General features: G+C 50.6%; 3 protein-coding genes across 3 annotated transcripts in view; all 3 read left to right on the forward strand.

The window, feature by feature from the left end:
- The window catches only part of KRT78 (keratin 78), a 7,687-nt gene extending 1,454 nt beyond the window's left edge, over positions 1–6,233 (forward strand). The window contains exons 3-9 of the mRNA XM_007179408.2: positions 541–601; positions 1,075–1,170; positions 2,000–2,164; positions 2,524–2,649; positions 4,993–5,213; positions 5,859–5,893; positions 5,974–6,233. Of these exons, the coding sequence (XP_007179470.2) occupies positions 541–601; positions 1,075–1,170; positions 2,000–2,164; positions 2,524–2,649; positions 4,993–5,213; positions 5,859–5,893; positions 5,974–6,233 (964 nt within the window). The remainder of the gene's footprint in view (positions 1–540; positions 602–1,074; positions 1,171–1,999; positions 2,165–2,523; positions 2,650–4,992; positions 5,214–5,858; positions 5,894–5,973) is intronic.
- A 19,513-nt stretch (positions 6,234–25,746) lies between these two features.
- On the forward strand, positions 25,747–31,890 carry KRT4 (keratin 4). The gene is made up of 9 exons (XM_028165788.2): positions 25,747–26,244; positions 27,889–28,103; positions 29,072–29,132; positions 29,454–29,549; positions 30,108–30,272; positions 30,539–30,664; positions 31,092–31,312; positions 31,566–31,600; positions 31,709–31,890. The coding sequence occupies exons 1-9, from the start codon at positions 25,747–25,749 to the stop codon at positions 31,888–31,890; spliced, it is 1,599 nt and encodes a 532-aa protein (XP_028021589.2).
- A 12,202-nt stretch (positions 31,891–44,092) lies between these two features.
- Positions 44,093–49,847, forward strand: KRT3 (keratin 3). Its single transcript, XM_057556546.1, is given in 11 exon segments — positions 44,093–44,267; positions 44,270–44,586; positions 44,588–44,614; positions 45,639–45,859; positions 46,753–46,813; positions 47,175–47,270; positions 47,554–47,718; positions 48,142–48,264; positions 48,575–48,794; positions 49,149–49,187; positions 49,660–49,847. Coding segments are annotated over 11 exon segments (1,632 nt in total).
- Positions 49,848–64,521: the final 14,674 nt, after the last annotated feature.

Consider the following 64,521-nt stretch of genomic DNA (forward strand, 5'->3'; position numbering starts at 1 on the left):
ACAAGGAATAGCTGTGTGGCCTTGGGCAAGGCATCTTACATTTCCCAGCCTCAGTTTCCATATCTGTAGACTGGGAAAATGCCATTTGCCTTTCTTACCTTCCAGAACCATTGGGAGGATTGCTCCAGGACCCAGGTGGAAGGTCCTGGAAAGATTGGGGCCAGGAGACCTGTGTTTTAGATCTGCTTGGGCCACCTAATTATCTAGGGCTTGGGCACATCTTGTAATCTCTCTGATAAAATCCAAAATGCCTGCTTCAGATGATGATTGTGAGTGGTAAGTAAGAAGAGTGTTTGAATGTGCCTTATAAACATGAAGCAAAGTCGCCTGATGTCACAAGTGGACCTGGGCTGAAAGAGTGAAGAGGGACATAAGACATGACAAAACTTCCTGATGGAAGAGTAGAGAAGCAGGCTGGTGGTGTGTCCTGCTTTGGAGCATCTAAAGCAGAGTGGCCTTTCCAGGGAGGCTGTACTTGGAGAGGGGCCTGGGCTCTGATGCCAGCACTCCAGGCAGCGTCTTTCTGTGCTTACTTGGCAGGTATGAGCGGGAGGCCCACAAGTGCGCCACACTGGAGAAAGACTTCGTGGTCCTCAAAAAGGTGAGGGTGGGGTCAGCTGCTCTACCCGAACCCCGAGCATCCACTGGGCACAGAGCCCAGTCCTGGGCTGGGAGGGCAGGGGGTGGGAGATCCTCACGCACGACAGGCTGTCACACTGCTTATAGGGACCCTCTGAGGAAATGGGACGTCTGTGTAGACACAGGGGGACCCCAGGACAAGATCTGACTGCGGGACTATGTGATGAGCTCTGGGTGTCACTGTGGGAGAGGGTGGGGAGGGAGTGGAAGAAACAGAACTGGTTGGGATGAATCAGGGAAGGCTTCCTGAAGGTGGTGTGGGTCAGTGTCAGGCAAAAGAGAGAGCAGGGCAGGGCGGGGATGGGGGAGGAAGGAATGGGAGCTGGAGATGGCCATGGGGTGGGTGTTGGGCAGTGTGTGAACAGAACTCCTGGGTCAGAGTGGGACCCCCAAAGAGGGAGTGGGGGTATATGGCTTTTATCTTCCTGTCCCCAGGATGTGGATGGGGTTCTCTCGAGCAAGATGGAGTTGGAAGGCATGGTGGAGGCTCTGAAAGAGTACATCTGCTTCTTGAGGCATCTGTATGAAGAAGTGAGGATCACTAAGGGCAGAAGTGATGGTCTGCCAGGGGCAGGTGGGCGGGAGGGAAGGGGACAGGTGGGTAGGCTCCTGTGGCAATAGTGGGAGTGGCTGGGAGGTGAAGCCTGGTTAGAGTGAATTAGATGCAAGTCATTCAGTCCTTTGATAAACAATTACTGAGAATTTACCATGTGAATTGCTAGGTATTGGGGATACACCAGTGAACAACCAGATAAAAATCACGAAGCTTGCTTTCTATTGGGAGACAGACAATAAACACTAGACCTAGTAAATAAATAAATTACCAAGTATGTTAGAAAGTGACAAATACTATAGGAAAAAGGAAAATTAGAACAGGGAAAGGACTGGGAATGTGGCAGGGGGGTAGGGCAGGTGGCAATTTCAAATAGGGAGGTTGGGATGGCCTTATTTAGAAGACAAAATCTGAGCCAAGATCTGAAGGAAGTGAGGAAGACAGACACACAGTGGGGAATCTGGGATTCCAGGCAGAGGGTGCTGGTGTCTTTGAGGAAATGCAAGGAGGCCGCTGTGACTGGAGCAATGGGAACGAGAGAGGGGATGTGATAGGAGGTCAGGGGAGTGATGGGGACCAGGTGATTTCAGACCCTGCTGGACACGTTCCTTTAATGTCCACGAGTCGTTGGACAGCCCTCAATTCCAGATAAGGACACAGCCCCGCAGAGGGCAGGGTGTGCTCATTGCCACCCGGCGCGAAGGAGGGCTGCCTCCGAAGGAAGAGGGCACTCTGCCCACCTGCCCGGGGCTCCAAGGGGAAAGGGAGCCGGGGGGCCAACGGACACTGAGTCAGTCTTCCCCACAGGGGCTGGGCCAGCTGCAGACCCAGGCCAGAGACATGTCTGTGGTGTTGTCCATGGAAAACAACCGCCGCCTGGACTGCAGAGACCTCATCGCTGAGGTCTGTGCCCGGTACGAGGAGATCGCCCGGACCAGCAAAGCCGAGGCCGAGATGCTGTACCAGACCAAGGTGCCAGGACCGGGGGACAAGCACCATGCTGGAAAAGGCTGGGTCTCCCTGCCTGCCCCCCCAGGGTGGTCGTCCACCTCGGTCCCGTTGGGCAGTTCTGATAACCTCTCTGAAGCACCAGGGCTGGGTGGGCACCATGTTTCCCCTCTCCAGGAGGGATGCAATGCAGGGAAACTGTGGGAGATGAGCCCAGACTCCCGCAACCACAGCCCACCGTGTCCTGGTTTTCCAAGTATTTTAACCCACAGCCCAGATGAGGACGTGAGGAGGCAGAGAACCGGGGCCATGGTGTTCCTCATGGTCTTGGGGTCAAAGGTGAGGGTCCTCTCCACTGACGGCGTCACCCCATCCCCCATCAGTACCGGGAGCTTCAGGTGTCTGCCCAGCTTCATGAGGACCAAATGAAGGGGACCAAAGTCCAGATCACTCAGCTGCAGCAGGTGATTCAGAAGCTGCAGAGTCAGACAGAGAACCTCAAAAAGCAGGTGAGGGTACCGGAGCCCCCAAGCCCTCTGTCTTACCACCTTTGTGCCAGGGTCACTGCTGGGTTTGTGTGAAACTTTGATAACTGGCTGGAGGTTTGGCTAATTTGGGGTGGAGAGAACTTCAACCCCCATTTCAGAGGCATTCAGCTCTCCTCCAGGGAATTCTAGCTGCATGGGCTCTGCACTGCCCACCCTGGCCCCAGCCCTCACGCTGCATTCCGTGTCTACATGCACATCTTGCTTTCAGCTCCTTGGGGAGAGGGTTAATTCATCTCTTTTCTTATCTCTTCTTTTGATGCTTACTCGTGAAGCCCAGTAAGGACTCTAAGGCCACACGCTGAATTTCCTGGTGCCGTGTTAGGGAGGGAGAGAACCAGGATCTCAGGGAGGGGGGACATGGGCAGGATGGTGGGGCGCCGAGGCCCCCTTAGGGTCAGGTAATGCTGTTGGTGTGAGGAGCCGGGAGAGGTGGAGGGAGAGGATGGCAAGGGCCGGGAGGTGGTTTCCTGCTCCTCCTGGAGGCCTTACTTCTATATGTGAGGATTACAGATTCTTAAGTTTTCAAGTGTCTTTGCCCTCACTTTCCCGAAGCCCAAAGCATCGTTTTTTTGGGGATCAACAGAGGGTTGAGAGCTGAGACCACAGAGTCTGGCGGTTTCCTCAAGCACTTCAGCCTGACTCCCAGGCCATGGGTGGCCTGTCCACATGCAAGCAGGGTCTGTGCTTCTTGGAGCACACAGACCATTGAAAGGCCAGACTCAGTCTCCAGCCATCCTGACCTGCTCTCCTTCAGAGTGTGAGGAAGGAGCCGAGATGAGGGTGACCAGGTCCTATTACTCAATTTGCTGCCACGGTGTTTTGCCCATAAATTTGGACTTTTTACTCTGGAAGCTTTGGGGTTCTCTGGGGTGTCTGATAAGATGCAGATTCCTGGGCTTCCCACCAGAGAGAGGGAATCTGAGTCTCTAAAGGTGGAGCCAAGAAACCTGCTTTCTCAACTAAGTTCACCCAGGTGACAATGAAGTGCGTGGAGTCTCAGAGACCAGTGGCCAGCACTTAGGAGAGTCACTATGTCCCCATGTCTGGGAAACACAGTCCCCCCCTGCATAGCAAGGTGCCTTCCCTGGGAGAATCCTTCTTGGGGTCACAGCCCCCTCTCACTCCTCCTTTTCATGCACAAGCCTGATGAACTGAGGCTACAGTAAGAGTGGTAGACTGGACCTCAGCTGTTCTGGGTTAGGGTCTCAGCTCCGCCACTCACCTCCTTTCCGAGCCTCAGTTTCTTCACCTGTAGAATGGAGACCATGTTCCTCATCCATGGGGTGCTTTGTGGTAAGTGAAAGAGAGCCTTTAGGGAATGCCTTCTTTCCTGAACCGAACGTGAGGGAAAATCAACTAGATGGCTGATTGGACCGGGATGCTGTCCTTCCTCTAGGAGTTTTCTGTCGGATTGGAGAGGTGAGCACAGAGAATATTTTTCAGACCCCAAACTGAGGCCCATGAGACTCTGACAACATCGGGAGAAAGTATTTGAAATGGGGCTGTTCCAAAAGCCTCAAGGACACGTGGCCCTCAAGATGAGACTTGTAGATAATGACCCGTACAGGACAGGAAGAGCTTTAAGTACCCTAGGAGAGAGAAAGTACTGCAGGGAAGGTGCTGAGGGTCGACAGGGTGGGAAGAAATAGGGGAAGATCATGGGAGAAAGTGGAGAAGGAGCTGGATTCATTTCCTGTGGCTGCCATACAAAGTATCACAAACTTGGCGGCTTGAGAGAGCAGAAATCTATTCTGTCAGTTCTGGAGGTTAGAAGTCTGAACTCAGGTGCCGGCAGCCGCACTCACTCTGAAGGAGCTGGGGGAATCCTTCCTCACCTCTTCCTGGCCTCTGGTGGCTCTGGAAGTTCCTTGGCATTCCTCGTCTGGTGGTGCATCACTCCCATTTCTGCCTCCATCTTCACACGGCGTCATCTCAGTGTCTGTCTCATCTTTTTCTTGGACACCAGTTACTGGATATAGGGCTCACCCTAAATACAGTGTGATAGCATCTTGAGATCCTTAACTAATTACATCTGCAAAGACCCTATCTCCAAATAAGATTATTTTCTGAAGTTCTTGATGGACCTGACGTTTTTGAGACGCTACTTAACCCACTCTGGGAGTTAAAGAAGCAGAAGAGGCAATACTGTCTTTTAGAATGAGAAGAGCTGGCCATGGCCAGGAATAATTTTGAGCTCATGAGATTATGGTCCATCTCAGCCTTTAACTTATATCCACAGTAGGTGCTTTGGGAGTCTGTGTCGGGCTTACAGCCACTTCCTCCCTTATTTCTACCCCTCTCTAGAATGCCAACCTGCAGGCTGCCATCGCCCATGCCGAGCATCGTGGGGAGCTGGCCCTCAAGGATGCTCAGGCCAAGCTGGCCGAGCTGGAGGCCGCTCTGAGAACCTCCAAGCAGGACATGGCGCGGCAGCTGCGCGAATACCAGGAGCTGATGAGCTCGAAGCTCTCCTTGGATGTGGAGATTGCCACCTACTGCAGGCTGCTGGAGGGCGAGGAGTGCAGGTGGGGCTGGTCAGAGGGCCCTGAGGATGTGTGACGGAGGTGGGGGTGGGCAGATGCAAGGCCAAAACAGGATGCTGAGAGATTTCTTTCTTTCTTTTTTTAAAAAATAAATTTATTTATTTATTTTTGGCTGCGTTGGGTCTTCGTTGCTGTGTGCGGGCTTTCTCTAGTTGTGGCGAGCGGGGGCTACTCTTTGTTGCTGTGCGCGGGCTTCTCATTGCGGTGGCTTCTCTTGTTGCGGAGCACGGGCTCTAGGCGCGTGGGCTTCAGTAGTTGTGGCATGTGGGCTCAGAAGTTGTGGCTCGCGGGCTCTAGAGTGCAGGCTCAGTAGTTGTGGCGCGCGGACTTAGTTGCTCCACGGCATGTGGGATCTTGCCAGACTAGGGCTCGAACCTGTGTCCCCGGCATTGGCAAGCAGATTCTCAACCACTGCACCACCAGGGAAGTCCCTAGGATGCTGAGAGATTTTTTGACACTCTGAGCCACCGAGGGCCACCCATTCTGCTGGGAGGGATTTAAAATTGGGGGCTGGGGATTTTACCTGCTCAGAGCATGGTGAGCTGCTCTAAGAGGCTTAAAAGCACCTGGGGACATATTTTCTGCAGCCCTTCTTAGCATTTCTTCCTCTTGTCCTTTTTCCCCCAGGATGTCTGGGGAGTGTGCCAGTCAGGTCACTATCTGTGAGTATCAGGGGACTTTGGAAAAGGGGCCCCCTGGGGAATCGAGGACTCTGCTGTGACCCTGGTGCCTTTCTTGGCAGCCGTTGGGGAAGGCAGCACCATCGTGTCTGCAGGAGCAGGTGGTGGCCTGGTGGGCACTTGTGGACTCGGAGGCGGGAATGGCAGCTTTGGGTCCGGCTGCTCCAGCATTGTGACCGGTGACTCCAACGTCATCCTGGGCTCTGGGCAGGGCCCCTTTCTGGGCTCTTGCGCTGTGTCCGGCTCTGGCTCCAGCTCCACCTGCCACACCATCCTGAAAAAGACGGTCGAGTCAAGTCTGAAGACGTCCATCACATACTGAGTGACCCGGAGGCCATTTGCTCCTCCCGCCCTCCCGCCTTCCTGAGCCCTCTCAGCTCTTCTCCCACTCTTATCACTCCCATCCCTGCATGGCCAGCTCTGTGTCCACTGCCCACAGCCCGAGCCAGCCCACAGGGGACTCTGCAGAGGTCAGTCGGGTCCTGCCTGCTGTTCTGAATGCTTGCCCAGTCTGGCCTTGTTCCGCGTACTGATTTGCATCTCATTTGTCTGCCACCCACACTAACCAAGGAGCACAGCGCCAAGCCTCCAGCCGGCCAGGCTTGTCCTCTCCTCTCTCCACAGCCTTCGACCGAGCTAGGAAAACTCCTGGTTGGGCTTGGCCAGACTGCATCCGCATCCCAAGGGAGAGGCCTGAGGCCCACTGACCAGAGCCTGAGGGCTGGAACCAAGGGACACCATTCTTGCCCTCTTCACCAGCCTCTGGGCCTCCATTTCTGTATTTCTGTCCATTTATTTCCTGTGAAATAAAGCAGCACCCAGTTCTCCTGGTAGTGGGTCTTCCTTTCTCTCTCCCTCCCCCTTCCCCACTCCCTCCCTCCCCCTCCCCCACTCCCTCCCTCCCATAAATTTTATTCAGTGCCAGGACTAGGGCTACTCTGGCAAACAAGATCAGACCCATTGTGCCCTCCTAATGTGTCTCTCTCACTCCTTCTGTTCCTGGTGTCTCCGGCATAACCTCTCCCATTCATGAGAGCCAGACCTTCCTTCTTGGAGCCCTTGGTTTCCAGGGCCAGAGGATGGCCTTCGACAGCTAATTCAGATACCCTGGGTTGGGAGATGGGGATTTGTGCTGAGGTCCTCTGTGTTCTCTCCCTTCTTCCAGTCCCCTCCCAGTGATGCGCTGGCTCCAGCTCTTGTCACCTCACCCCCATCTCTCACCTCTGAGCTTTAACCTGGCCCTTCTCCTGGGCAGGTTAATAATTCAGCAATGAGGCTAAGCCATAGCCTTAAATATGTGTTGAAAGGGCATTTAGAGGATAGGCTGCAGGACAGAGATGAAGGTTCCTTTTGGCAATGTGCAGCTTCTCCGCCACTCCTTCCAGCAATTCAGCTCTGCCCCAGGATTGCACAGCTCACCCAGCAAAACAAAAGCTATGCAGCTACCCAGCTCACTCTCCTCAGGAGGCAACTTATGGAATATTTATGGTTGTTTGGGTAGGTCCTGTGGACATCTCACTCCTCACCCCAATCAGCTAATCAAGGGATTCTTTCCGACCCTCCACTATGCTCCCTGGGATGCCCTCCATCTCCTCCATCCCCACTGATGTTTTAGTATCTCTTGTATCTTGCTCCCTGCTTAACTGCCTACAATAGGCTCTACTCCTGATCCAGGACAGCCCCATTCATCCCTGTTCCTCCTTCTTCCCAAGTCTGCACCAGTTTTCCTCCCCCCCTGGAAACCTTCCCCAATTCTCCATGTCAGAATGCACGAGACCCTTCTTGTCCCTGGCACAGCCTGGCTGCACCCGTTGCTGTTCTTGGCTCCGTTTCTGTCTGGTTCTGGTCTGGAACGCAGCTTTCCTATTAGCCTGGGACCTCTGGGCAGGCTCTTCTCCTGCACCCTGGATGGGGATCAGCAGCTCAGCTTGTGCCTGGGGGCTTGATGGGTACTTGGGACTGGAACTACACCCCATCCCTCCTGCCCCTTGGCGCTCATTCTATCTCTGGGCCTGTCTGAACATGACCCTGGAAACATCTCCTTCCCTCTTCTGCAGGAAGCTCTGCAGGAAGCTGGGAGTGTGGGCATCAGGGCCAAGTGCTAAGAGGGCGGGAGGGTCACCTTCTCATCCTCCAGCAGCCCATCAGCTCCTGCACTGCTCCTTCCCTCTTCCCTGTCTCCACCTGGTCAACTCCCAGCTCCATGGCCTGAGCTGCAGGAGGTCACGCCATTGCCCTCTGCTTTATGGGGAGGCCAGCCCTTTCCTCAGACCCACAGTTCTCTCCATCAAAAGTATCCAAGAAGGAGCTTTTCAGCCTTTGCCTTCTATGAGGGAGACATGAGTGGGTAAGCACATGGCCCTGGAGCTAGAATTCCTGGGCTTGAATCCTGGCTCTGCTATTTACTGGTGGTGTGACTTTGACCAAGTACTTGACCTCTCTGTGCCGCAGTTTCCTCACCTGTGAAAAGACTTTAGTAATAATAATACTTACCTCACGGGGCTGTGTGGGGATGGGACCATTCAGGGTCCCAGAAGGAAACCAATTTACCCAAGATAGTTCAACTAAATGGACTTTAATGAAAGGATTCCTTACAGAGGTGTGGATGTGGCTAAGGGCACAAACACAGGATGGAGAGGCCAGAGGTGGGCAGTTGTGGGAAGCCATTGCCACCCCCCATCCCCCCACTCCCCCTGAGCAGGGGTGGCCAACTTTTGGTTTGTCCAGGGCCCAGGGGTTTTCCGGGGTGTGGGACTTTCAGTGCTAAAGCAGGACAGTCCCAGGAAAATCAGGACGAGATGGTAGCTCTGAGTAGAGCTGAAGCGACAAGAGGAAGAATGGAAGACTGACTGGGTGATAGAGGTGTGGGGATGGGAAGAAGTTGTAATCATAGAAGAAGGCAGCCACCTCTGGAGCAGGGAGGGGGCCAGGAGGAAATACCAACCTCTCTCTCAGGTCTCCTGCTAGTGTCCCCTCCTTGGCCAACCCCCTCCTCTGGAAGCTAGAGAGGCAGGGAGCAGCCTGCAGGGGTCAAGGAGGTCAGGGAATGGATCTGGGGCAGAAAGGATGCAAACAGAGCATCCCCAGCATGGGGATTGGATGCGTTATTGCACGGAAAGTGTCTGCCCTATAGTAAGTGCTCAATAAATGCCAACTATAATAATTATTCCTACTAGATGAGAAAGCCCTGCCCTGGATGGGGCTCCTCAAGGGCAGTGGCTGGTATTTTCACCTCTGCATCTTTCCTATCGCTCAGCCTGACTCATGTTGGGTGCCTGGTTGATGCCATAGGCTGTCTCCCCTCATCCTTTCCATAGCAGCAGCAGCACTCTGTCCCCTCTGTCCTTGTGTCCTGTGCAGGGAGAGCCCCTGGACAGGGGAAGATCTCAGAGATGGAAGCCCTTGGTCCAAGCAGCAGAGGTGGGGAGGGAACCACGCCTCCTACACTAAGGAGGTCTGAGTTTGGGTGTCCTGTATAAAGATGAGTGGAGAGTTGGACTCGAGGAGGCACAGTGACTCCATGCTGTCTGGGCTGGGACTGGTGAGACTATCTCCAAGCAGTAACGGTTAGAGTGGGCCCCGGGCTGCCTGAGCGGCTGTTACCAGCTCCCGGCACAAAGCCTGGCACAGAGCACCAGGTAAATACCGGAGGGTGTCAGTCTCTGGGGAGAGAGGGTGCGTGTGTTTGCAGCTGACTCTACTGCCACCATCCTGGCTGCGCCTGACTCAGATGGCTGACATCACTCCCTTCCCCAGTCGCCACTGTCTCCCCCTCCCATGCTCCGTGGGGAGAGATAAGGGAGCCGAGAAAGCGATTACAGCCTCGGGGACAGGAGACAAATGTTAGTGGAAGTGATGGCTCAGTTCTGGGATGGTGGGTCAGCAATTTTTTTTTTTTCTGTTCTTCTGCCTCATTTATTCTGCTATTGATTCCTTCTAGTGTATTTTTCACTTCAGTTATTTTATTGTTCAATTCTGTTTGTTCTTTAAACCTTCTAGCTCTTTGTTAAATATTTCTTGTATCTTCTCTGTCTGTGCCTCCATTATTTTTCTGAGATCTTGTATTGTCTTTACTATCATTACTCTGAATTTTTTTCAGGTAGAGTGCCTATCTCCATCACACTTAGTTGTTCTTCTGGGGTTTTATCTTGTTCCTTCGTCTGGGACATATTCCTCTGCCATCTCACTTAGTCTGACTTTCTGTGTTTGTGGTCCCATGGACTGCAGGATTGTAGTCCCCCTTGCTTCTGGTGTCTGCCCCCTGGTGGGTGAGGCTGATCTAAGAGGCTTGTGCAGGCTAACTAGTGGGAGGGACTGATGCCTGCCCACTCGTGGGTGGAGCTGGGTCTTGTCCATCTGGTGGGCAGGGCCATGTCAAAGGGTGTGTTTAGAGGTGGGGGCCAGTGATTTTTGAAAGGACTTCCCTGGCGGGCCTTGCTTATAGGCAGAGGTGAAGGGACCCAGAGAGGTTGAATGTTGCCCGAGGACATGCACCTCAGTGGGGATTCATCTCCCAGCCCAAGTGCCTGGTGTTCTAACTCCAAGCAGGGAGAAAAATACTTCTTGGGCATTAAGGGACTAGTTCTGTGAGTGCCTTCACCCCCATCCTCCGTGGGAGGCTGGGTTCAACTCCTCCAGGCAACTGGGAGCCACTTATAGCCTCCTAGCGGCTCTAGAAACGATCCCACAACCTCCTGGAGCGGCCCGCACTCTGCCTGCCTTCCTCGGGCGGTGGAGGTGGTCCCATGTCCTCTCCTTTGGGATCCTGGGGACACAGTCGCTGAGAGTCCCAGCTCTAGCCCTGGCAGCTGTGTGAGGACCCAGCAAGTGCTGTCTCTGCTCCTTCCTAAGCAAGTCTCTCTCCTCTTGGTGCCACTTCCTTGCTGAAAGCTGAGGTGGGTGAGGAGGAATAATCTGTAACTCAAGTCCTCAACGCTCCCTCGTCCTAACACTTGACTAACACTGATGTCTCCAATTTCTCCCTTGGGGATATATTTGGTCCCAGCAGCCTGAGGTGGGTGGGCATGGAGGAGACTCTGCGATGTGATTTGAGGACCCCCCCCCGGCCCTTTCTGGATTGAGCACTGGGGCTCCGCGGGCTGGGAAGACTGGGGTGTTCATAGGCCTCTTGGGGCTTTTCTTGGACACTTACGTCTGCTTTTTTCTTTTTTTTCTGCCGCACTGCGTGGCATGAGGGATCTTAGTTCCCAGGAGCCTGGCCAGGGACCCTCTTCTGTCTTTGTATCCCCTTTGCCCAGCACAGGATCTCCACCGAGCAGTCTGCCAGCGTATGACAAAAGATCAGGCTGCCTGCCCCCTGCCACCCCAGGCTGTCACCTGTGCCCCTACACCCCGGACCTGCCAGGAGGCACCGAGGCCGTGGGCCGGGAGGGTGGGACTGGAGCAGGCCTGGGCACCCTCTCCACAGCCCCTTGCCCAATGCCTCCGCCCTCATCACCGCACAGCCTGGGCCCTGGGGCCTTGGCTTACCACAGGGGCCTGGGACCAACCCCAGAACAGAGCCCCATTGATGGCGACCACTAAGGCTGGGTGGGAGGAGACCAGCCAGCCACTGGGTGGTGGTGGTGGCCATGGGAGCCCCTATCATCCTGTTCCAAGTCAGGAGCACCCCAGGGGGGGGAGAAGGAGGTGGCATCCTGCCCCAGACGGTCTCGGCTCAGCCCCAGCTCTGGAGCTCAGGCGATAACTGGGGGCAGCCCCTCCCTCCCGCCACGGGAGAGGAGACTCCCCTGACCCACAGGGCCCCTCCCTCTCTTCCAGGGGCGATGGGGCAGGAGTGTCTGTGGAGCCCAGGAACCGGGAAAAGATAAAAAAGCCATCAGTGGCCCAGCAGCTCGCCGTGCTCCTTCCCAGCTCTCCCGGCCTGCGCTCCAGCCCTGCTGCAGCCAGGAGGTCCTCCGTGTCTCAGCAGACGTACTCCACCAAAGGGGCCTTCAGCTCTAACTCTGCCAGCGGAGGGGGCGGCTCCCGGGCCCCCAGCAGCATCAGCTGGGTGACCGTGTCCCGGAGTGGTGGCAGCGGTGGGAGGGCCCACTGTGGCCCCAGCACGGGCGGCTTTCGCAGCCGGAGCCTCTATAACTTGGGGACCAGCAAGAGCATCTCGGTCAGCGTGGCTGGCGGGGCCTCATCTGGACAGGCCCTGGGAGGCTTCGGCCTTGGTGGTGGGGGCCTATATGGGCCTGGGGGCTGGCAGGCAGGCGTTTGGGCCCGCCCGTCCTCCTGGAGGCACCCAGCAGGTCACTGTCAACCAGAGCCTGCTGACCCGCCTCGATGTGGAGATCGACCCGGAGATGCAGCGGGTGTGCACTCAGGGGCTGGAGCAGATCGAGACCCTGAACACCAAGTTTGCCTCCTTCATCGACAAGGTGGGCCGAGGTGGAAGGAGGCAGGGAGGGGCCATGGAGTGCAAGCCAGGCCCCTAAGAGAGGGTGGGCTGGGCGGAGGCTGGTGCAGCCCATGTGCACTGGGGCCGGAGTGGATGGAATGACCTTTGCAGCCCTTCTGGCCTGAGCGTGGGACGCCTGGACTCGAATGGCTGGACCGTCTTTACTGTAGTTGATGGTGAATCTCGAGTCCACTCACGAGGCCTGTTGGCCCAGCCTAGCTTGACCGTGTTGCAGCCTCTCTTATAGTCGTCATTAATGGGGTTACCCAGCAGCCTTGCCGCCCACTTAAACAGCGGATTGTCCTCATTGCTCTTCTTAGTGGGGTGGCCCTTGCTGCCTCTTGTTGTTTTATAGCTGGGAAAACTGCCTCAAGTGTCAAGTCTCCAAGGAACCCCATCGGTTGCCTGTTCTCTTAGTTTTGGAGGAGGTCTAAGGACAAAAATGTGATCAGGACACAATGGTGGGGGGGGGTCCTAGGGGAAGTCTCCTTTTCCCTTCTCCAATTCTTCCTCGCTGTTCCAACCAAGGAGCTCAGTTTGGGGTGGATGATGAGCATGGTGGTCACCAGGTCACCGTGACCCGGGGATATGCAGTTTGATCTGCCCCAGATCGGGAGTGTCCTGACTCCTCCTCTGGCCCTCAGGCCAACTAGGGAAGCTCTTGTAGTCATCTCTGGCATTTCCAGGTCCACTTTGCTGCATTGTCTACCTCTACCCCGAGCCCCCACAGGCAGTGGGACCACGATGAGGAAAATCCTGGTGGCTGACCATACCTTGGTTCAGTGATTGTGGGTTCCCAAAGGATATTCATGTCCCCTTTCTCATATGATACCCACAGTGTCTCATGAGAAATCAGTCTAGGTGATAGCGTGTTCCTTTTTTTTTTTTTTTTTGAAGGATTATTTATTTATTTATTTACTTATTCTTGGCTGCGTCGGGTCTTGGTTGCAGCATGCGGGCTTCTCTCTAGTTGTGGCGTGCGGGTTTTCTTTTCTCTCTCTAGTTGTGGCACGCGGGCTTAGTTGCCCTGCGGCATGTGGGATCCTAGTTCCCTGACCAGGGATTGAACCTGCGTCCCCTGCATTGGAAGGTGAATTCTTTACCACTGGACCGCCAGGGAAGTCCCGTGTGTCCATTTTTAAGAAGAGAAAATTGAGGTCTGGAGAGATTGAGTGATTTGCCCAGGATCATACAGGTACTTGGAGGCAGAGGTAGGCCTGGGACTCAAGTTCGTGGCATAAAGAGGTCTTTTTGTCACTGCTGCGTAGTGCCCTGGGGCCATGTGACTGTGGGCCTGGGGTGCTGTGGAGGTGGGATCTGGAGAGACCTGATGGCAAAGGGTGAGGCAACCTGTTCCGCCCACCTCCTCACCTTCTCCCCTAGTGACTTTTGTTTCTTTTGTGGGACTGTCCCAGAGGTCAAACAAGCAAAACCTTCTCAGACTCTCAGAACCATGGTCTGGGAGCTGGGGCCTGACAGGTTGTCCGTGTCTGGTATCCTGGAACCCTGGCTGGGCAGAGAACCCCCCTGGGGGCCATTAAGTTCACACCATGAGCACCCTTCTGAGTCTGTAGAAATAGGGCTGGGCATCCATATTTTAAGAATTAAAAAAATGTCAAATTTTCAGAAAAGTTGCAATAATGGTACAACATATTCCTATATTTCCTTTCACCCAGATTCACCAATTTTTAGCATTTTGTCACATTTGCTTTCTTTCTCTCTCTCTCTGTATGTATATTTGTATATATCCATATGTACCTATATATACACGTATATTATATATGCATCTGCATTAAAAAATTTGATTTTGATGCAGAATTAGGGTTCAGAAACATTGATCTAGTTTGATTTACCCAGGACAAGTGAGAAAGGGAGACCCAGGAAGAAGTGACTTGACTCCTGAGTCGAATGACTGACTTAGCTGGGCTTTTTTTTTTTTTTAAAATTTATTTATTTATTTTGGCCACGTGGGTCTTTGTTGCTGCGTGTGGACTTTTTCTAGTTGCTGTGAGCGGGGACTTCTCATTGCAGTGGCTTCTCTTGTTGCAGAGCACGGGCTCTAGGTGTGCGGGCGTCAGGAGTTGTGGCATGCGGGCTCAGGAGTTGTGGCTTGTGGGCTCTAGAGCACAGGCTCAGTAGTTGTGGCTCACGGGGTTAGCTGCTCCGCGGCGTGTGGGATCTTCTCAGACCAGGGCTCGAACCCATGTCCCCTGCATTGGCAGGCGGATTCTGAACCACTGCGCCACCAGGGAAGTCCCGGAGCTGGGCTTTTATGTTTATTAACTCTTTAGAGTCCTTGTCATTGGATTGGACTGTCTTTTCCAGCAAAGATGGTTCCCTCAGGAACTCCTCCCCACACAAGACATAGGCCCTGCGCTGCCCTGTGGTGTCCTGGTCAAGACAGATGGTGACGATGGGCCGGGTCCTTGGTCCCTCCTGGGCCTGGGGATGGCGCCAGCCACCCTTCTTGCTCTGCCTCAGGTGCGGTTCCTGGAGCTGCAGAACAAGGTGCTGGAGAGCAAGTGGGCGCTGCTACAGGAGCAGGGCCAGAAATCGGGCATCACCTGGAACAATCTGGAGCCCCTCTTCGAGTACTTCATCAACAACCTATGGGGGAAGCTGGACAACCTCCAGAGCGAGCAGGGGAGGCTGGACTCAGAGCTGAAGAACGTGCAGGATCTCGCTGAGGACTTCAGGAGCAAGTGAGGAGGGCTGGACAGGCTGGGGCCGTGTGGGGATGGGGAGGGGCCGGCGTGGGACATCTCCCCGGCGAGGGCCACGCTGTTCTCGGGTCCAGGGACCCAGCTGGGGGAGTGTCCAGACAGAGCTTCTTCCCTCGGGGCCTCAGGTCCTGGACCCGTTGCCTCCTGGAGGATTGTCACACTGTGTAATGTTGTAATATAAAAAAATATTAGGGCTTCCCTGGTGGCGCAGTGGTTGAGAATCTGCCTGCTAATGCAGGGGACACGGGTTCGAGCCCTGGTCTGGGAAGATCCCACATGCCACGGAGCAGCTGGGCCCGTGAGCCACAACTACTAAGCCTGCGCGTCTGGAGCCTGTGCCCCGCAACGGGAGGGGCCGCGATAGTGAGAGGCCCGCGCACCGCGATGAAGAGCGGTCCCCGCACCGCGATGAAGAGTGGCCCCCACTTGCCGCAACTGGAGAAAGCCCTCGCACGAACCGAAGACCCAACACAGCCAAAAATAAATAAATAAATAAATAAAGTAGCTATAAAAAAAAAAAAATATTAGAAGGTAGGGAGAAAAGTGTAATGAACATTTATGTTCTCATTACCCAGCTTTAATAATTGTCTACTCATAGCCAATTTTATTTTGTCTACACCCCTACTCACTCGCTTTTCCTCTTCCCTTATTGTCTTGAAGTAAATCTCAGCCATCATGTCATTTCATTCAAAACTGTTTTTACTGGATATATTCATATAGTTCATCTGCATAACGTGACTTTTTTTTTTTTTTTAAATTGACCAAAGGCTTTCTTTTTTTTTTTTTTTTTAATAAATTTATTTATTTATTTATTTATTTGGCTGTGTTGGGTCTTCGTTTCTGTGTGAGGGCTTTCTCTAGTTGCGGCGAGCGGGGGCCATTCTTCATCGCAGTGCACAGGCTTCTCACTGTCGCGGCCTCTCTTGTTGAGGAACACAAGCCCCAGACGTGCAGGCTCAGTAATTGTGGCTCACGGGCCCAGTTGCTCTGTGGCATGTGGGATCTTCCCAGGCCAGGGCTCGAACCCGTGTCCCCTGCATTGGCAGGCAGATTCTCAACCGCTGCGCCACCAGGGAAGCCCCATAATGTGACTTAATAACACACAAACACAATGCCCTAAGAGCACCTAAATCTTTTAAAACAATAATCCTCAGTATCACCAACTATCCAATCAACAATTGAATTTCCAGTTGTTCCATAAATGTCATAAATTTTAAAAATACAGTTTGCTTGAATCAAGATGCAAATAAGGTTCACATATTATGATTGGTTGACCTGTATATTTATGAGTTTAAGGTGTAAACTTTCATAACTTTTCCCATTGCTTGACACTGGCAATTTCTAAACCTTAAAGTCTCTGCAAAAGCAGTTGGAGGGAAGTTGGTGTTTTCAATGACATCCTGTTGTAGAAAGTGAATGCAAAGGTTAATCATTGTTGACACATCTTCAACCTGTTTCCATAAAGCCTCCTAAGGGCTCTGATCCAAACAGATGGCTGCTATCAATTGCCATATTATTGCACAAATATTGTGCTCATTTCATCAAAGGAGGTGGGAAGAATGTTTAAAGACTGTATCCCTGTTTCTTCATTGGTTGGCTGTATTACAGAACTGCTCCCCAAAGGTGTTCTTGGCCATTGTGGGACCCATCAGGGCTTCCTTAAAGCCAACTGGGTTCAATGTCTTAAAAGGCAGAACTGGGCGGAGCCTGGGCTGAGTCTTCCCTCAGGTGTAACAGGTATGAGGATGAAAGCAACAAGCGCACTGCCGCAGAGAATGAGTCTGTGGTGCTCAAGAAGGTGAGCAAGGTGGCAGGGATGGGGGGCAGGTGGTCTTCGGCTGCCAGGGTGCTGGGCTGACTCGGAGAGCGGCGAGAGCCCTGGGGGCTGAGCCAACCGCCCTGCTCTCTCTCTTGTCCCCAGGATGTGGATGCTGCATACATGGGCCAAATGGATCTGCACGGCATGATAGACATCCTGATAGAGGAGATGGAGTTCTTGAGGCATCTTTATGAAGAAGTAAGACAGCCAATGGACGGGGATACTTGCATTCACATACAGCTTTGGGGATTCCCCCTGGAAGGCTGATCAGAATTCACTAGTGCAGGGGCTTCCCTGGTGGCGCAGTGGTTAAGAATCCGCCTGCCAATGCAGGGGACACGGGTTCGAGCCCTGGTCCGGGAAGATCCCACATGCCACGGAGCAACTAAGCCCGTGCGCCACAACTACTGAGCCTGCGCTCTAGAGCCTGTAAGCTACAACCTTTGAAGCCCCTGCTCCTAGAGCCCGTGCTCCGCAACAAGAGAAGCCACCGCAGTGAGAAGCCTGCGCACCGCAATGAAGAGTAGCCCCCGCTCGCCGCAACTAGAGAAAGCCTGTGCGACCAACGAAGACCCAATGCAGCCAAAAATAAATAAATAAATAAATAAATTTAAAAAAATAAATAAAAGACCAAACTCATTAAAAAAAAAAAAAGAATTCACTAGTGCAACTTAATTGATAGAATATAGCACCTGGACCTTTAATCAATACTCGCTTCCATTTTTACGTGCTTATGATGGGCCAGGAACTGAGCTAAGCTTTTTACATAATCCTCGCAACAACTCCATAATATAGATTCTATTATTGTCTCCCTTTTACAGTCAGGGACACTGAGGCTCTGAGTAACTTGCCCATGGTCACACAACTAGTTAGAGGCAGTTCTGAAATTAAAACCTGGTCCTTGGACTGTTATACTGTTCCCCTTCTTGCCCAGTTTGTAATGGAGCAAGGGATATAGGAGCAGAGATGGGCAGAGAGTGGGGACTGAAATTCCATGTTAGAGCAGGAGGTGAGGTATGGGTACCAGGTAGATCACAGAATCTAGGAGGGGTCCCAGGAAACAAGGGGGCTTTGAAGACTAAGGTAAGATGGTTGAACTTGACATGAGTTGATGATAGACTCTTAGATTCAGTAGGGAGCCCAAGGCCAAGCTTATGCTCAGAATAAGAGCCCCTTCTCTAATATCCCTGACGGGGGGCATGTAACCTCTACTTGAATACTTCTAGAGGCAGGGAGCTCACTCTTTTTTAGGGCAGGCATTTCCATTGTTGAACAACCATATTGGAAAGCTGACTTGAATCTTCTTCCCATGACTTCTGCTCTTGTTTGGCCCTGATTCTGCCCTCTGGGCTGCACGTATCCAATTGTCTTCCATGTGACACATGTCTGTCATATGACAACAATTTAGTGGTCGGGATGATTAGTGAACTGACATTTGTGGCATGTGAGAAAGTTGGGGAAATAGCATCCTTAGTCCAGAATCCAGAAAACAGAGAGGTGGGGAGGAAGGTTACAGATACAGACTTCTCTTCATGCAGCCTAATATTGTACTAGTTTATGTGTTATTTTTAGAAGCCATTTCACAATGTTTGCCCCTTAAAAGCTCCTTGGGTTTTTTTAAGTGAATGCCTTCAAGTGAGACATGCATCCCCTGTCCTCCAACTTTCTGTATTTGGGCAGCTGAATATTTGAAACTGAACGCAAGAGTTAATGACTCCCCTTTTTCCTGTGAAATGTTATTGTGGTTTCATCCCATCATTTTAGGTCACTGTGGGTGCTTTGAAACTTGATTCTCCTATCCATATATTGGAGGTGTCCAAGTGGATAAGTGGATATATTACTGACGCCCCAGCTTCGGGTTATCTGCAGACCTGATAAACTTTCAGTTTAGTTATTTTACAACATTTCAGTGTAAATCATTGATAAAACACATTAAGGCAGACAGAGCCAAGAAAAGAGTCCTCATCCAAGAACTAGATCTTCATTGGTGCCTTCCCACAAGGCTGATCTCATCACTCCACTAATAAATAATTTGTGTTTCAAGTGGCTCAGTTATTTTAAAATCCAGTTAACCACGTCATCATCTGGCCCAAATTTTTCTGTCTTACTTTTAAGAATGTCAGAAAAAAAGCATTTCCAAAGAGAGGGAAAAAAAGCCATCTTCCAAAAAAAGTCTTGGTCAAACAGCATCCGTGGCATCCTTTAGTAGTTTGGTAACACAGCCATGGAAGAAAATCTATTTGGTTTGACTTTTCCTTAGGGAAGTCTTGCTGGCTCCATGCCTCTCACACACATTTTAGAATTCATTCTGGAGGTTCATAGGAGACTGATATCAAGTTTAACTTGGAGAAGTCTAAATCTCTCCCCTTTGACAATGAGGACATTTTCCTGTTTCAGGTTCTGGAAACTCTTCTACTGTCTATATTTCTCATGGATCTCCAGGGGTGTTTATTTCCTTGGCCATGGCCATGGGGTCCTAGGATTTGCTCCTCTGGCCTGGACCCCTGAGATTCCCAACAAGGCCAAGGCCTTTCATACCCTCAGTGTCTGTCTTGGTTTCCATTTCTTCTCAAGCATCCTGCCCTTTCCAGTTTGATGACTGTTTTCTTGATGGGAAAGAGCAAATGACATAGCAGTTGAGTTGCTGGCTTTGCCTGGGTCTTCTGTAGGGCTAGCCCAATGCTGCCTCCCTGTTCTTCTCACCTAGAGCTTATCTAATGACCCCTGGCCACTGGCCTTAGTGTTTTTCCGAGTTCAGCCTTGGCTGTGTTGTTCCCCTTCAAACATCTCTACATGCCTGTCGGGATGAGCTCGTTGGGGAGTGTTCTGTGCCATGATGCTGATTTCTTAGGTGCCTCCCCAGTTTCTTCTTTAGTAGGATCACAGATGGGCATTCACCATCCGGGGCTTCCTTATTCTCCTCTCTTAGGGTGGTCTCTCTTTTAGGACAGGTCAAGGGTGCCTAGCTCCTCTTCTCTGAATGGGTAGGAACTGGCTTTCCTACTGTCTCAGAAAGCTTTCCTTTCCTTTGCTGTTCCCTGTCCATTTGACACACGTTGCTGAATACCTTCCACACGATCACAGAAGAACAGTCTGCCTCTGTGGGTTACCATGTGATGAGAGCCATGTTGGGACGGGGACAAGGTGCACGGGGCAGGCTGTGGCTGATCCTCCCTGGGAGGTCTGGGGGCATTTCAGAGGAGACAGCATTCGTGTTGGATTTTGAAGGAAGGGCGGGACTTCTGAAGGAGGAGCAGGGAGGGTCTGCCAGCCAGGGCCCCAGCCCGCGCCATGACGCGGAAGAACCAAAGAGCACGGTGTGTTTGGGGAGCAGCAGGTGACCCGGCATCAAGTGTGTGGGAGAAATGGATGAGGAGGTGAACAGGGAAGGCGAGCTGGAACCAAGCCAGGGTCACTTCCGGTCAGAGTTCCTCACGTCTATGGGCACCTCCTTGTAGGGGGAAGAGTGAAGGTCGGAGCAATCATTCCCTTTCTTGCATACCAGGCGTGATGGCTAACACTGCACTTGGTAATCGATTTCACGGTCTGGTTTTGGTCAAGCCAGTTCTCAAGGAAATCCAGAAGGCCAACCACCAACCCCTGGTGTGTTGTACAGGGCAGGAAAGTTACCTCGTGGCTTCCCTCTGGTCCGGGGGCTCCCTCCGGGATCCAGCTCCAGTGCCATCACTTCGCCCCTCTGGCTCCTTTTCCCATGAGAGGGTGGTCCCTACCTGCTCTTCTCCTGTCAACCCCTCTACCTGATTCACTCTTCACAGCAGCCTATGAGAGAAGTACTATTTTCATCCCCATCTTGCAGATGAGGAAATGGAGGTACAGAATGATTAAGCAACTTGGCTAAGGTCACACAGTTAGTAAGTAGCTGAGTTGGGTATGCAATCCAAGAAGCTTGGTTCCAGAGCCCAACAACTGGCTTATGCTGTTTTATAGCAAAAGAAATTGAGAAGCAGGGGTACTGGAGCTGGAGAGATATCTGAGGCAATCTAGTCCAAACGTTTCTTTCTCTCTCTCTCTTTTTTTTTTTGGTCACACCACGCAGCTTGTGGGATCTTAGTTCCCTGGCCAGTGATTGAACCCGGGCCCCGGGCAGTGAAAGCATGGAGTCCTAACCATTGGACTGCCAGGGAATTCCCCACACGTTTCATTCTATAGGTGAGAAAACGAGCTGAGAGAGGGGAAGAACTTGCTAATGACAAAGTAGAACAAAGAAACAAATTATTTCAGGTGGTAATCAGATTTTTTAAAAAAATTGAAGTCTAGTTAATTTACAATGCTGTGTTAGTTTCACGTGTACAGCAAAGAGATTCAGTTATACATATATATATATATCTTAACAGAGAAACAATTTTATTGAAATTATATTTACGGCTTAAAAAATAGAGACAGTTTTATCAAGTAACAATACTCAAAGATTATACTATGGACCAGGAAGATCCGCTAATGATGCGTATGTTACTTAGAAATACTTGTGTAAAGCTGGGAATGGCCTGGACACGGGCTTTCCATGCTGAATTCCTGGAGCCTCAGGACCCCAGGGGCTGCTCTCAGGGGGTCCAGGGAGAGGCCAGCATGGAAGAAGGTTCACGGTCTCCTCCTCTGCACCAATCAGAGCATCTCTCCTTTTACTTGGTTTTCAAATGGGGCTGTGCATATGTTTTTGATGACAAGAATGGTTTTGCTGTCAAAACATGTTGGGTAACCGCTGCTGACACATGCCCGGGGAGCGGGGGGAGACCAAGAATGCTCTCTACCACTGGGAAACGGGGGACCTTGTGTACAGACCGCCCCCCTTCCCGATTCTAAGGGCTCCCCACCCTCTCTCTGCCCTCACTGTCCCCTCGCCGAAATGCTGACTGGTCTTCTTCTGCAGAGTCTCTGATCCCCAAGTTGGCTCTGGCTCCCCACGGAGTGACTCTGGGGCGGCTGAGGCTGGGTGACTGAGCGGGGTGAGGGCACAAACCCGGTCAGGACAGGCGGAGGTGCTTTCCCACACCACGCACCAGGTGTTGGGCTAAAAGACTTGGGATCCCTGTAATCCCAGGACTGAATGAATGCAAGGGCTTGCCTCCCTCACCCAGAAAACCCTAGGCACACACACCCTCCGTTCCGCTCCACACCCCTGTCAGGTGCTCATCCCTCTTTGGCAAGACGGGGAACGGCTGCCAGTTGAGGAAGGGTCACAGAGGTTAAGAGTGGAACTGTGGATGGGGGGTGGGAACCTGCTTTTAGCCGTCACTGCCAGGGGGAGTCACCCAGGAGCTGGCCCACGAGCTGCAGGAGGAAATCTTCCCTTTCTCAGGGATGGAAACTCTTCTTTGCCTCTCTCCCTCGAGGGTCAAGGCTCTCTTGCACACTGAAGGCATGCCTGCCTTCAGTTTCTCAGGCTGCCGTTTGAGGATTTTGTGAACTTCTGGCAATTCTGACTTCACAATAGAGCCACAGAATATGGCTCTAGTCCAGAGTTTTCTTCCTGTTTGGTTTGGGTTTATTATAGGATTTGTCATTTAGTTAATTTGGACTTAGTTAGTTGGAGGACACAGAATTGGCCCCCTCAGGACAGTGTCCTATATTATTGGATACTTGTAAGGACAGGGCCACATGATCCAAACAACCAGTCCTGTGGCAAAAGCGAGGACAGAACATGCAGCGTGCTGGCCGAGACCCCGTGGCTGCTCTGATGGACCATAAGCTACAAGTCTGTCTAAGTTGTTGTATAATTGTTTTTCCTGCAGATTCTGATTTACAGCATTGCGGTGCAGAGGTTAAGTTCACAAGCTTTGAAGTTAGACAGACAGGACTGGCCTCCTACCTCCACCACTTCCTAGCTATGTGATCTCAGGCAAGTTACATAACCTCTCTGAGCCTCAGCGGCTGTAGCTCTAAACTGAGCATAGCAACTCCTCTTTTTTGCAGGGTTGTTGTGAGGAAGGGAACCCTTACACGAAAAGCACCCAGTGTCCAGCACGTGATGGCAGCTCTATATGAGAGTTCCTGCTACATGGAAAGCAAGGCGGGCTTTCCCTCATCTAAGTTTTTGTCTCAGGGATGGCGTCTGCCTCAACTTAGAGTTAGCTTGATGAGAAGTACCTCAATTGGGGATCCTTGGTTTGGGTGCCCCACAGGCACAAAATAAGATTGATTGTATATTATAGATTATTTCCCTTAAAGTCCCTTCCACCCCCGCTGGCTTTCTGTTTTAGGCACTGGACACAACTTAAGGACAAAGCAATTTCTCCTAGTATTGGGGTGTCACAGCTACAGACTACAAGACACAATGGACACATCACGAGATGCCTTGAGGCTGCACCCTGCAGATGCAAACCCTCCTCCTAGCCCATGAAAGTCCTTATCAACCCCCAGGGGCAGCTGGGAGGATAGAGCCGTGAGTGGCAGGTGCAGAGACCCAGCTGAGGCATCCAGGGGTCTGAGCTCTGGGCTCCCACTCAGGCTGTGGTCCTGGCCACCGCCCACCTCCTCTCGGGGCAGGAAAGCAATCAGATCTCAGCTCCTCCAAAGGGTGTCTCCAGGTGTCCCCTGTTGCTACAGCTGCAGCCCCAGCCGTGCACACCAGGGTGGAAATCGGTAGACCCTGGGATGCCAGTGCCCTCAAAGCCTCCTTGACCTGAACAGTTGGTTCAATCAGGTTTGTTCAGGTGCCCAGTTCTGGACTGGCCGCTGCACAAATTAGACAAACTAGCTTCACACCAGGCAGGATGGTACGGGTGAGATGCCAGGGAGGGCAGAGCCTTTGGGAGCAGACTGATGTGGGTTCGGGTCCTGGCTCCATCACATGCTACTGTGTGACCCTGGGGGGCTACTTCACCTCCCCGGGGCTTCCAAGTCATCAATTGTAAGCACGGCTGTGATACTGACTGCAGAGAGCTTTTAGGAAGATTACATGATCACATGTATACAGAGCGTTCAGTACAGTGCCTGGCACGAAGTTGGCACTCAATAAATACTCATTGAAAGGATGAGAGTATATTCAACCTTGTCCCTCGTAAGAGATAGTCCTGGCTCTAGAATGCTCACTTACTACAGGTGGACGGACCATCCCTTGGGCTCTCTCCCATGGACCTTTGATGGGGCTCAGGTGGTCTCCTGTCCTCCCTGCCACAGCACTTCCACCCACTCTCCACTTACCTAGAGGTCACCTAGGCAGGGGCAGGGAGAGCCCAGCAAAGGCTGAAGTAGATGGGGACAGAGGGTGGGGTGCAGCTCAGAGGTAGAGGGAAGAAGAGGGCAGGGAGAGGCAATGAGGGTGGAGGTGGGGAGAGAGGAGCTGGCCAGAGGAGAGAGCTCCCAGCCAGTCCAGCCTCCCCTACAACCCTGTCCCCAAGACCTGCATCCACTGACCACCCTCTTCTCACCCCATGGGCCCGCCCTGGTCTCTCTCTTTGCACAGGATGGGCTGCTCATTTTTGTGGTGGCCAGCTTTCATTCGGTCAGGGTCAGCTCAGGCCTGTGGGAATTATGTAGGCCCTCATCACTGCTGTTCCCCAGATTTGGAATAGCAGTCTCATTAGGGATTGAAAAAAGGGATGAGGATTCATCTAATTTCTCCTCAGAAGTGGCAATGGCAAAGCCCGGGCAGGATAAGAATGAATGCCTACTGACCTACTACGTACCACGCACTGTAGATACATCATCTCATGATCTATGAGGCAGGCGTCCCATATGATAGATGAGAAGATGGGTTGAATGGGTTCAGAGAGGTTAGGTGACCTGTCCAAGACTGCACAGCCAGTTAGTGGCAACAGGCGGGATTTGAACACAGATCTGTTGCACTCAGTGGGGAAGAATTTAAGTTTGAGCTTAAAACTAGGGTTTTGTATTTGAAAACATTGCTCTGGGAAGAGGCTCATAGGTTTCACCATTCTGCCAAAGGGGTCCCCAGCACCTTGGAACAAGAAGTTCCAAGCTCCTGCCCTGAATGCCGGGACCATTATGGGAAAACAGAACATGGCCTGTTCCGGTGGAGCCAAGCAAACAACTGGGCAGTAAACTGAGTAGCATGGTGCACACAATAAGGACCCAGCCTGGAGAACGCTGACCTAGAATCCTGCCAACCCAGACTGGAAGCCCCGAGAAGGAATGTGAGTCTTGAGGGCCCAAGGCAGAGTCACCTTTCTTCTGTCCCCAGCTCCACGCCTGGCACATAGTAGGTTCTCAATAACTGTGTGTCAAGTCGAGGTGAGTCTTGATCTAGGTTTGGAAGGCTAGAAGGCTGGAATATGGATTTCCCCTTTTGTATGACTACATGGGGCCAAGTGCACATGGAAGAAGAGTAATGATAGTGACAAATAGCCGTGCAGCCTCTGACAGTTTACAAAGCACTCATTCTTCTTAATCTCAGGATCTTGACAGAAGGTGAAGGCAAATATTTGTAGCATTTCCAATTTATGGGTGAAGCAACTGAGCCCCAGAGAATGACTTGCAACAGGTTTGCAGAGCGTGCATTTGAAGTCAGGCCCACAGTTTCCACATTCTGTGGAGTGAGCGACAGAGCGATGGGTTGTCTTGTCTGGAGCAGGGAGGCCCCTGGAGGCTGGTGAGATGGGAGTACAGTGGGTGGGGGGCCTGTGACCCAGGAGGCCCTGTGTCACCGGTTCAGCTTCTCCCGGAGGAGAGCGTGCCCTCTGAATGACTTCTGTAGGTGTGTTTGTGACATGCTCAGCAGGTGTCAGAAGGATGGGCCAGTGCCAAAGGCCAAGCCCAGGGATGTTTCAGATTTTTCCCTTTATGCCCCTGCAACCAAGCCCTGCTCTCCAACACATATAAGAGACCCAGGCTACGGCTGTGGCAGTCAGTGGCCTGGCCCTTCTCGCTTCTCCCTGACAACTCTGAGCGTGTTCCTCTCTCTCCAGCCATGCTCATCAGACAGCAGTGTGGCCGAGGCGGGCCCCGGGGCTTTAGCTGTGGCTCAGCCGTCGTAGGTGGAGGCAAGAAGTCTGCTTTCAGCTCGACCTCCATGTCTGGGGGCACAGGCTGCTTCTCCTCCGGGGGCTTCAGCAGCAGAAGCCTCTGCAACCTCGGGGGAAACAAGAGCATCTCCATCGGCACGGCTGGGTGCTGGCGAGGCACTGGGTTTGGGGCTGTTGGAGGTTTTGGGGCTGCTGGAGGTTTTGGGGCTGCTGGAGGTTTTGGAACTGGCGGCTTTGGCCCTGGATTTGGGGGCTCCTCTGGTGGATGGGGTGGTGCTGGCTTCCCCGTCTGCCCTCCTGGAGGGATTCAGGAGGTCACCATCAATCAGAGCCTGCTGACGCCACTCCACATGGAGATTGACCCTGAGATCCAGAAGGTCCGGACCGAGGAGCGGGAGCAGATCAAGACCCTCAACGACAGGTTCGTCTCCTTCATTGACAAGGTGAGCCGGCCCCTTGGTCAGATAAGGTGGTAGAAGCCAGGGTTTCTGAGTCCTGGCATCTCAGACCTGAGCCTGCTGCGGACTTGGGAAAACTGTGAACTTCTCTGGGCCACTGTTTCCCACCTAGTTAAGAAGAGTCATTACTCTTTCTCTTTTGTCCTGTGGCTGGTGGGAAAACAGGCTGCTCGAAGCAGTTCAATACTTGGATTTCCTGACATGCTATGTGTTACTGGGCAAATCATTCAACTTTTCTGGGTCCAGTCACCCCAGCTATAAAGTGGGTTCCTTGTTTCCCTGCTTCTTCTCAGGTTTTGGTTTCATAAATGATATGGTTAATAATTTAATAGTTAATTAATTATAGTTAATATAATAGCTTAATGACTGGCACTTCTGTTGTCAGAGCAGAAGAAAACCAGGCTGGTTTCCCAAATGAGAAAGGGACTGGCTCTAATGGCAGATTAGAGTTCCTCGTAGGACCTTGGAAGGTCATTGTGTTCATCCTCTTGACTCTGGGCAAAATTGCTCATCTCTGGGTCTGTTTGAAGAGGATAGGGGATGGCTCTCTGCTTTTCTTTTTGTAGTCCACTTCCCTTCTCCATGCAAGGTCTGGAAGTTCAAGTCTTTTCTGCTGCATGCTGTGCTTCTGTATGATGGATGATAGCAAAGAGATTAGTTCCAGAGAGTCATTAATCCAAAGATGAATGACTGAATAGATGGTTGCAGCACATTTGGCCCAGGGTGCCCTGGTTCTCTGTGCAGCGAAGTCTTAGTTCTCTTAGATGAATGGGGCAGGAATGAACAATCTTGGAGTAGATCGAGTGGGAATATTTGCTCTTCTTGCTAGTTTGAATTAACCCATAGCAGCTTAAAAGGGCTTTATTGTGACTCTAGGACCTATAGATGGGAAAGTAGGACCAAGGGTTGGGTGCTTCCTTGTCTAATCTCCCTTCATCAGTTTAAGTTCAAACTGTGATCAGTCACCCTTACCTGCTTTTCTTTCAATTCTGAAGCACCTAAAGTGGAAATATCATGCCAAACCTTGGTTTATCTGGCTAGATCTCTTCCTAGAGGGAAAGTTCAGGGAAGTCCCCTTGCAGCAGTTAGTCTATGAGACTCAGAATATGTCTGGGGCTTGATCTTAAATATTTATACTCAGTTGTGCACAGGTTCACAGGGACACACCAGGTGCATTTATAAGAAAGCTTGTTTAAAACATCTTCAGTGAATTTATCATTCCTTTGCCTTGGGTCAGGATCACTTTGAATGCAATAGCCCTTAGGCTGTGGTTGTATCTCCTAAATTTGTTTTATTTTATTATTTCATAGAAGTTCAGTATTCTCAGCAACTCATCCCTTCTCAGTAACTCTGGATCCCTGTGATTGGGAAGTTGTTCTTGCTGCACAGTCAGGCCCCGATGCTTGGGCTCTGCTCTGCTCTTCCCAACACACATGGCCCACTTGCTGCTATGGAGCGGGGCCGCCATGTTGACCCCAGCAGATAGTGCCTGGAGTTGCAACGTGGTGGCCCTACTCGGATGGCTCTTGGGCTCCCTGGTTAGCATCGATTGACTGGGATGGTGTTGGCCAGCCCTCCTGCCAGAGATTCAGGTCCTCATTGGTCGGTTGGTGCTTGTGTTAAATACAGGTGCGGTTCTTAGAGCAGCAGAACAAGGTTCTAGAGACCAAGTGGAACCTCCTTCAGCAGCAGACAACAACCACATCCAGCAAAAACCTTGATCCCTTCTTTGAGGCCTACCTCAGTGCCCTGAGGAAGCAGTTGGATAACTTGACCAACAACAAAGGACGCCTGCAGTGTGAGCTGAAGATCATGCAGGACAGCGTGGAGGACTTCAAGGCCAAGTATGTGGGGAGGGGATGCGACAATCTGCCCAGCCATGCCCCAGGACCCCCGGGCTTCTCTTCATCATTTAGAATCTCAGGCTCTGAAGAGACCCCAAAGGGTCAAGGAGGACCTCCAGTCTGTTCCCATGCTTCTACATGGTCACTTTTTTAATGGGGTGAGGTCTAGTAACCCTAAGTTGCCCCAAACAGAAAATGAGTGACGTATTCAGAGAGCTGGGCTTACCATATACAAATAAGATAAAAAACCAAACAGATGGAAAGTAATACAGCAGGGTTGGAAGAATACAGGCTGTAGAGATAGATGGACCTGCTTGGCATATTGATTCCTTCACTTACTAGCTGTGTGATCTTGGGTGACTTGCTTAACCTCTCTGAACCTTAGTTTTCATCATCTTTAAAATGGCGATAATAGTTCTACTTTATAGGTTGTGAGAATTAAATGAAATTAAATGAGATAGAGAAAGCTGGTAGCATAGTGCTGGCCATAAAATGAACATTGAATGCAGAGTAGCTCTTATTATGCTCATTATGGGATGGAGCTGAGAAAAATACCAGCTCCCTCTCTCAATTCACTCTCACACCAAAGAAAAAGAACTGGAGTATTGGCAACCCTCTTGAGAATTTAATCCACCCAATGGCCAAAGGGCAGTCCTTCTATGGAAATAAAATCGACCAGATCATTGCTGGTTCTCCTCCTCACATCTTCTCTCTTGCAAACAGTCTTTTTAAAATTTAGTTTTCACTTCTCTGAGTAAACTAGAGTCTAGACTGGTACCTCATACACTGTAATTACTCAATAAATGTAGGTGGAATGAATATCTGTATGAACGTGGGAAAATGTAGCCAATTAGATGTATTTTTCCAGATAGTTAGATGTTTGAAAACCAGCAGGAGAGAGTGAGAAACACTAGCTCACTGTGGGGCTTTTGTCTTTTTTTTTTTTTTTTGCATCTTCCCATCCCCAGGTATGAAGATGAGATCAACAAACGCACAGCTGCTGAAAATGACTTTGTGGTCTTAAAGAAGGTAAGGGTTGAAGGAGGGTAGGGATGTGTTCCCACTTCCCTCGGGAGTGGCCTTTGGCTTGAATCATGGGTTCCGTCCATCTCTCTCATCTCCACCCCGTTTGGTACTATCCAGATCTCACTGAACTAGGAATTAAGGCTGTGAAAAAAAGCCCATTTGGATAATTGACTTCCATGTCTGCAGGTGGCTTTAGGGGCAGAATAGGCCAAATGAATAGTCCCCCGCCACCTCACCTGGTGCTACCTTGTGTGTCACATAACACTCCCTGCCCCCTATTGGAATGCCTGTACCTTTTCTCTTATCCTTCCCCCTCCTCTGCAGGATGTGGACGCCACTTACATGAGCAAGACAGAGTTGGAGGCCAAGGTGGATGCCCGTAATGATGAGATCAACTTCCTGAGGGTCCTCTATGCTGCGGTGAGGACTCCATTTCGCCGCCCCCCCACGACCCCATTCAGGGAAGAGACTCCTCCATCTGTGAGGCTGCTGGTCGGAATTGACTGTTCGTTGAAAGGACTCCAGCTCCCTTACTTCAGGGCCCTGGGCTCTCAGCAAGGTCATGGATAGAAAGGGTTGAAGTGAGAGATTCAACTGAGAGGTCTCAAAACCAGAGGTTGTCTTAGAAGATTAGGTCTAAAGATTGCATGGGTTAGAATTTATTGCCGTCCAGCATTTCTCTAGTGAAATAGATCCATTCCCTTCCCTTCCATGCAACATACTCAGGGCCGCCTGACCTGGAGTAGCTTAGGGAGCAGTAAAGACTGCAAGCATTGCTTTTCTGTCTTGAGATATCACCAACCGCTTGATTTCTACATAGAAATTTACCCCTCCTCCTTCTCTGTACACTTTGGGAATGCCAAGTTGGCTTCCATCTGAGCCTGTGGCATGGCCATTTCCACGGTGATGGCAGGTCTCTGGTGTCAGGGATTAGGGAATACTCTCCAGGCGGGCTGATGTGAGACATTTTCCCTGCAGGAACTGGATCAGATGCAGACCCACGTCAGCGACACGTCTGTCATCCTGTCCATGGACAACACCCGCGACCTGAACCTGGACGGCATCATTGCTGAGGTCCGCGCCCAGTACGAGGAGATCGCCCAGAGGAGCAAGGCCGAGGCCGAGGCGCTATACCAGACCAAGGTGGGTGTCGGGGGTCTCTCAGGAGCCGAGAGTGGCTTCTGGGGCTCTGCTTTTGATGTCTGTGAGCAGACGATCATCAGCTCGAGCCCAAGAGAAGTCAGGGGTAAACTGATTCTTCTGGGTGGCACTGATCCTGGTCTGCCTGGAGATAGCATGACATTTTGTATTATCCCTGCCACCTGTGGCTATTCTTGCTGAGTCCACTTGAGAATAGACTCTACCCAAACACCCCTGACCCCTTCTTCCCTGTGTCTCCTGGGTCTTAGGTCCAGCAGCTCCAGGCCTCAGTCGAACAACATGGTGACAGCCTGAGGAACACCAAGAATGAGATTTCAGAGCTTAACAGGATGATCCAGAGGCTGCGGGCTGAGATCGAGAATGTCAAGAAGCAAGTATGTGTCACCTCTACCTGGCCTCGGTACAGGGTCAGGGGCCTGATGTCTCCACAGTAGACAAGCAGATAAGGCATCAGACCAGAAGATCTTGAGCTAGTCTGCGGGGGATTTGTAGCTCTTTGCATAAGTCATACCCAGATCTTTTCAGCAATATCCTAGTTAACATGACATGATAACCTCAGCAAATAAGTTTTCTTGGCTCTTTTACATTGGTTTTGCTCATTTTATCTAATCAGTCTGGTGGGGGCATTGGTGGACCCTAGCTGGAGTGAATAAAATGCATAAGAGTCAGGGAAGGTGGGGAGAAGGACAGACAGAATCTTGACATCCTAACCCAAGCAAAGCTGCTACAGGAGAGGGGACAGATTTAGAGGTCTTGACAGCAGGACCCTGGTGATTGCCTGTCCCGTGCCCTTGTCTGCAGTACCAGACTCTGCAGACATCCGTGGCTGATGCAGAGCAGCGTGGCGAGGTGGCCCTGAAAGATGCCTACAGCAAGCGCACAGAGCTGGAGGTCGCCCTGCAGAAGGCCAAGGAGGAGCTGGCCCGGATGCTGCACGAGTACCAGGAGCTCATGAGCGTGAAGCTGGCCTTGGACGTGGAGATCGCCACCTACCGCAAGCTGCTGGAGGGCGAGGAGTGCCGGTGAGCGGGGCGAAGGCAGGGTGGGAACAGGAGGAAGGGAGAGGGTCCAGAGCCATGGCCAGTCTGGGACACCTCTGCTGGACCACTTGCTTCTGTGCTGGTGTGTTATGAATCAGGACGGTGTTATAGAACAGGTTCACATTCAGGCCTCATATCTGGCTACTGAAGGATGGGAGGGTGCTCGACACCTGCTTGTTGAACGAAGTGTGGCTCTGGGCTTGCTGACGCTCACTGCTCTTTTTGTCGCCCACAGAATGTCTGGAGAATGCCAGAGTGCCGTGAGCATCTGTAAGTACCATCTGCCCCCGCTGTGGCCGTTTTTTCACCCCGGTTTGGGATGAGATTCCTGGTTTCCAGCACGGTTAGAACGACCTTGTCCTTGTCTTTCTCCCGCAGCTGTAGTTGGTGGTGCTGCCAGCGCAGGAGGCGTTGGTGGAGGGTTAGGAAGCTGCTCCGGATTTGGCCTGGGTTCTGGCTCCGGAAGTGGTTTTGGGTTTGGTGGTAGTGTTGGTGTCAGCGGCAGCTCCAGCAGCAAGATCACCTCTACCACCACCCTGACCAAGAGATCCCACCGATAGATGAGGTGAGGTCCCTGCAGCCGCTTGAGGCCAGCCTGGCCCAGCCCTGGTGTCTCTGCTTCCTTCACCCCCACCTCCACCCTCCCTTCCTGGGGCTCGTCTTACCAGTGTCACCTCAGTGCCAGGGCGGGGACTCTGCCCTCTTGGAGTTTGGTAGCTTCTTCCTAATTTGGGCTTGCTGACCCAGCTGGAATGGGAGAGGTGTCAGCTGACTCTTCACCTCTCATGGACAGAGGAGAATCCAGCCAGGCACTTCATCTCCAGAATTATTAGCGTCACATATATCTCCTCCCAGCCCAATGCCGCCTCCTACCAGATCCCGGATCTCCCTCTACATCAGGACCAAACTCCTTCTCCATCACTTGGCAGCAACTGACCCTGCAAGGTCAGGACAAGAGCCACTCAGTACCCTGTCCACCTCTTCTCCTTCCCTCTGTCCATCTTTGGGTGAATCTTCAATAAAAAGCTTTTGTCGTTCACTTTGAGCAATCGTGTTTGTTCCTTGGGGAGAAGTCTCCAGAATTCAGGTGAAAGTGAAGGAGGCTGGGGCCTGAGGGATCTGTCTGTCCAAATCAAGGTTATCAGCTCATTTCTCAGATCTCTACTTCTAAGTTGCCGAGATTATGGGGAGAGAAGGGTCATGTGTGGAGCCTGAAGGCTGCCTCCAGAACAGGAGCACAGTCTCAAAGCAACCAACGGTTATCCAAAGAGCGCGCGTTGCAGACAGTCAAGGTGGGGCCGTCTCAGTGCTGAGACCCAGGAGTATCTGGCGGGAAGGGGTGCAGGTCTGGAGGTGTGGGCTGTAGGGCAGGTATGGGGACAGGCAGTCAGAGGTCTCCGCTGAATATAGAACAAGAGGTTAGGGAGCTTACGGAGAGTTTATGCTCAGCGTCTAGCAAGGCCCTGTCTTCACGAAACTCCAGGCATGGGCTTTCCCACCAGGCCAGCAAGGCTTTCGGGAACTTGTTCACAGAATCAACAAGGTCATGATTGTTGGATGGAGAAGTGAAAACATGTCGCTCTCACAGAGCTTTCGTGCTGAGCTCACTTGCCCTTGTCCTCAGGTGATTCTGTCAGAGGTTACGTCTGAGTGGCTGTCCCTGAGTGGTGGGAGAGAGGGGGGCGTGAGGCAGGTCTTTGGGGGCATTGGAGGGTGCAGCTTCCTGTTTGGGGCCAGCCCTGGAGATTCTGGTTGGTTATTCAGAGGTGGGGGTCTGGGTATAGCCTTTGTGGACATCCTGTTTTTATACTGGACCGATTCCAAGATACCTGGAGTATCACAGTCTTCCCTTCTTCAGAGGAAGTCTGCACAGCTCCCCTTGCGCAGTCTGACCTAAATCCCTCCTACTACGGATGCAGGCTGCACTCACTCCCCTGGCCATCAATCGGTGCCTCCCACCCTCGACTGCCAGGGAGTGCATGCAGACTCCAATCCCTCCACGTGGTGCCTCCCACGGGCCCTTACTATGTGCAGACCGAAGGGCACACCGTTTGCCCAAGGTTGGTCTCTGCCCACGGGGCCTTCGCCCCATGCAGGCAGGCTCAGGGCAGCAGGGCAGAGCAGCGAAATGTTAACCTCAGGGGTTTGCGCTCCCAGGCGGGGGCCTCCTGCCAGAAGCAGCCGCTCCCTGCTCCCTGGGCTGGCCAGCTGGTCCTCCAAAAGCTAATCTCCCCATAGACCTGGGGCTCACCCCGTGTGGCAGAGCAGGAAGTCTTTGACTTCTTTCCATCACTGCACCCTTCCCCTGGGAGAATGCTGATTCGGCTCTTTTCTGAGTTTCTGGGGTGGGGAGGAGGAGTCAAGGGTTGGAAGCAGGGGAGGGGCTTCTCAAGTTCACCCACCGGGAAGTTGTAGGTCACGATGGGCCACGCTGAGAAGCCAAAGCCCAGAAGCTGGGCAGGTTACCGCCTTTTTTGTGCCCTCTGACTGGGTGGAGTGCGGGAGCGGGGAGTAGCCAGCCTGAGTACCACTGTCGGGTCTCTCAGGGACTCTTCAGTTGAATTTAATGACTTACTTACACACAAAGTTAGATGGTAGATTATACATGTGCGTGTGTATCTTAGAATAAACGTGTTCTTATATGTAGGCAAGTGGCTATGGGAGTGTGTTTGATTTTTATTTATATAAGAAGACTCCTGTTTTACATAAAAGAGGGAAAACCTACATGTTGGCTTCTACTCCCAGAACAGTCCCAGGGAGTGGATCCTGGCCATGGTCCAGGGTTTGGAGCTGGCCAGTCAAAGGGGATGCATGGTGGTGGTGGGGAGATTCACTTCTGAGATAACAGGTGCCACCCTCCTCTCAGATCCTTTGAACTGGATTTCGCTGCTCTCTGTGTTCAGGGAACTGTGCATTGCCCACCCCCTGGAAGGCCCTGTGCTCTCCCATTCCCCCCACCCCCGGAAACGCTCTACCTTGAGGTAACTGAAATCACTTCTCACATCACTGTAATGGCTCAGCTGTGGGCTGGCAAAGCTTTCAGTCAGTTTATGTGGCTCATTGGCCCTGAACCCCTCTCTCCAGCCCTGGCTGCCACCTTGCCCTCGGTTGGGCTCAGGCTTCTGGCTCTCAGGCAATGACCACAGCTGCATACATCCCTCCCCCTTCACCAAGGCCTTCTGCTCTGGGGCCAGCCCACTCAGTTCCCAGGAAATTCTTGCTACCACTTCTGAAGCCTCCCTCGCTTGTTGCTAGGAAAACCAGAAGGACAGAGGGGAGGGGGTTTAATTAGTGTGGTCCTGCTGTGGGATTTTGGCTAAGCTTACTGTTGGGACGCAGGCTTTGGCTTCAAAGACCAGAGGACCTGAGAATCAGGCATGTGGGACTTCCCTGGTGGCGCAGTGGCTAAGAATCCGCCTGCCAATGCAGGGGACACGGGTTCGAGCCCTGGTCCGGGAAGATCCCGCATGCCGCAGAGCAACAAAGCCCGTGCGCCACAACTATTGAGTCTGTGCTCTAGAGCCCGTGAGCCACAACTACTGAAGCCCGCGTTCCTGGAGCCCGTGCTCCGCAACAAGAGAAGTCACCGCAATGAGAGGCCCGCGCACTGCAACGAAGAGCAGCCCCCGCTCGCCGCAACTAGAGGAAGCCCGCATGCAGCAACGAAGACCCAGTGGAACCAAAAATAAATAATAAATAAATTAATTAATTTAAAAAAAAGAGGATCAGGCGTGTGCACTAACGTGTCTTGGGTGGATGGGCAAGGTTTAGTGAGACAGCTGCTTAGGGAGATAACTGAGGGAACTGCGCCCCTCTTTGTGACTCCCCAGGGCACGGTACTAGCGGGACAGCCCGGGGCCAAGGGAAGGGTGGGCTGAGGGAAGAAGGCTGTTCTATCTTTTTGCTATGCTGAAGGTTGGGCCTGAACAGTCACCTCTTTATCCCATGGGAGGGGTGGTGGGGGGTAGGTAGGTGTTCTGACAGAGGGCAGGACTCTAGTCTCCTCTAAGAGGAAGTCCTTTCTTCCAGGAAGTCCCCCAGGGCAGCTCCATGCTCTTGGCTCAGCCCGCTGCTCGGCCTCCCTTGGGCCTCCCTGGGCTTCATCCTGCTCACACCCCCTTCCCTGCGCAGTGCCCCGAGGGGCTGTGGCCTTTCGCTCAGCAGACCGGGAGCTCCCCTGCCTGCAAATCCACAGTCTAAGAGCTTCAGCCGGACAGGCATTGCAGCGGGGTTCTCTGCCTTGGGGAGGATATTGTTTCACGTGAATGTGAGTGCCTGAGGATGGGGATTGCTGGGGAGGCAGACATACTAAATACAGATTTCCCACCCTTTCAGGAGACTGGTAAGAGCAATGGTAGATGTAAACAGCGAGGCTCTGAAAGCACAGGGGAGAAGCAGTCACTTTTGCCAAGGGATTCAAGGAAGGCTCCCTGGAGGAGGTGACCCCTGAGATAAATCTTGAAGCCTGAGAAGGAGTCAGCCAGGTGAAAGGGGTATAGACTTGGAGTTGTGGCGAGGGGCACAGGGGAGAAGGGTGCTCTCGGCAGCAAGAATACGAGAGTAGAGGCAGGGAAGCGTGGCACCTTGCAGCGTGTGTAAGAACCCACAGCAGCTTGGCATCACCCGCATTAAGAACAGGCAGTGGTGGGAGGGAGGCTGGAGAGGGAGGCCCAGGCCTGCACAGTGGAGGACTGTGGCTTGGCCCATCGTCTGATCTGTGCTTGGGCTTTGTGTTCCAAGACTAGGCAAGCTCAGAATGAGGTGCGTCTGAGAGAACAGGTCTGAAGGACACGGAGAGGGAACTCTGGGTCACCTGCCTTCAGGGAGTGGTCTTTAGGCCCGTTACATGCTTTGGACTCCTGTCTCGGAATGGCCATATCTGCACCTCACTGCCTTTCCATGTGGCTGTTATGCTAAGCCTTGCCGTGCTCCGCCTCCTTTCCCAGTCTTGTTCTCCAGGAGGAGAGATTCTTTGCTGTCATTCCCTTGTCTCCTGGCAGGATCGTCTCCCCTGCAATGATATTCATTCCTTCAATATTTGTTGAGTACCTGCTTTATGCTAGAGGCTGTGAATTGCTGTTTCTAAATCTCCTCAGATAACTTACACGGTATCCCACGGTTGCCTTATTTCCTACCATGATCACACCCTCTGCTTTACGTCCAGCTGGACTCCCTGAAATTCTGCAGTGGAGAGATTGAGAGCCCTGCTTTTAGATATCATTGCACTGAAAAATCAATTTAAATTTCCTCTTAAGCTTCTCTTCCCCAGGTTAAATGATTGCTTAACCATTTTTTTCCTCCTCCCCTTTTACCTTTTGTTTCAAGCAACTTATTTAATAACTTCCCATTTTTGTTTTGTTTTGAATTTCCCAGCAAGGACAAGATGTGATTCCTGCTATTTACAACTTCCGAGTTGAGGAGACACACCAGACAAACACGATTCAGCACAAATATGGTGGGGAGCGCAGGAATCTATCAGGCAAAGGAATCTTTTATAAATAAAAGGTTCTTCAGGGCGAACCTCGCATTCCATTTTATTACCCTGTTGATCTTCTCTGGAATGCTCTGTGGCTGCTGTCCCTTCAATTTCTTCTTCCAGCAGGAGGTAGAAGTGAGTTGCTGAAAAGCAGAAGGCAAGTTTCTGACCTGGAAGGTAAGGAAGGTGGAGTGGGTCTCACAAGTTCCCCCTTTACCCTCAGAATCTATCCTCACGCAGCAGCCAGACTCATTCGCTTAAAAGTCAGCTTGAGGCTCACCTTTGCTGAGCCCTTCAGTGGCTTTGCCTCTCAGAGTAAAAGCCAGTCTTAGCGTCTCAAAGCTGTGTGTCATCTGTCTCCCCGCCGGCCAAGACCTCATCTCTGATGCCTGTTCTCCTCCCTCACTCTGCTTCAGCTCTGCTGGCCTCATGCTGCTCCCCAAACACTCCTGACCAGCCTGCCCCAGGGCCTTTGCACGTGTGGTTTCCTCTGCCCAGCACACCCTTTACTCAGGTGTCTGCATGCCTTGTTCCCTCACTGCACCCAGATGTCTGCTCAGGTCTGCTCAGACCACCCTCTACGAAATAGCACCCTTCTCATGTCTACCCCCCTTTTTCTGCTGCATTTATTTTATAACACTTTTCACAGCCTGGCATAATGTGTATTTATTTCTTTATTGTCTGTTCGCCACTGGCGTGTGAGCTCTAGAAGAGCAGGAACTTCATTACTTCATTCCTGGTGCCTGAAACAGTGACTGGCAAATAGCAAGTGTTCCATAAGGATTCACTGCATATTTAGAGAGAGCCAGGGCAGGCTGATCGGGGCTGATGCTTTGCCTCTGAGGAAGATGAACATTAAGCAAAGAATATGGAGAAAATGAGATGCTTGGGTCATCACAGGAGAAATTAATTCATTGAATTAACCTGTGGTTTGTCCCGAGCAACAGAAGAGGCCCTATTGTCATGTTAGGACAGAAGCACATCCCAAAGTAACATAAAATGACAAATACAAAATAATAGCTAGTGCTTCCTGAGTACTAACCATGTCTAGGTTCCATTCTTAGTGTTTGCCATACATTATTTAATTCAATTCTTGCAACAGCTATGGAAGATTAATCTGCTATTATTTCCATTTTATTTAGGAAACAGGCTTGGGGAGGTTTAGTAACTTGTCCGAGATCACACAGTAATTGAAAAAGAGGCAGAGCCAGAATTCAAACCCAGGATGGCCTGACTTACATGGGTAAAGCCCATGTCTAACCCCTCTAACCCCTCAGGATCGATATGAGCCAACAGTTAAAGAAAGGCGTAGAATCTCAACCTGCACTGGAAGAAGCTGTATCCACATCACAGACAGTAAGGGTCCTCCTAATAGTTTTGGTGCACATTACACCACCTCTGATTTTTTTTTTTAAATCGAAGTATAGTTAATTTACAATGTTGTGTTAGTTTCAAGTGTACAGAAAAATGATTCAGATTCGTTTCCATTATAGCTTATTACCCACCTCCAATTATTTTATCTTAATTAGGCACCATGATATTAAGAGCAAAATGGAGTGAAGAGAAACCATGTGTATTGAAGACTGGGAGAAGCAACTGGGTATATTTAACTGGGAGAACAGCTTCTGGAAATTCAACAGCATTTTCTAATGTTGGAAGAGTCATCATACAGAAGCCAGGGAAGTTGGTGTGTGTTACTCTGAAAGGCCAGATGAGGGCAAATCCATTTCAGTTCAGGTCACATAGAAGACCTGCCAGGACCAGATGCTGATGGACACAGAGGCAAGGAAGACTGGTGGTGACAGGACTCAGAGGGTCACAGTCCGGCAGGGAGTCTCAGCTGGGGACTGAGAGCTCTGTCTAAAGGACAGAGCTGTTCAGAAGCGGAAGAGGCTGGTTGGCAGGAGTTTGAGACCCGAGGCGGACAGGCCTCAGTTAGGGTGGCCGCTGTGATAGCACGAGGGTTCTGAGCGTCCAGATATGCACAGACGACTGTAGACTGAATAAACAGTATGTCTCTCATGTACGTGTATTTCATTTCCAAATGTATTTGATTATGAGATGCCATTATATTTAAAAGTATTGCTGAATTCATGGTAAATACATATATATTCTCAAAGCCTACTAAAAGTATAAGTTCTGACATATGTGAAGATCAATATAATTTTCTGATGTTAAAAGAGGCCTTCAGATCCAGAGAGGGTTGGGTGCCATGGTGACGGTGGACAGGTCAAGCCAACTTCACTGATCCCGTGAAGAAGAGTCTGGCTGCCACTGGAGCAGGAGGCATTAAAACTAGATCTAAGAAGATCTTCCGCGGTTCAGGGTGGTGCCTGGCTGGCCTGGGCAAGCCAGAAGATTTGGTGAACTGCCTTCCATGGGGATCCTGAAGAGGAGAGGCTGTGTGTGTGTATGTATGTGTGTGTTTGTGTGTGTGGGACTGCCTCAAGGTAGAGAAGTGGACTGGCTAAACTCTTGGCTACAGCACCCTATGAGGCTCTGATTTTATACACTGCAACACAGTGACTCACTCTTTTCTCCAGGGGGAAGGTACTTAGGCTACTTAGTTAAGCTTCAAATAATCCAGGTTTTTTTTTTTAAATTAATTTATTTAATTTATTTTATTTTTTGCTGTGTTGGGTCTTTGTTGTTGCACGCGGGCTTTCTCTAGTTGTGGCGAGCGGGGGCTACTCTTTGTTGCGGTGCGTGGGCTTCTCATCGCAGTGGCTTCTCTTGTTGTGGAGCACGGGCTCTAGGTGCACAGGCTTCAGTAGTTGTGGCTTGCGGGTTCTAGAGCACAGGCTCAGTAGTTGTGGCGCACAAGCTTAGTTGCTCCACAGCATGTGGGATCTTCCGGGACCAGGGCTCGAACCTGTGTCCCCTGCATTGGTTGGCAGATTCTTAACCACTGCGCCACCAGGGAAGCCCCACAATCCAGGTTTTGAAAGTGAGCGTAAGCCAACTCCGTTTTCTCAAAATGTTTATTGGGTCCCCCAAGTCTGGAGGGCTGGGCCCAACCATCAAGAATTTCAACTCACGGATTGCTTCCTCCTCTTCCATCATTTGCATCCCTCACGACTCTCCAATCAGAATTGACACCCTAGTCCTGCAAATATACTCCCAATCCCTATTTTGCTTCCTGTCTCCTAGTGGCCAATGTCTTCTCTGTAATCCCGGGTGCAGAATAAGAATAGATCAAGCTCACCTTGCTGTATGGCAGAAATTAACACAACATTGTAAATCAACTATATTTCAATTAAAAAAAAAAGAATAGATTAAGCTTTATCCCCCTTCCTTCCACCACCTGCTGGGGAGGTCCCAGATCTGATGACAATGGTGGTTGTGACTTCCCTTCTCAAGGATTCCTCTCCAAGTTAATTCCCTCTGAAGGAATGACAGGTATGGCTCAGGATCAGTGGGCTCTGGCAACGGCTGGTATCTGCCCCACTGCGGGGCAGAAGGGTACCTTGCTTCACTGTGGGTTTAAGAATTCCTAGAGACCCACTGCCCTGGACTTCAGGCCCCCCACCTGGCCATGCAGCAGCCTCATTCTGTCTGGCACAAAAGGTAGGCCCTCTATCCTGTTCTCACCCACTTCCCCAGTGTTTTCTCCTACAATCCCTTTCTGTTCTAACCAGGCCTAACTCATCACTTTATTGATCAGCACTCATACTTGCAAATATGAGCATCCATTCTGGCTAACGTAAACAAACAATAATTTATTAAAGCACATTGTTGCTCATGGCATCTCTGGGAGCTCTGCCGCCCGGAACCATGAAGTACTTAGTTTTACACAGTCTTGTAATGTTTGGCTTTTCTGCACTGTGAGCTCTTTGCAAACCATTCTCTCTACCACATAGTGACTGAGAAAGTCCATGCTTGCTAAACGCTCCTCATACTTGTTCACGGATTTCTCTTTGTTGGGCCAGAAGCTGAGGCCTGCTTCCCCGCATCCCAAATCATGGAGCTGATATGATTCCATCTATCCAGCCCCACGCTGTGCTCACATTCCCTGGGAGGCCTCAATGACTAATTTGCAAACGGAATAATCATTTGATTGGATTGATTCTTTTGACAGGTATGAAAGCTGAAATTCTCCACGTGATTTTTAAACAAAAATAGTTAAAAATAACAGTGAACACTGAACACTTACACTGTGCTAGGTACTTTCTAGGCCTGACAATGACTCTATGAGAGGGGTACTTTTAGTAACTTAATTTTACAGATGAGGACACCGAGGCAGAGAGAGGTTAAAAAACCTCCTCATGGACATACAGAGACGAAGCTGAGGTTCAAAAGCTGGGTCTGTTTTCATAGAGAACAGACCTGTGGTTGCCAAGGGGGAGGTGGGTGCAGGAGGGGTGGATTGGGAGTTTGGGGTTAGCAGATGAAAACTATTATATATAGAATGGATAAACAAGGTCCTACTGTAGAGCACAGGGAACTATATTCAATATCCTATGATAAACCATAATGGAAGAGAATTTTGAAAAGAATGTATATATGTGTATAACTGAATCACTTTGCTGTATAGCAGAAATTAACACAACATTATAAATCAACTATACTTCAATTTAAAAAAACGAAATAAAAGCTGGGTCTCTTTGGCTCCAAAGTGCGTACACTTAAATACTAAGAGAAAAAAATATGACCTGATTTTTGTGATACATTTCTTGAAACACTTGACAGAGATGTCACTCATCCACCTATGCTCCTGTGAGAACCGGAGGGGTGGAGATGAATGACTGTCTTTATGGTTAATGATGCTGAAATGTAGAGAATTTAAATAGCCTTGGTTATGGTTAGTCACGGGGAGGTGCTGTTCCAGCTCTGAGTTTGGTTCATTCTTTAAACTCTGGTTCCTCTGAGGGAGCAAAGCCGAGGAGGGTGTCTGTGGGCCTTGGGCTAATTTCACCTGCCATTAATCCTTGGGTAGCAGTTGTGGAAAATCAGGGGTATTAAGTCAGATGTGCTGGAGAGGGAATTCCAGTACTGGGTGGGGGGCAGATTACGTGACCTCAAATGCCCAGTCAACTTCAAGTTGATTCTGTGATGGATTACTGACTGATTCTTGGTACTGTGATTCTATAGCATTTTTCTGCTGGAGAGGAGATGACACTCACTTGCATGTATATTTTCTTAAATCTGAACTCCAAATTTGAGAGGTTCCTCATGTTGAGATAATCTCAATTAGCTTGGACTACCTTATGTAATGGGATTTCAATTAGCTTTTGACTAGTTTTATTTGGTTGTAATCCAGCAAATAGGCTTAATTCATTCATTAATTGTTCAACTGATGGACTTACTTGTTCACTCAACCGACCAACCTTTAGGAGCATCTGTTATTGGCAAAGCACTGAGCTAAGAACCAAAGGATCCAGTATATTAACCAGACTGTAAGCTTCTGGAAAGTTTATGGTTTTTTTTTTAAAATTAATTAATTAATTTATTTTTGGCTGTGTTGGGTCTTCGTTTCTGTGCGAGGGCTTTCTCCAGTTGTGGCGAGCGGGGGCCACCCTTCATCACGGTGCGCGGGCCTCTCACTGTCGCGGCCTCTCTTGTTGCGGAGCACAGGCTCCAGACGCGCAGGCTCAGTAGTTGTGGCTCACGGGCCCAGTTGCTCCGCGGCATGTGGGATCTTCCCAGACCAGGGCTCGAACCTGTGTCCCCTGCATTGGCAGGCGGATTCTCAACCACTGTGCCACCAGGGAAGCCCAAGTTTATGGTTTTATTCTGGGAAAGGGGCCACGATTTTGCAGAACCTGGAGGTACAAAGTGGGGAGAGGACACAATGGGAGAACCAGGCCACTGAAGAGAATTTCACTTCTTCTGCACTTGGGCCATCCCTAGCCCTGCCCAGTGAACTCCGAAGAATCCACTGTCCTTCCTTCCTTTCCCCCCATTCTGAGGAGGCTCCTGCCCAGGCCACATAGGTCACATGTGGCAGGTCCAATCGTGCAGCAGACAGAAGGAAAAAGCCTTGCCCTGGAGAGACACATGGCGGACTTGGCAAGCTCCAGACCCGTGCAAGAAAGGCAAGCCCAATTGGACAAGCCTCTGAAAAACTTCAGACTGGCAGATTCTCAGGTTTTCAAAGTCACACAGGTATGGCAGTGCTGCCGGCCCTGCCGTGTCTGGCCTCCTGAGGCTGGCGGGGGTGGGCGGTGGGTATCTGGACACTGAGGCCACAGACCTCTCGGGAGCACACATCCCCTCCACCAGAGAATGGTCCCAAAGGGGCCCCCCGTGTCTTGTTCACAACGGTCTCCAGTGCCTCATCCAGTGCCTGACATGAGTTAGGTGATCTGTAAATATCTGTCATATTGGTGGTAGAATTGATGTTTGAATTTCCAGTTCCCTGGGACTTGGGTTGAAACCAGGGAGGTGCCAAAAATGGGGGGGAGCAAGAAAGGAAGCTTTAGAGATGCCTCAGAGACGGGGAAGCATGTATGGCTTTTCTGGGAAGTTTTCAAAACAAATAAACAATCAAACAAACAATTTGGCATGTTGAATTTTGCTGATGGCTTATCAAAGCACATAATGTTAACTCCCCTTTTTTCTTAGAAGATAGTCATGAACCCAAATGCTGCAGCCTCCTGAACTGCAGCTTGGGAGAGAGGGGGAACCCAGGAGGCAGCTTGTGATGGTTCTGGGCTTTGTTTCCAGGAAGGGAGGAAGAGAGGCCATCCCTTGATCCTCAAACCCAGCCCAGAGCTGGGCACACGGTGGGTGCTCTGTGGTCATGTGCGGGCTGTGGAGTGGACTGTATCACTCTTCCTATTGAGATACTTCCCCTGAGTCCTTGGGTGGGCTTCACTGTCTCCATCACCCAGACAACCAGAACCTCTCCAACCCACCTTCCACTCCATCCTTTCCAGAGTTGAGCCCAGCTCTGGCAGGGCCGGGGACAGCTGACTGGCAGACAGATGAGTGTGCCTCTTGGGTCCTGCCAGACAACGCTAGGCGGTGGCCATGCCCAAGGAGGGGGCCAAGCCAGGCACCACCCACTGCCAGATAAGCCTGCCACTTTAGCACTTTTACCATTTCAGATTATTTTTAAGGTGTGTTTAGTAGCCTGGAACAAACTTACTGCCTTGAGGGCAAACCCAACCCATGACTACTTGAGATTAATGATCTCTCCTTCAAAGTTTGAGCCCAGCAGCCTCCTAGATGTATATAAAGGGATTTATTCTGCACATGTCTGCAGTTTGCTTCTCTCTTCCTCTGGCTCTCAGTGGCCTTGTTTAATTAACTCTTGCACTTTCCCCTCACCGAGTTTTCTCACCATGAGCAGACAAGTCTGCAAGACACCCGGTGGCGGGAACCAGGGCTTCCCTGTCTGCCCCGCTGTGGTCTCCGGCAGCAGCAGAACGAGCTGTGTGGCTTGCTCTGGGGGAGCCGGCGGAGGGGCCTGTGGGTTCCGAGGCGGAGCAGGAGGCTTTGGCAGTCGCAGCCTCTACAACCTGGTGGCAACAAGAGCATCTCCATCAGCGTGGCTGGTGGCTCCCGGGCTGGGGGCTTTGGGGGCGGGCGCAGCAGCTGTGTCAGTGGCTTTGGGGGTGTCTATGGAGGTGGCCTCAGTGGTGGCAGAGGAATGGGAGGTGGTTTTGGAGGAGCTGGTGGCTTTGGTGGAGTTGGTGGCTTTGGCCCGGGTGGCTTCCCTGGGGGACTCCAGGAAGTGACGGTCAACCAGAGCCTCCTGCAGCCCCTCAATGTGGAGATCGACCCCCAGATTGGGCAAGTAGAGGCCCAGGAGCGAGAGCAGATCAAGACCCTCAACAAACAAGTTTGCCTCCTTCACTGACAAGGTGAGGAAGCTCTGACTGGTAGGTTGGGGACTTTGAGTTTGATATTTACATACAGCGTTTAGGACCAATCCTGAGTGGTCCAGGCTGGAGGCGGAGGGGTTAGGCAGCATTCTTGGGTCTGTGAAGATGTGCAGGGCTGCTGTCCACATGGTCATGGGAGTGGGAAAGACAATGGTCTCCTATTTGGACCCAGACACCCCCCAAGTCCTGCTTGTCTGACTCTGTGCTCAAGCCTCTCACCTGTTGCCTTATCCAGCCTGGGCAGGGGGCGCTGGCAGCATGGGGCGAGGACCGTGACCTCTGGCAGGGAAGGGTTTGACCCAGAACTGGGGGCTTTTCAAACATGGGCTGCCCTCTGGGGCTTTCCAGGAGGCCTGCTGCCTCCATGTGCTGTGCCAGGCGAAGGAGGTGGGCGCCCTTGAGATGGGATTCAAGAGGCTCACGTGGAAGCTGAGTCCCAGGGGGCTGCTGAGACCCTGGTAGCTCAGTCTGCACCCAAACCTCGTCAGGAAGGGAAGGGTGCTCGGTGACCTCCAGACCAGGAGAGCTCACACCGGCTGTCTCTCTCCCACCGTGACGATGATAGCAGCATTTCAACAGTATCAGCTCCCAGTGATTCACATGCTTTGAAGGGCTGCAATGTCAGTGGCGCCTCAGATGGAAACGACCCTGTTGAGGTTTAAGCACCTTTTTTGCAGCACGTGTTGTAATTTTGGAAGTTAGAGTGGAGTCATGAAGTCCCTGGGAAGGCTGAGGGCTCATCTTTACAATTCTCCTGCTTCCAGGCAGGGGTTACTTCCAGTTTCCCCACCCACCTCTCCTTCTGTAACTTTCCAAGCCATTCTGCATCTTTGGTGTCCTGACTGATGTGACTGACTGTACCCTCTCCAGCTACAGTAGGGGCTTTCTATGCCTTTGTGCTGGGGGATGCGGAGACACAGACACCCAGTCCTGCCCTAGCCAAGGCCCCTCCGCTCCTCCGCTCCAGGTGTTTCCTGATGTTGCTTCCCCCAGTGCACTGCAGGTGCAGTTCCCGGAGCAGCAGAACAAGGTCCTGGAGACCAAGTGGGACTCGCTGCAGCAGCAGGGCACACGTTCCATCACAGGCACCAACAAACTCGAGCCCCTTTTTGAGAACTACATCAACTCCCTGCGGAGCTACCTGGACGGCATCCTGGGGGAGAGAGGCTGCCTGGATTCAGAGCTGAGGAACATGCAGGACCTGGTGGAGGACTTCAAGAAGAAGTGAGTGACAGAGGCACAAGTGGGAAGATGCCGCGGGAGACCCTGTGCCGGAGTCCCAGCCCTCTCACTGCCTTCCCCCCTGCCCGCTGGGTCACTTAGCCTACTTTCCTCTCTATCTTCACGGAGGACAGCTTGGTTCATTGGGTTTCTCCTCGCCTTCCTTCCCGAAGGATAGTCCTTTACAAATAAAATTAGAAGTTTAGAGTTGAAGAAGTGCTTTTTCATGAGCCAGGCTGGGGAAGATCCCAGTTGTAGGATCTGAAGGATGCTGGGACAACTCACGGAATGGTGACCAAGCACCCCAGTCTGCCTGAGATTGAAGGGTTTCCCAGGACTTGGGACTTTCAGTGCTACAACTGGACAGTCTGCCTGAATGGATGGGGATGGTTAGTCCTCCTAACAGGGAGACTCTGAGAGGGTGTGTTCATTTAAGAGGGGTGGGAGAGGGACAGAGGATCGAAGAGAGGCACTTCCAGAGTTTCAGAGAACAGTGGTGTTTATGACTACCTCAAATTCCAAACTCAGCGACTTCTTTCTTTCTTTCTTTCTTTTTAAAAAATATTTATTTATTTATTTATTTATGGCTGTGTTGGGTCTTCATTGCTGCACGCGGGCTTTCTCTAGTTGCATCAAGCGGGGGCTACTCTTCGTTGCGGTGCACATGCAGCTCATTGCAGTGGCTTCTCTTGTTGCAGAGCATGGGCTCTAGGTGCACGGGCTTCAGTAGTTGTGGCACGCAGACTCAGTAGTTGTGGCGCACGGGCTTAGTTGCTCCGCGGCACGTGGGATCTTCCCGGACCAGGGATTGAACCCGTGTCCCCTGCATTGGCAGGCGGATTCTTAACCACTGCGCCACCAGGGACGTCCCAGCGATTTCTTTTTAACTCTTACAGGTCTGAGGATGAGGTCAATAAGCCTACAGCTGCTGAGAATGAATTTGTGATCCTGAAGAAGGTAAGGGCTGTGTGTGAGGTTCTCGGGGCTCATAGGCACAGGTTTCCAGTTGGGCTGGGGGAAGTTCCTTACTCCTCGGCCATGGTGCTGCCAAGTTCAGGCTGTTGGAGTCAAAAACAGAAGCCAGGTGCATCTTAGTCCGGAGAGGTCCTTAAAGGAGTCAGTTCATTTGTTTTTAGTTTTTGAGTGGGATGGAACTTCCATCATCCCAGTGATGTGAATCATTCCTTCATGTGGAGACCAGCCTCGGATGAGGACTGGTCAATCACAGCCCTGATCCTCCTGACTCTTTCTTGCTGCAGCTGCAGTTTGTTGTGTGTTCCTTGGAGAAATAAGGCCTTTATGTGTCTGTCTTTCTCAGAACGTGGACACTGCCTACATGAACAAGGTGGAGCTTCAGGCCAAGGTGGATGCCTTAATGAATGAGATCAATTTCTTGACGACACTCTATGATATGGTGAGGATGTTTCCTACTAAGAGGGGGAGACAGGGAGGGAGAGACGTTTTCAGATTTGATATGTAGGGCCCAGGAAGACTGAGCCTAGAGATAAGGCCCCTTGTTGGGGTTCTGCAGGGGGAACTACAAACATGGGATTCTTTGAGGAGCTGGGAGAGAGGGTGGGGCAGGTGCACATTCAGAGCTGACTTAGTGGACGGGTCTGTTGACCAGGATTCTCTCCGGGCCTCTGTGTGCTTCTTGCAGAGGCCCCAAGAGCGGACAGTCCCCTCTGTGTTGGCAGGAATTGTCCCAGATGCATAGCCACGTCAGCGACATGTCCGTGGTTCTCTCCATGGACAACCACCGCTGCCTGGACCTGGACAGCATCATTGCCGAGGTCAAGGCCCAGTACGAGGCCATCGCCCAGAGGAGGAAGGCCGAGGTCGAGGCCCTGTACCAGACCAAGGTGGGAGCTAGGCACCTCTCAGAGGACACTCCCAGAGGGTTTCAGGGAGGCTGTGGCCCATGGGACGTCTGGGTGGTGGCTATTGGGTGTCTCCTCTTGGTTCTTCTCTTTGGAGATATCCCTGTAATGGTTGTTCAGTTGCAGAAAGTGCTGCCCCCTGGGGGGAGGTGGTGCCACTGTCCCCTGCAGACCACATGGGACGGACTCCAGCTTGCTCAGGGAATGCCGGGTGGGAGAACCTTCTGCAACAACCCAGATGTCCTCTTCCCTGCTGCCTCGGAGGTGTCCCTGCAGAAACATAATTCGGTGTCATTTGAACAAAGTGCTTACCAAGTACCTCAGAGTTGGCTGGGTGATGTTAGTGATGGAGAAACAAGTCAGGCAAAGCTGCATAAACACCTCGCCTTCCCTTCTATTCTCCAGTTGGGCGAGTTGCAGACCACGGCCGGCAGGCATGGGGATGACCTGAAGAGCACCAACAGTGAGATCTCAGAGCTCAACTGGATGATCCAGAGGCTGCGGGTTGAGATCCAGAATGTCAAGAAAAAGGGGGCGTGGCCACGGATGCTGGTGTCTAGGCTGACCGATGAGGGGTGGGGGCTCGGATCTTAGGACTGCTAGTGTGGAGGGGACTTCTGGGGTCATCTCAGGCAGCATTGCCCTTCAGGGAGTTCAAAGACCAAGCCAGTCTTGATGGCTGGTAATCCACAGGGGAAATATCTCCATGGATGAAGACAGACGGAGGTGCTAAGGAAGGAGTGACGTTGCCTGACTTGCTACGGGATAATCTATTTTAAGACTCAGAGAGCCTGGGACCCTCCTACTGGGCTCATCCCTCCTCCTACCTCCCCCGCTCCAGAACGCTAAACTGCAGACGGCTATTGCCGAAGCTGAGCAGTGTGGGGAGATGGCCCTCAAGGATGCCAATGCCAAACTCCAAGAGCTGCAGGCTGCCCTAGAGCAGGCCAAGGATGACCTGGCCTGGCTGCTGCGCGACTACCAGGAGCTGATGAACGTCAAGCTGGCCCTGGACGTGGAGATCGCCACCTACAGGAAGCTGCTGGAGGGCCAGGAGTGCAGATGGGCCTCCACTGCCATCTCCCCACCTTCCCTGCCCCAAGTCACAGGCTGAGGGCCAGATAAGTGACCAGATGAATGAGGTGGAGGTCTGCTTTTTGCGAGAGGCCCCCCAGCTTGCACAGGCCTTGCCGGGAAGCGCTTGCCTTTGCTAGTTCCCTCCCTCCCTAGGCGGCCAAGTGCATACTAACCAGCATACACAGGGGCTCTTGTTATGGCCCATGGAAGGGCGGAGAAAGAGTACTGATCTGTCAGGTTTCTGAATTCCATTCTGGTTGCTGTTTGTCACTTTCATCCACGGACTTGTTGGAAATTGGCTTTGCGATGGAGCTATCCTTCCCTTGCTTTCTCAGACAGGATGTCTGGAGAGTGCCAGAGTGCTGTCAGCATCTGTAAGTAGCCAAAGAAAGCATGACAGTGCGAACTGGTTCTGAAATATCTGTACTAATACGGGGTGGTAGCAACTAATTTAAAAAATATTTCTATAGTGGTTGGAGGGGTTTTCTGGGGGCAGAAGGGACAGCAGATATGCTTTTGTACTTGTTCTGGGTTCAAGGCACTATTAATAGGTCTATATGGCAGATGGGGATTATCCAGTAGGGAGCCTGTTAATGGGAGGAGAAATTCTGGACAATCTCCAAGGGGGTCATCAAGAGTTCATCTATGTGGAAGGAACCACTGGGAAATTCAAACTGACAACACTGGGGGGGGGGTGATCACCTGATGACATCAGAATGTATCACAATGATCATCAGGTGCAAAGCTGCCTTGATCGCCTCCCAATCATCCTGGGCCCAGGGGATCGTTATAATACAGGCAAGTGGGTGCCGGGAGCTGATCGCTGTACTGTCCTCTGCCCTGCAGCTGTGGTCAGCAGCAGCAACACGACCTCGGCCTCAGCGGGGGGTTTCGGAGGCAGATACAGCGGTGGCAGCGGATTTGGCTCCAGCTCCGGGGGTCGCTTCGGAGTCAGTGGGGGAGGCTTCAGCTCAGGCAGCAACCGTGGTGGCAGTGTCAAGGTCTCCCAGTCCTCCCAGCGCAGCTCCAGATAAATATCGCTCAGGGGCACCGCAGCCATCCCAGCGCCTCCTGTCCCCATCCGCTCCTCCACTCGGCCATCCGCAGCCGCCTTAGCGCCCTTCCCCACCCCAACCCCAGCCCCTGCCGGCAGCCGCTCTCTGGGCTAGAAGCCCACGGTCTCTTACCCCTCCGTCCTGATCCCCGACCAAGCACAGCCGTGAGAACTTCAGGCTCTTCGGCTCCAGCCTGTGTCTGTGATTGTCCAGGTGTGGCCTCAGCCACCACCTTCTGCTGCCCTTGGGGTCCCCTTCCTGGGTGGCATGGCCACCACAGTTCTGATGTATATAACACGCAGGCCACTCTGCCCATCCGTTCTGTCGTCAATGAAGTGCATTGTATTTCACATCAGGCCTCTGAGTCTCTCTGGCCGCCTTTCTCCCCACTGGACTGACTTCTTTCATCCTGCCTCACGTGGGCTGCGCCACCTACAGAACAGCTGAGTACCAGTCCTCTGAAACCCAGGCAGCTCCTCTCTATTGTCCGTGGTATGGGGTCTAAATGGGCAAGATCTGCTTGTTCATTTATTCTCTGAGCACTGGGGGAATCCTGGGGGGAGGGTGGGGCACACCCCAGGAGCATGGGGGCAAGTTCTTGGGGGGAGAAGGCAGGACCCCGCAGACATCCCTCTCCTTGCCTTCTCTTGTTTGGGGGAAACTAAGAGGGCCTTGAGGTGCTGAGGGGCTTGAGGACAGAGGATTTCTTTCCTTGGTGCTGGTCCCCGCTCCAGCTGACATCCTGAAAGCTTTTCCCCCATCAAGGTGCACCTGGGAAGGTGTGAGCTGATAGAATGGCAGGGCTACAGGGATTTTCCAAGAGCCACCTGACCCAAGTCTGACCCACGAACTCCTCCCCCCACCAAAGTGTTCCATGTCCATTAAATCTTCCCTCTTTGGAGCACATATGAGAGGTTCTGAGAAGTCTCATAGGAAAGAATACCTACTGGTTAACTATAACCTGGAACTTTCCACACCCCCTTCCCGGTAAACAGCTATTAACACCCCTCAGAAAATGTCCTGCTCCTGAGTACTGTCTGTATGCACTCTGGGTCCCTGGATGTGTGTGGCAGCCATGGAAGCTCCTGGCATTTGCCCTGCACCAGGAAGCGCTGATAAAGTGTTAGTTGCCCTTGGGAGTGCTGTCTGGAAGGTCCTGGCTGGAAGGGACTCAAGCACAAGGAGTCCAAGAACTTCATTTGCAAAGGAGAGGACTGAGGCAGAGAGGTGGAGTGACCTGCTTACCTCCAGAGAGCATCCGAGGGGCTGAGCTGGGAGCACACCTGAGGATCCGGAGTCTGGAGCTCCTCCACTTCCCCACTGTCTCTGAGGCTGCAGCTGCTGCCTTCCAGGCTCAGCTGGCTGCCTGGGTACCCAGGGAACACATAGATGATAGAGTGGAATGCTTAGCCAAGCCAGGCCAGGGAAGCAGTATTTCTATCTTAGGCCAAAGCTGAATTTATTTCAGAGAAGGGAAAGGACAGTTAAAGAAACAAAGAAAACTGGCTACTGGGGCTCTAAGAGATTCATATGGAAATTCCACATCCAGGCTTGGTGGAGCAATCTAGTCACTGGCAGTTCTCCTTGGATCTCCCAGGAAGGCTCTTTGACGGAGGTGGGATTCAGTATTTGTTGCTTTATTCTGGGGCAGGATGGTACCTTTTCTGGTTGGTATTCCTCTGCTGAAAAGGAGCGGGAGATGTAGGTGGGGAGATTCAATGTCTGCTCCAGTTCAGAGGGCTGGCCCTGTGGTGATATGCCAGGCCAGTTTCGGTACAGGTGCTTCACCCTGGATGAAGTCATTATTTATTTATTTATTTATTTATTATTGGAGTATAATCGCTTTACAATGTTGTGTTAGTTTCTGCCGCACAGTGGAGTGAATCAGCCATACGCATACACACATGCCCTCCCTGTTGGACCTCCCTCCCCTATCCCCCCCATCCCACCCAACTAGGCCATCACGTAGCACCGAGCTGAGCTCCCTATGCCGTACAGCAGGTTCCCACTAGCTGTCTAGTTTACACATGGTAGTGCATTTATGTCAAACCTGATCTCCCAATTCATCCCCTTCCTTCGGCCTATATTCATTAAGTGTTTACTTTCTGGCCCTGGGCCAAATGTTGGAGATGCATTGGTGAGTGAATATCATTTCTCATTTTTGTAAGGGACTCCAACAAAAACAACAAAGTAAACAAAGAAAATAGCTTTAAGCTGTCATGAGAGTATGAAGCTGTCATAAGAGTAGGAAGAGAAGAAACCAGGGGCTGAGCTGGAGAAATGACAGGATCTGTGAATGGATTGGACATGGGGGTGGAGGAGAGGGAAGATTCAACTGTGATGCCCAGTTTCTCAGCTGGAGCAACTGGGTGGCTGGTGATGCCATGTACTGAGGTGGAGGGGGGTGTGGGAGGGGGGATGGGTCTGAGGAGGAGCTTCAGGAACTCTAGAAGCTTTAGATAAGATTGAGTAGCTCAGGGGACTGACGAGGGGCGGTCTCCTGACTACACTTGGAGATGTGAGTGTGGATTCAGAGGGAGGCCTGTCAGGGCTAGAGGCTCCCACTTGGACAGCATCAGCATAAACCTGGTTAGGGTGGTTCCTAAGCCGTGGGAACTGATGAGAGAGGAGGAGGGAAGAGGGCCCAGGTGAGCGCCAAGGAAGCCCGGCATTCTGAATCAGGGAGAGGAGGAGACAGCCTGGCTATAGAGCCGGGTCCAAGTTTTCCAAAATGTTTCCACCTAAGAGATCCAGGGGTTTCTAAATGGGCCCTAAGGGAAGTCCAGATCGGGCTCAGTTGTCCTGGGGACACCATCCACTGGTTTCAAGGCTCATATTCAGATGGTGGCTGTTCCTTGCCTTTGCTGTGCCTTCCTGGACTCTTATACCCACAGCTCCTTGTTCATCCTGGGCAGGTGGCTTATAGGGGAGCCCCTACCACTGAGCGGCAGGGGGGAGTCCATGCAGCTTCTCAAAGGAGAGAGTAACGAAGGTTAGCCTTGCTCAAAAGGACTGACCCCGTGGAGAGGGCTATTTCTCTGTCGTGTCATTGTCCCAGAGGATGGCCAGGCAGGTGAGCTTGGCACCAGTACCTGAGACCGAAAGAATCAATCCTATGCTTGGCTGGATATTCTCAGCCCAGCCCTGACTGTTTCTAATCCAGACTGACAGCACCTCTAGGGAACATTGCCTGATTCTGAGGGCTCCTCCTCTTCCTTTCGCCTCAGCATTTACATTATTTCTTTGTGAAGTTCGATGTTGATTTTTCAAATGCTCTTAAGTCCCTGGCCTTGGGTTTGCTTGTGCTTGACTCTCCATTCTTTGAGTAGGCAGCCAGTTGGTGCTATGTTGTCCATTCCGTTTCCTATCTTCTAAGGCATGTTTTCTTGCCCACGGAGGAACCCACAGAGATTGTTGAATCATGCTGACTTGTGTGCTGGACCCTAAACTGGGATTTGGGACCATGGGTCAATGATCAAGTACTTCTTTTGCTCTCTCTGTTTTGCTCCACATCTCTCTTCCTTGGGTGTGGAGTGGTACATCTTCCTGTGACGACACAGAGGACCCAAGCTTTATGCCCCCCACATTCCCATCCCCATCCATTCCTCTCTGCCTATTCCCCTTATGCCTCAGTTGGAAAGAATGCTCAAAACAGTACCTTCCTGTTCTAAGAGCTTGCTAACTCATCCCTTGATATTAAGGAGACCAAGACATGTTTTTAGATTTCAGGTTATTTCCTTCTATCTCCTCTTGGGATATGGGCTACTTGCCAGAGAAAGTATCAACAGTGATGGTGACACAGCTACAAAAGGCTCAGTTAAGGGAATCAGGGGATTGTTTCCTATAAGAATATGCCTGTGGATAATCCAGACTTGACTGCTGATGATCAAGTCTGCATATAAAATTTTGGGTACTTTGTAGGTCAATCTCTATATGACTCTCCCATTTTGCCTTCGAGCTGGGTGGGGTTTCTGTTACCCAATCATCAGAGATCTCATCTTTTGGGATTTGGGCTGCCCCTTCCCTCTGCCTTCTCAGCACCTTAGCCCAGGTACATTCTCTCTCTGCCGCCAAGACCAGAAATGTGCATCCTTTGAAACAATCTCAGGATGACTTAGAAAGACTCGTTTGAGTTCTGAAAACACTTTACATATTTTATCTACATCCCTCCCAAGCCCTTCTGGCCTGCAACCTGCACAGATGCACGTCTCCGCTGTGGCTAAGGTCAAGCTCCTCACCACCACACTTCCAGCCCAGCCCAGGATAGAAGGCTGAAGGCTAGTTGGTTCTCCTAGGAAACCACTGACAAAGGTATGGTGGGAGCAATCCATACCCTTGGAATCCATGGTGACATCACCAGATGGTGACAGCTTTATCAACTCTGGGAGGAGACGGGGGCAGGGCAGGAAAATGTGGTTCTGGATGGCAATAAAACAGTGATTCTCAATGGGGGGGCAATTCTCACCCCCTCTCCCCTGCTCCCCAGAACTTATGGCAATGGCTGGTAACATTTTTGGCTGTCACAATCGGAGGAGAGCTCCTGGTATCTAGAGGGTAGAGGCCTGGTTGCTACTAAATATCCTACAATGCACAGGACAGGCCCCACGACAAAGAATTATCCAACCTGAGATGTCAACAGAGCTGCCATTGAGAAACCCTGCACCCAAGTAGAAGGCCATTTTACTCTCCCCTCTCCTTGGAAAAGGATCCTTGGTTAGAGTCATATTGGTTGTGGCTGAGCTGAACAGAGACCATTCTGAATTTGAAGGAAGTATATATTTTTATTTTTTAATTTTTATTTAAAAATGTTTATTGTGGTATAGTTGATTTACAATGTTGTGTTAGTTTCGGGTGTACAGCAAAGTGAATCTGTTATACATGGAAGTATACATTTTTAGACATTTTTTGGATTTATATTAGAAATACCCTTTTATCTTGGGCAAAGACATGGGAAACTAGCCAGGCAGACAGTGTAGCCTTATGTGGGTACTTTCAAGACCTGCGTCAATGGCCTGTGAGGTGCTTGCAGTTCTGCTACAAGCCCAGCTGTTTTAGGCCTCTGTGCCTTTGATAATCTGTTCCCCTGGCCAAGAATGCTCATCCCACCTTCAACTACTGGACTAGCCCTTACTTCTCACCGTAGATCACTCCAGCACTGCCTCCTGAAAGTTTTCCTGGATTGCACACAGGGCAATGAATGTCTGTTTGGGATCCCATTGGACTCTGTTAATCCCTTTTTTATCACTTGCGCTATTCTATTAAACTGACTCTTTTCAGTGACTGTTCTCTGCTAGAATGGAAGCTCCTTGGAGGGACAGATGTGCCGCCTTCATCTTTGTGCCTCTCCTTGCCCAGCACATACTACGTGCTGTGAATTTCAGTGAGCTAAGGGGGCACATGAAAAGGAGAGGGCTGGATTCTTAAATGCAACAGCTGTCCTGACACACTGAACAAAAACAACACGATTAACCAACTGACTTTTGTTCGGTACTTACTGGTGCCAGTCATACCCCGGGCACTTTGTGCACGTCATCTCATGTAATCCTCATCACCACCACAGGAGGCAGGTAGTAATTATCCTCGCTTTCCAGATGAGGAAACTGGGGCTTAGAGCGGCAGAGTAACATGCCCGCATTAGCAATGGAAATGGAAGATCTGGGCCCTGAATCCAAGGTCTACACCCGTAACCCCTGTGCTATGCTGCAGAACGGGGCCGGCTGACTTCTTCTCAGTCTCCTGGAGGCCCTCTCTTCCACTAGCTCTGGCATGTGTCCTATGGGGTCTTGAGGAGCCAGAAACCAAACCTGAAGTTCCGAAGTTAGCAGGACAGGTTTTCTCAGGTTTCTGCTGTGGGCAGGCCCACCTTCAGCTCTGGAGAGCTCCGATCTCCAACGGAGAAGTTAGAGAGATTGACTGGGGGAAATTCCTTGATAATGATGGATGTTCTCCTTGATGCTAAAGAGGAATTCATGAGATTTAAAGCTATTTTCATTAACACAGGTTGCTGTTTCAAGTCACATCTATCCATCACCTTCTATTATGTGTTTTTTAACGTCAAAGAGGACTTTCCACTCTGGGGTGCTGTCATTTGATTTGCTGAAGCCCACGTAGATAAAAATGATCCATGAATTTATGACAGGCTTTGGAGTTGGATAGTCTGAGTAAAATCCCAGCTCAGTCAGCTAATTGACTTGGGGCGAGTTAATTAACTTCATTAAGCTTATGTCCTTATATGTAAAATGTGAATGAAAATTTCAACCTTGCAGAGTTTTTAGGACAACTAGAAATGATACTTGTAAATAACCTAATTCCGTGCCTGGTATATGGCAGGAACTCAGTGTTAGACATTTTAATATTCTTTCACAGACAGGTGAAAGAGTAAATATTTGAAAGAGGAAATTATTTTCACTAAATCGTAGTCCCCACAACTCTGAGAAGTATGCAATAGCTTAATTAATGTTTGCTGATTGATGAATTGCTTTACTGATGAGCCCCTGTAGTGGGAAACTGGCTTGGCCAGGCATGGAAGAATGACTTTTATGTGACTCACAATGATTCCTTGCAATTTTATGCGAAAATCATCAGCCTACCATGCCGCATGGACCCTAAGCTAGGCTACCCTTTAGAACTCCTCCCTCCTCGTCAACCTCTAAGCCGACAACTTCCAGGAGGACTCCATGCACTGACATCATCGTCATCGTCAGAAGGGCTGCTGTGTGGTGAGCACCTGCCCCTGCGTAAGGGCTTTCCATCACTACTTCCTATGGTCCTCACTGCAATTCATGAAGAGGCTATGCTCACCCCAATTTACAGAACAGAAAACTGAGGCCAGAGGGTAAAACGACTCCCTGGAGACCATGTAAATGGAAAGTGGTGAGGCTGGGATCTGAACACAGGCTTAACTTGAAGGCCTCCATGTTTTTCATTCCTCCAAGCTGCAAGGAAAGAGAGGAAGAAGTTGCTGTCATTTGAGTTTCAGAAAATCCAGCACGCCACTGAAAAGGGATGAGCCCCTTGCCCAGGGTGCTTCCTGAGGGAAGGTCCATGGCTTTCGGAAAGACCCAGCAAGATCCACTGCTGGTGAGAAATATAGGTTGACAGGAGAATTGGTCTTCAGGGACCTTCTCCGTTTCCCAGCATCCCAGAGCCCTTCTCCCTGCTTCTTCAACCCACAGGTTTTAGTCTGCCCTCAGCTTCCTCTGTGTCACTTGGAGCAAGTGCTTTCTCTCCAGGGATGAGGCAAGTCTCCTTGACTTTATGTCTTAACCCCTTGACTGTCCTCTCTGTACTTTCTTATCCATTTTGGATGCATGGTTGGATTAGTGTTTCTTCAAGTATATTCAACAGCATGTTAATAGGGGTTAAGATAGAAAGATTTTGTTGCTAGGTTTGTTTGGGAGGCTCTGATTTAGTAAAAATGATTCTTTTCTACAGGAAAGAGGCTTTTAATATGCAAATAAGCTTTATTAAAAACCCAAGAGAAAGTAAAAAATTTTCATTTCTCTAATTTATTTAACCACAGAACCTTTTTATCAAGGCTAACTTGGGGATAGATTTCTGCCCTAGACAAGTCCTGGGAGAGAATCTAGTACCAGATAAGGATTTAGGGGTGAGTTGAAGAGTATTTTAATCAAGTCTGGAGAGAGGACCAGTATTAGAATAAATTGTGATTGCTAACAGCTAAGACTTAGTAACAAAAGGATTTAACTGTACTTAGGTGTTCACTTCTTTATCAAGCTTAAGCTATAACGGGAGCTAGCTCTATAGGGTAATATATTTTTACTGTTCATTCATTAAGTAAAGTTATTTCAGTAGTGGTAAGTTTTTATTTTAACATGGTAAAAAGGAGAAAATGATAATTCTTAGTCCAGGGGCAGGAGATCCAGAATGACTGTTTGGTTTTTTTTTTTTGGAGAACAAATTAATGATTATCTTGAAAATTACATCTGTGAATCCACATGTAGAAACAGGCATATAAGTATCACCCCTTCATCCTCACCTCCTAGATAGAGAGGGATGTTTGCTCACTTTGACCTAGAGGTAATGACTACTGTCTCATGATTCATTCTTCCTCTTGCAATTACATTATAGGCAGCTCTTAAGCATTTTCACTGCAGTTGAGTACAAGAGAACAGTTGGTTAGAGGGAATAACTCTGCTTCATGACAACTGTCTTATTTTATAGGTGAGGAAATAAGGATGCAGAGTGTTCTGCCACTTGGCAACCTTACACAGAAGGTTCTGGCAGCTGAGGGATTAGAACTCAGACTGCTGGCAGCAGGCAGCTCATTCAGACACCACTGCTCTAAAAGATCCTGCAGTGAATAAGAGAAGTATAGCCCAGGATGCCAACTGTGGATATTTTCAGCAGCTTCAGTCAACTGCTGAGAAAACAACCCCAACTGGCTAAATAAGGTGATGCTTTGGCAGGCTCGGGAGATGTGGATTGGGGGAACCCCACCCAAACCCGTGCTTTGGTGATCTGTTCATCACCTCTGTCCATCCCTCTTCTCCAGTATCTGCCAGGGTGGCAGAGACGAGCCACGCTTAGGAGGCTGCCACCCACTGCCTCAGCACTGGAGCCAAGGGAGGGGCAGGGAGTCGAAGACACTGATGTTTGTCCTTGTTCGCTTTGGGCTGTCACCTGGAGCTTCAGGTGAAGCTTCAGGTGACCTTGGATAATGAAGAAAGAGAGCAAGATTACAGGGAGAGGACAACTCAGACAACAGGCAAGGAATCTCCTGAATGACAGAGTTTAGGATTCAAGCCCCACTATTTTTTTGTCAGTCAAGATCATCTAATTCTCCAATTTACCATGGACATCAATAATGCATTACATATAGCTCTACTGAACCTCACTATGTGCAATGTGTAAGGAAAAGTGCTCTGGGCTTATGATAAAAGTTATAACGCTGTCCACTGGAACTTTCTGAGATGAGGACAATGTCCAATACAGTAGCCCTTAGCCACTTGAGCACTTGAAACGTGCCTAGTGCAACTGAGTTTTACATTTAATTTAAATAAATTTAAATAGCTTCATGTGGGTAGTGGTGACCATATTGGACAGCTCAGTATAGACAGTCCTATCACACTCCCATCCCTGAGGCTGAGTCCATACGGGAAGGTGGCTGATGCATATATACTCTGGAAAAATAACACAAAATCAAGTAGCAGATAGGGGCTTAGTGAGTGCATGTCAAATGCCAAAGGAGTGTCAAGAATTGAGAGATCCCTCTGCTGACTAGCTGCTCCTTGGATCCCATGTTCAGAGCCTCTGTCTTCAGGCAGCTCCTAATCTGATGGAGGAAGCAGAGCTCAAGTGTGAGAAGAAAACTTAAGGATTTCTTATAAGTCTCTAGGAAAAGGAATGAGAGTGCAGATGGTGCTGCGTGTATTGGGAGTCGTGGGACGGAGGAAAGAGTGAGCGACACCAGTGGGGCCCACGTTGGCAAGGTGTGCAGACACGTTCCACGTCTGCTCAGATATGTGGGCATGCCTCCTCCATGAACAAGAATGAGGCACAGGAAGATGGGGTTCGTGGGCAGGACATTTCCAAATTCGTCATGTGTTGAGCGTCAGCCCCTCTCACATGTTACCCACCTTGAACAGCCATCACACACCCCCCTCCACCAGGAGGGCTCATTGGGGAAGGCTTCCTGGAAGAGGAGAGGTAGAAATAAGAAAGTCAGGGCTGCATGAAGGAGGGGAAGGGCACAGCTAAGGTGGGAAGACAGTCTCAGCAGGGGAGGAGAGGTGAGGATGGGCTAATCAAGGGGGCATTGGCTGATGAGTAGTTTGCCTGGAAGACAGTCTGGGAAATTAGGGCAAGAGGATGGGAAGATGGAGAGATGAAGTGTGACTGGTGGAGCTTCTGGACGCCTCAATCTCCTGAAGCGGCCCCTTTCCTAGGGAGATCTGTGTCTAGAAATAGACTTGGAATAGCCTTTCTTCCCCCGGGAACTTGACCTCTAGTAGGGCAAATGGGAGGACGTAACTCCCAAGGTTATGAAGCCTCAGCTCTTTGGCTAATGACTCATTGCAGAAATAATCCACATCTCCTTCTCTTGCCTTTTAGGATGTCTGTGGAGTGACAGAGTGCTGTGTGGATTTGTAAGTAGCCCTTCAAAAACTTTCTCCCTGGGATGTAAAAAGGGTGACTAGAAACATCCCCACTGACTGATGTTCAGGTGGGAGAGCCTGACCCATGCAAGGAGGCCAGGCCACCAAACAGTGTCTAGGGTCTCAGGCCATGGCCACACACTCTGCTCCTAGTGGAAGCTGGCCAACTGGCAGGTCAAAGTTGAAACCCCTGTGGTCTTGGGGAGTTCCCTAACTTGGAGAACCAGAAATTTCTGTGGATATTTCTGGCTCTCGTTCTTGGGAAAGGGGACCAGAGGGCCAGGGCTCATGCTTGCTGTTTACCGACTGAGGCCTCAGAGAAGTTGAGTAGCTTTCTCTGAGTCACACAGCCAAGCAGGGTAGAGTTGGGATACAGACCCAGGGCTTTAGCCTGAACCGAGCCCTTGTTCTCCTTAGAGGTGGTCAGCAACGTCACCAGCACAAGCAGCGGTTCTGGTGGAAGCCGTGGAGGATTTGGAGGCGTCAGTGGCAGCAGTAGCAGTGGCTACAGAGGTGGCGGCGGCAGCAGCAGCGGGGGCAGCAGCTCTGTGAACCAGAGCGGCACCAGTTCCAGCTCTGGAGGCATCCAGAACCCAGGAGGCACTGGCTATCAGTCTGGCAGTGGAGGCAGTACCAGTCTGCTTCTCCCAGACCACCTGCTCGAACTAGCTTTGCAAGTGATCCTCTGGGGCCAAATCTCCACACCCACTGGCTTCCCTCAGCCTGTGACAGCAGTTACCCCTCTCTGCTTGGCATCAACAAACTGCCACCCCCAACCTTGCTTTTCCTCAAGTTCCCTGGAGAAGTGGTTGAACTTCTTCCTGGCTCTTCCATCCCCGAGACCTCTCCTAGGCCAGGGAGGTCCAGCTGCTAGTCTGGGTTGATGATGTTCCTAGATGCGCCCTTATAAAGGCCCCTGGCTTTGGACTGCAACACCTCAGCCCAAACCAGTGTGGGTCTTCCCAGCCTGGCTTGTTCCTGTCCTGGTCCATCTCCCTCTCTCACTGGGAGTTGGTGGTCTGAGGCTGGCATGTTTCAGCCCCCGCCTGGGGAGGGCAGTGCAGCGGGGCCGCTGCTAGAGGGGAGATGGTTAAGATCTCCAGACTGCTGGTTCTCAGGGTTCCCGCCCCACATCTGGGCATCATATCCTGACTTACCTCTGGCCCCTTAATCCCCTGAGCTGTGGATACTCTGTTGATGATTGTTGCACATTCTTTTCTCAGTAAATTGCACTGTATTTCACATTCTGGTGTTTGGCTTTCAAGGAGTCACAGAATAAACCAAGGTCCAAGAATGGAGGGAAATCAGGTGTGGATGGTGGTCTTCTAGAAGTTCAGTAGTAAGTATAAAGGACACTGAATAGTCTTGGCTTCTCCTTTATCCACTTGGTTGTGTTCTTGTGATAGGTCTGCCCAAGAGTATTTATGTTGTTTATGTGGGGACCACCCACTCCCAGGGAGGTCTTCCCATCCTTCCTCTGGCTCCTGTCAGGCCTCCGAGATCCAGTCTTGGAAGAAGAGGGTTTTGCAGTTCATCAAGGGAGTAGATTCCAGTGAGATTTTGGCTCCTTTCAGGTAAGAGGTAGGAGTGCCACACTAGTGAAGCTCACTCCAGATGGATGTAAAATTAGGAGTGGGGAAGATGCGTGTCTGCCCTTACGCCAGCATTTCCCAGTCACTCTCAGAAAGCTGAGTCCCATACGCAGGAAGGATCAGGGTAATGAGACAGCCACTGAATGAAACCAGGGAGACTGAGAGCTTCTGCGGAGATGACAATTAGAGTCTCCATTCCTTTCCCCACCTGATAAACCAATCCCATCTGCATGTCTTTGAGTGTGGTAAAATTCTGATTTGTAAGTCACTGGAGATCATGCATTACCTCCCAGAAGTGAGATCAGAGTTGGACTAATGAGAGGGCATCTGTACATTTGTCTGATGGTCCAAGGAGATTACCAGGAGATTGCTCAAGATTCACGTTCTCAAGCCTGATCTGATTGCCTATGTTCACCCCATCTAATCTCTAACGTATAGCAGCCCTGGTCTCAAAACTTGGAGAAGGAGACATTTTAAAGTTCCTACACTTGAGAGTTCAATAAATCCTTGCCCATGTTTTCAAGGCCTACAGGCAGGAGGTAGCCCCCTTCCCCATTTACCCAGCTCTGGGTGTTTTAGAAGCAGGGCAGGCCACTCTGGATTGCTGCTCTTACTGGCCCTTTAGGGACATTACAAGAGACATCACTAATGCTAGGAAAACATCCGAGATGCTCTGCTCCACGGGTTGCCTAATTTACTGGGAAGAGTCCTGGATCAACCCAGCTTTTCATTACACTTGTTCAGCAGGGTTGGGACAGCCACTTTAGTCTCTCCATCCATCTGCTGCATGTGTGAAGATCTTGGTGTTGGGTGCTGTCTCAGGGCCCTGCATAGGGTGTGGGGCACTCAGTAAAAATTTGGTGGCCAACTGAAAGAATGAATTGAAATGAATAAGGAGAGCAGGTCCTCCCTCCTCCCCCAGGCTGACCGGAAGATGGGGTAGGTCACATTGCAAGGCAGGATGGAGCTGAAAGTTGACAGTGAGAACCTAGGACCCTCTTGTGAACTCTCGTGAGGAGAGATGATAGAGCGGGCTCCTGAAGGAGGTAGTGAAAGAATGAAGCATGCTTGGGATTGGGGAAGGGGGGTTAATCAAGAAAGACATGTGGAGGGAAGCCTGGAGCAGGCCTGGGAAGGAGAGAGAGTTTGGGCAACACGGAGGAAGGACAAGGCTACAGGGCAGATATCCAGACCAAATCCCGGGAGAATTCCAGGGCTGGCATCATGTTCCATGTTCTTGCCACAGGCTGGGACTAAACCTTGTGCCAGTGGAGCTACCAAAGAGCTAGAGCTCTTTGCCTTTGAAGGCAGCCAGGGTGGGTAGAATAGGTATTTACCTATGTGGAATGGTCAGAGGGGTGACAGGAGCCTTCCCAAATTGATACTTGAAATTCTATCAGCTATATATTTAGCATTAAACAATCTGTCTCCTAGTGGCAACTGCTTCTTTTTTCTCTATCCTTTATTGTTTATTCTTTTTATTCTTCACTCTTTCCCCTCTCCTTCTAAAGATCTTCTCATAGATTATAAAAGGAACATATAGCAAAAATGCAAAAAATTTAACAAAGTAAAAAAAAAGAAAGAAAAGGAAGATCATCTATAATTCCACCACCCTGTAATATTTTCCTCTGTGCAATCATGTGCATGCACACACACATACACACAGAGATAGGTACATGTAAATACATTTTACAGAGTAGAGTCTTACAATACATACTGCTTTGTAACCTGATTTTCACTTAATCGACTGTGGAAATTTACCCATTTAGTCATTCAACAGCTGAATCGAGTGCCTACCATTTTCCAAACACTGCGCCAGGCCCAGGAATAGAGTGGAGAACACATACAGCCTCTGCTCTCATAGAATTTATAGTCTAGCTGGGAAGAAATTTACCAAATAACATCTTTCCATACAAGAGATATAGATGGAGATCATTATTTTCTTTTTCAGTGCAGCTTTTAATTTTTACATGAAAAAAATCAAAGGTACACATTGGGAATTAAACTACTATTTTTTCTCCTATCTAGAGGTGTGACATACGTGTTTTCTGGTCTGTAATGTTCTACCAAACATTTTCCTAAACCAAACCCAGACAGAAGGTCATCAAAGCTCTTTGCTAGCCCCTCTTTTTCAGGCTAAGTTAGACCAGTGGAACACTATTTTGACAGGAAAAAGAATAGAGTTGGAAGTGCAGAGCTTGAAGAATCACATTTTTACCAAACTTATCCCCATCCCAATCCAAAACTAACCAACTGATTTATACAGAAGAATTTTAAGCAAACTTGTACAAATACACTTCATATGCTATACGAAAAGGATATCTTTTAGTCTATTTACAACGTATAGCATATATTCATTGGTGTCAGGGAAAATAAGTAACACTAGTGAAGTATTTTTGCCATCATAGCACTAACGACTAAAAATTAAAACCATTTAATACTTAGATTTTAAAGTGGTTAATCATAGAAATTCTAAGATTAAATCTACTAGATGAATTAGAGTAATCATCTACAAAAAAATTTTTTTTTTCAGAAATGATTCTAAAAAAAAAAAGAGGCTTCTCTCAAAATACTGAGACTACATCAGGACTAGAAGACAGTGATAAAAGAATTGCAAACTCAGGACTAGGAGTTGATTTTCACATGCAACTTTTGGGTAAAGGACATCTTTTCCAGTCTATCCCCACAGCCAAAACTAGTTCTAATTTTTCCATCACGGTGGGCAGAAAATAGGAGTTTCAGAAATCTGAAGACAGGGGCAGCTATTTTAACACCCTACATAAGTACTCCTAAAATTGTAAAAAATAGAACATTGTGGTCCATTGTGTTTGAAGGACTGAAAGGCTTACCCAAGTGAAGGAGCTGTGAGCACATGGAAGGTTCAGGTGAAGCCCGCCTCTGTGGTATTTGGGACAGGGAGGGCTCGCTATGGTATTATTTCAC

Source organism: Balaenoptera acutorostrata, chromosome 11 (genome assembly GCF_949987535.1).
Source record: "Balaenoptera acutorostrata chromosome 11, mBalAcu1.1, whole genome shotgun sequence".
Classification (NCBI taxonomy): domain Eukaryota; kingdom Metazoa; phylum Chordata; class Mammalia; order Artiodactyla; family Balaenopteridae; genus Balaenoptera; species Balaenoptera acutorostrata.

Bases quoted from the DNA above. Each gene is read 5' to 3' on its own strand.
- KRT4 (XM_028165788.2), top strand. From the start codon at position 25,747: ATGCTCATCAGACAGCAGTGTGGCCGAGGCGGGCCCCGGGGCTTTAGC. The intron at 29,550-30,107 runs GTGAGGACTCCA...TTTTCCCTGCAG, and splicing joins TGAGGGTCCTCTATGCTGCG to GAACTGGATCAGATGCAGAC. The intron at 30,665-31,091 runs GTATGTGTCACC...CCTTGTCTGCAG, and splicing joins TCGAGAATGTCAAGAAGCAA to TACCAGACTCTGCAGACATC.